Source organism: Lolium perenne, chromosome 4 (genome assembly GCF_019359855.2).
Source record: "Lolium perenne isolate Kyuss_39 chromosome 4, Kyuss_2.0, whole genome shotgun sequence".
NCBI lineage: Eukaryota > Viridiplantae > Streptophyta > Magnoliopsida > Poales > Poaceae > Lolium > Lolium perenne.
In genome coordinates this window covers 36,506,469-36,578,557 of record NC_067247.2, presented here as the reverse complement: position 1 = coordinate 36,578,557, position 72,089 = coordinate 36,506,469, and the positions used below count along the sequence as shown (strand labels likewise).

General features: G+C 42.0%; 3 protein-coding genes and 1 non-coding gene across 5 annotated transcripts; 3 read left to right on the top strand and 1 right to left on the bottom strand.

Moving 5' to 3' along the window:
• The first annotated feature begins 13,731 nt into the window (after nucleotides 1-13,731).
• LOC127292171 (large ribosomal subunit protein bL17c) lies at nucleotides 13,732-16,542 on the top strand. Of its 2 annotated transcripts, XM_051321526.2 has the most exons (3): nucleotides 13,732-14,089; nucleotides 15,502-15,911; nucleotides 16,329-16,542. In XM_051321526.2, the coding sequence occupies exons 1-2, from the start codon at nucleotides 13,822-13,824 to the stop codon at nucleotides 15,909-15,911; spliced, it is 678 nt and encodes a 225-aa protein (XP_051177486.1). In that variant the 5' UTR covers nucleotides 13,732-13,821; the 3' UTR covers nucleotides 16,329-16,542. The 2 variants fall into 2 exon arrangements, with proteins under 2 accessions (XP_051177486.1, XP_051177488.1); XM_051321528.2 differs by lacking the exon at nucleotides 16,329-16,542 and having other exon boundaries at nucleotides 15,502-15,915.
• Nucleotides 16,543-16,799: 257 nt separating this feature from the next.
• Nucleotides 16,800-16,883, top strand: TRNAL-CAA (transfer RNA leucine (anticodon CAA)). The gene has a single exon. It is a non-coding gene; the product is annotated as a tRNA-Leu (tRNA).
• A 5,835-nt stretch (nucleotides 16,884-22,718) lies between these two features.
• Nucleotides 22,719-27,006, top strand: LOC127292170 (KH domain-containing protein SPIN1). Its single transcript, XM_051321525.2, has 7 exons — nucleotides 22,719-23,047; nucleotides 23,201-23,289; nucleotides 24,542-24,693; nucleotides 25,026-25,142; nucleotides 25,240-25,356; nucleotides 25,846-25,989; nucleotides 26,391-27,006. The coding sequence occupies exons 1-7, from the start codon at nucleotides 22,965-22,967 to the stop codon at nucleotides 26,553-26,555; spliced, it is 867 nt and encodes a 288-aa protein (XP_051177485.1). The 5' UTR covers nucleotides 22,719-22,964; the 3' UTR covers nucleotides 26,556-27,006.
• A 2,509-nt stretch (nucleotides 27,007-29,515) lies between these two features.
• LOC127292169 (uncharacterized) lies at nucleotides 29,516-30,957 on the bottom strand. The gene has a single exon (XM_051321524.2). The coding sequence runs from the start codon at nucleotides 30,844-30,846 to the stop codon at nucleotides 29,773-29,775; it is 1,074 nt and encodes a 357-aa protein (XP_051177484.1). The 5' UTR covers nucleotides 30,847-30,957; the 3' UTR covers nucleotides 29,516-29,772.
• Between the last annotated feature and the right edge of the window lie 41,132 nt (nucleotides 30,958-72,089).

The window sequence follows — 72,089 nt, the reverse complement described above, 5'->3', positions numbered from 1 at the left end:
TGCTAAGCGAATTAAATTGAATGATAATTCTACTTATATGTGGCACTGTCGTCTTGGTCATATTGGAGTGAAACGCATGAAGAAACTCCATACTGATGGATTACTTGAATCACTTGACTTTGAGTCACTTGATAGATGCGAAGCATGTCTAATGGGAAAAATGACAAAGACTCCATTTTCTGGTATGATGGAGCGAGCTGCGACTTATTGGAAATCATACATACCGATGTGTGTGGACCAATGAGCGTAGCATCGCGCGGTGGTTATCGTTATGTTCTAACCTTCACAGATGATCTGAGTAGATATGGGTATATCTATTTCATGAAACATAAATCCGAAACTTTTGAGAAGTTTAAGGAATTCCAAAGTGAAGTAGAAAATCAACGTAACAAGAAGATCAAATTTCTACGATCTGATCGTGGAGGTGAATATTTGAGTTATGAGTTTGGCATGCATTTAAAGAAATGCGGAATACTTTCACAATTGACACCGCCGGGAACACCTCAACGAAACGGTGTGTCCGAACATCGTAATCGAACTCTCTTAGATATGGTTCGTTCTATGATGTCTCTTACTGATTTGCCATTATCATTTTGGAGTTATGCATTAGAGACAGCCGCATTCACTTTAAATAGAGCACCATCAAAATCCGTAGAAACGACACCGTATGAATTATGGTTTAATAAGAAACCTAAGCTGTCGTTCCTGAAAGTTTGGGGTTGCGAAGCCTATGTAAAGAAGTTACAACCGGACAAGCTAGAACCCAAAGCGGAGAAATGCGTCTTCATAGGATACCCTAAGGAAACTATAGGGTATACTTTCTATCACAAATCCGAAGGCAAAATCTTTGTTGCTAAGAACGGAACCTTTCTTGAGAAAGAATTTCTCGCTAAAGAAGTGACTGGAAGAAAAGTAGAACTCGATGAGATTGATGAATCTATACTCGTTGATCAGAGTAGCGCAATACCGGAAGTTGTACCAGTACCGCCTACACCGGCAACAGAGGAAGCTAATGATAATGATCATGAAACTTTGAACGAGGAAACTACTGAACCTCGCAGATCGACAAGGGAACGTACCACTCCTGATTGGTATGATCCTTGTCTAAATGTCATGATTGTGGATAACAATGATGAGGACCCTACGACGTATGAAGAAGCGATGATGAGCCCAGATTCCAACAAATGGCAAGAAGCCATGAAATCCGAAATGGGATCCATGTATGATAACAAAGTATGGACTTTGGTAGACTAAACAGATAGCCGAAAGGCTGTCGAGAATAAATGGATCTTCAAGAGAAAAACAGATGCAGATGGTAATATTACTGTCTATAAAGCTCGACTTGTCGCAAAGGGTTTCCGACAAATTCAAGGAGTTGACTACGATGAGACTTTCTCACCTGTAGCGAAGCTAAAATCTGTGAGGATTTTGTTAGCAATAGCTGCATTTTTCGATTATGAGATTTGGCAGATGGATGTCAAAACGGCGTTCCTTAATGGAGACATTGAGGAAGAGTTGTATATGGTACAACCCAAAGGTTTTGTCGATCCTAAAAATGCTGACAAAGTATGCAAACTTCAGCGTTCAATCTATGGACTGAAGCAAGCATCAAGAAGTTGGAACCGACGCTTTGATAAGGTGATCAAAGACTTCGGGTTTATACAGTGTCATGGAGAGGCCTGTATTTACAAGAAAGTGAGTGGGAGCTCTCTAGCATTCCTGATATTATATGTAGATGACATATTATTGATCGGGAATGATATAGAACTATTAAGCAGTGTTAAAGGTTATTTGAATAATAGTTTTTCAATGAAAGACCTTGGTGAAGCATCGTATATATTAGGCATCAAGATTTATAGAGATAGATCAAGACGCCTAATAGGGCTATCACAGAGTACATATCTGGACAAGATTCTAAAGAAGTTTAGAATGGACGAAAGTAAGAAAGGGTTCTTACCTTGGTTCCGAGGCAAGGTCTTGGGTTAGACTGACGGACCGGCTACGGCAGAAGAAAGAGAACGGATGAGTAAAATCCCCTATGCCTCGGCGATGGGATCTATCATGTATGCCATGCTATGTACTAGACCGGATATAGCACATGCTGTTAGTTTGACTAGCAGATATCAAAGCGATCCAGGAATGGAACACTGGACAGCGGTCAAGAATATCCTGAAGTACTTGAAAAGAACTAATGATATGTTTCTTTGTTATGGAGGTGAGCAAGAGCTCGTTGTAAGTGGTTACACCGATGCAAGTTGGAACACTGATCCTGATGACTCTAAGTCACAATGCGGGTTCGTGTTTTTATTGAATGGTGCTGCGATGGTGGCAAGCTCGAAGCGGTGCACGGTGGCGAAGTCTTCAACGGAATCGAGTACATAGCGGCTTCAGAGGCTTCATCGAAGCGGTATGGATGAAGAGGTTCATTGTAGAGCTCGGTGTGGTTCCTAGTGCATTGGACCCATTAATCATTTACTGTGATAACATGGGTGCCATCGCCAATGCACAAGAGCCAAGGTCACACAAGAGGCTGAAGCATATCAAGCTGCGTTACCACTCGATTCGCGAGTACATCGAAGATGGAGAAGTAAAGATTTGCAAAGTACACACTAATCTGAATGTAGCAGATCCGTTGACTAAAGCTCTCCCTAGGGCAAAGCATGACCAACACCAGAATGCCATGGGTGTTAGGTATATTACAATGTAATCTAGATTATTGACTCTAGTGCAAGTGGGAGACTGAAGGAGATATGCCCTAGAGGCAATAATAAAGTGGTTATTATTTATATCTTTATGTTTATGATAAATGTTTATATATCATGCTATAATTGTATTAACAGAAACATTAGTACATGTGTGATATGTAGACAACAAGAAGTCCCTAGTATGCCTCTTAAACTAGCTTGTTGATTAATGGATGATTAGTTTCATAATCATGAACATTGGATGTTATTAATAACAAGGTTATGTCATTGTATGAATGATGTAATGGACACACCCAATTAAGCGTAGCATAAGATCTCGTCATTAAGTTATTTGCTATAAGCTTTCGATACATAGTTACCTAGTCCTTATGACCATGAGATCATGTAAATCACTTATACAGGAAAGGTACTTTGATTACACCAAACACCACTGCGTAAATGGGTGGCTATAAAGGTGGGATTAAGTATCCGGAAAGTATGAGTTGAGGCATATGGATCAACAGTGGGATTTGGCCATCCCGATGACGGATAGATATACTCTGGGCCCTCTCGGTGGAATGTCGTCTAATGTCTTGCAAGCATATGAATGAGTTCATAAGAGACCACATACCACGGTACGAGTAAAGAGTACTTGTCAGGAGACGAGGTTGAACAAGGTATAGAGTGATACCGAAGATCAAACCTCGGACAAGTAAAATATCGCGTGACAAAGGGAATTGGTATTGTATGTGAATGGTTCATTCGATCACTAAAGTCATCGTTGAATATGTGGGAGCCATTATGGATCTCCAGATCCCGCTATTGGTTATTGGTCGGAGTGAGTACTCAACCATGTCCGCATAGTTCACGAACCGTAGGGTGACACACTTAAAGTTGGATGTTGAAATGGTAGTACTTGAATATGGAATGGAGTTCGAATATTTGTTCGGAGTCCGGATGAGATCCCGGACATCACGAGGAGTTAGGAATGGTCCGAAGAATAAGATTCATATATAGGATGTCATTTTATGTGAATTAAAATGTCGCGGAAGGTTCTATGGAAGGTTCTAGAAGGTTCTAGAAAAGTCCGGAAGAAACCACCAAGGAAGGTGGAGTCCACATGGGACTCCACCTCCATGGCCGGCCAACCCTAGTGGGGGAGGAGTCCCAAGTGGACTCCCCTTAGGGGCCGGCCACCCCCATATGGGAGGTGGAACTCCCACCTCTAGTGGGAGTCCTAGCTTGGCTAGGTTTCCCCTCCATATGGAAGGTTTTTGGTTCGGGTCTTATTCGAAGACTTGGATACCAACACTTGGGGTTCCACCTATATAATGAGGGGCATAGGGGAGGGGGCCAGCCACACCAAAGCCACAAGTTGGCCGCACCCCCTTGAGGCCGGCCACCCCCTCCCAAACCCTAGCCGCCCCCCTCTCCTCCATATCTCCCGCGTAGCTTTAGCGAAGCTCCGCCGGAGTTCTCCACCGCCACCGACACCAAGCCCTCGTCTTTGTCGGATTCAAGAGGAGCTACTACTTCCGCTGCCCGCTGGAACGGGAGGTGGACGTCGTCTTCATCAACAACCGAACGTGTGACCGAGTACGGAGGTGCTGCCCGTTCGTGGCGCCGGAACCGATCGTGATCAAGATCTTCTACGCGCTTTTGCAAGCGGCAAGTGAACGTCTACCGCAGCAACAAGAGCCTCCTCTTGTAGGCTTTGGAATCTCTTCAAGGGTGAGACTCGATACCCCCTCGTTGCTACCGTCTTCTAGATTGCATCTTGGCTTGGATTGCGTGTTCGCGGTAGGAAATTTTTTGTTTTCTATGCAACCTTATCCTACACATGGGTGTACCATCGACAGTGTCTAGATCCGGCAAGCCCGGGTGGCCCACAGATGGTGATGAGGCATGTGGCCCATCGGGCGGCCTAGTTGTTGTTGATCCTGAAGGATGAAGTCCAGCCCAGGAGAAGGGAGCCGGATCCGACCGACCTTAGGAGGAACCCGGATCCATGAAGGCCCATTAAGGAACCCGGATCCGGTACGACGTATAGAGGGAGGCGGATCCTTGACGTGCACGGCAAGACATTGTACCGTAGTTAGGCAAACCTGTGTCCGGCTAGGACTCTCCATGTAAACCCTAGATCCGTGCGCCTTTATAAGCCGGATCCCGGGAGCCCTAGAGGCACAACCACAACTCATTGTAACATCGCGAAAGCGCCCAGATAATTCCAGACAAGCAGCAGTAGGCCCTGTCATCGTGCAGGTGTTCCGAAGCTGGGTAAATCGCGTACCACCGTCCCGTGTGCACTCCGCCCTATGGACCCTACTTCTTCTCCCCATCGTGAGGATCCCTCCTCCGAGGTACCTTCGATTAAGCAACGACACACATTACAAAGAGCAATGTAGTGACGTTGCTCCTCTTCCTTTTGCCGCTAATGCTCTCTTTTAGTGTGTCTTTTGCACGCATGATTGGTGATCCTTTGCCAATCATCCACTCGCCGCCGCCGCCCCGCGGGTATGTTTACCTGCTTCCAATCATCTACTCCGCGCCACCACCCAGTTGGTCTTTCGAGGAGGCGAGAGACGGCATGATGGAGGAACCAAGGTTGGATCCTACCGGACCGAACCCCTAACATAACTACCCCGCTCCGCCACCACAAACTCTGTAACACCCCAGATTTCTAGACTATCTGGAGTGCTACTACACCAATCTAGTTACACTCGTTTTGATGAAAAACTCTAACTTTCGGCAACATCTTATTTGTTTATAGAGATAAACATGAAAACGGTAACACAAGATAGTATAAAACTAGTATCAGCAACTTAAAGTAACATTCATTCAAAATATATAGTGCATAACGACTCCACGAGAATTTGGGACTAGAGCGGCCAAAGGCTCACATACGTGATCATATAAAAGGACGAGGCTTGCCTGTGCCGCGTCCGTGCGCCGATCTGTGCGACCCGGCCGTACATTGCGCATCGAACGGTGATCGCCTCGAGCGCCCTTCGCTTGGCGTTTTTCCTGTCAAAGAAAAGAATGACAAATACGGCAATACGAATTCAGTCAAAACTCAGCCGCCGGCGTAGGGCGTAGGGCGGAGCTAGAGCCTAGAGGGTGGAGTGGATAGCGAAGGGAGTCGCCGGCGTGTCCTCCGGCCTTGTCCTCCACCGTATGCCGTTCCTCAAGTCGCTGGCATGCATGTCCTCCGATTAGGCCATGACCCTTTCTCCCTCACCGACGCGCAGACGGGAGGGCCAACGACAACAACAGGCGATAGACTGAGGGTGGAGTGGATAGCGAAGGGAGTCTGGCTTCACTTCGATGAGTAGCTAGTAGTAAAAAATTCTAGCATGTTGCATACAAGCGTGATCTATATATGATTGTGGATTAGTCTGTGCTTCCGCCTTGTTGAGCCGTGGAAACCAAACAGGAGAGCTTCTCCACCATCAGAGCGCAGAAGAAGGCTAGCCCGGCGAGACTTGGCACAGCCAGCGACGGCGGCAGCGTTGGCCCTACTGTCCGAGAGATCAAAACTTGGGATGAAGAGGGGGTTCGTCGGAGAAAGCGGTGCTATAGGAGTGCCGGCGGAGGTCCGCGGCCGGACGTACTCGGCGTCTGCGCGCCGGGAGGAGATTTTCTCCCTTTATGTTTGAACGACGTGCGTGTATTACAGGATGGATGAGTACTATGATTGGTATTTCGATTATTTTTTGGAGAGAAAAAAGGAAAACGAGACGGTCTTGAGGCAGCAGCCGTTCGATACCTAAGGTACGGTCGGGTCGCACAGATCGGCGCACAGAAGCGGCGCAGGCAAGCCTCGTCCATATAAAAGACTCCAAAACTATTGCTAAGAGCCTAAGATAATCCAAGTTTTATTTAGTATGGATATCTAATATATGTAGTGCAGATGTGTGCATCGTGTTTGTCGCTAATCCCTCCCATGCAAGCCGTTATGAGAAGCACCTGAAAACCAAATAAAACAACAAAGAAAAAGCAAGAGTGAGTAAAATATACTCAGCAAGTACAATTTAGAGCGTCAAGAATCAGTAAACATCCAGTAATGACACACACACTCTTGGACCGAAATAATGAGAATTTGTAGTTCTTTATAATCACCGCATCTAACTCTCTCTAGCGAGCGTCCCGGATTATCCACATGATGCTTTAAACCACCGACAATATCGGATTGAACACATGTGGCGTCCTCACCGTCCTAGCTCAAGCCCACCGGATTATTCACACAGTGCCTTAAACCACCGTCAATACCGGATTGGACATGTGTGACGTCCTCACCGCCCTGGCTTTCAGAATTAAATATAGCAGTTCAATCTTGTATATCGATAGAATCACATAGTCAAGCACAATAACGCCAGATCAGAGAAGTTAACAAATCCGAAAATATCAAATAACATCCAAAGCACACACAGAGACAACCAAATAAAACAAGGGTTCTGTGATGTACTTGCCTTAGAATTTATGTTCAACCGAAGAACCACCTCTGGTACCCGGATCTCCAAAACCTGTGGGTTAAAATCAGTTTTAGGAACTGTTCTAAAAGGATTGGCCTAATCTACTGCTAGTACATCCAAACCCGTCCTGGATCTTGCAGAAAACATAATCTAGATTTAATTAACCCATTTGTGCTAATTATCAGCAGCTCGTTCTGCGATTGATCAGATAATTTCTTAGTGTCCAACAACTAGCAAAACAGCTTTTCCTGCAGTACGTGTAAGGATTCCCTCCATTAAATATGCAATCGTTGTTACAGCAAAACAAGTACTACTCTACTACGTGCTGGCCAAACAATCTGATTCACATACTCGTGCTAGTGCTAGTATTGACTACTGATTGGAAGGATGGGTCGCATACAACTAACTTCTAATCCGGTGTGACTAATTGCAAGACTGATAATAGGCGACTGAACTGGAGCGGACCAGACTGCAAATCGAACCAGTAAGTACACGAATTGCTGCCAGCGGGAGGATCTACTTACCAGGCAGAAAAGCAGCGACGGACGAGGCTGAACGGATGCACGCGATGGCTACCAGGATGCCCACACAACAGCCGCAACCGGCGGCGGACTACGGCTGTCCCCTAGCCGACTGTGGCGGCGGCGTCTGGCTATTGGGGAGAGTTTTTTCTTTAGGTTGAAGGACAGGGCCAAGTCCATCGGTATCTACTAGGAAACATACCCATGCGTTGCAACGGGACGGAAAAATCACAAAGATAGTTACCTCATTTTGACATAAATTTGAGTGCTATAATAAAACTATATAAATACATGTAAAAAGAAGAATGGGCAGTTTTGAAATAAGTGGTACCGTCACGCGCTATCTTCTTCATCATCTTTCAAACCTAAAGCACGAGGAGTAATTCCTTCAAAAACTTGCTATGATGCATTGAAGTTTTCGGGTCAATTGTAATAATACCTGGATAAGAAATATCATGCCACAAAGGACTTCAGATCAATTGTAATAGTAAGTAGATTTGGAATGAGCCTTCAAAACCATGAAAATCCAAAAAGAAGTCAAGTTAAAAAATTCCGTCTCTACAGACAGTCTTATAACTTCATCTTTACAATATATATGGTTCACCTAGAAACGAGCCAAGTTCTAATATCTGTTTTCGTAGTCTAAATTGCACATAGATAAATCACACCAAAGAACAAGCCAATCTCCCATCATTATGATGATTTCACGGACAAAGGGTCACCAATGAGAATCTGACAAGGATATTATTTATGCACATTTGTCATATGGATATAGGCAATTAATCACCCCATGTCTAGTTAGCTATTGACAGAAGCTACATATTTAAATGTGTAGTGCTCTGAATATTATGTTTCAACCGTAGCTAACTTGACATAGCTATTTTTAGATGATAGAAGTTGGCAAATTGCAGCCTGGACAGAACCAATCGACCAATCTGCCTATAAAATAAACATAGCAACCCAATCAGTCTTATTCTAGCACCATCATGACCAAATTACTCGTTGCTGCATCCCAGTCGGCTATATTCAAGATCGCTCTCTGCCATTTACTCATGCGCTTTGTGATTCGTCTTTCTGCCCTGTGCTGCCTTTCGTTGAGGTTGTGTGCGTGCAGCTTGTTCGTTTCAGAAGGCGAAGATCATCTTCAAGAACATCTCTATGCTCTTGGCCAGCAGCAACATGGGCACCGCACCGACAGGCTGATGTCCCTGTTGGCGCTGGGAAGCAACGCGAGCTCCTCGTACGCAATTCCGCCAGGTCCATGAACACGGTCGGCCCCAGTTGAAGTCGGTGCCGTTGACCAGCACACGCACTCAGCTGGTGAACCTAAGGGCGGGGCACCAGAACGTGTGCGCGCCGCGGGTTGAAAGGTCAGGTTGCATGCATCTCAGTTAATCCAGCGCCTAGTAGTCGTACTCTCGTCGTCTATCTTCTCCACTGCCGCATGGATCGTTGCCGCGCCGTGAACCAGCTTGCCGATCACCTTGCCCGGTATGGCCATGAATATGATATTCCCAAAGTATCTCCCTCCGGAGCGCCGGCTGCACCCGCTACGACCAGTCCGTGGCGCAGTACAGTTTGATGGGCTGTTTTGGGGCCAGGCTGCGGTCGAGGGACACGCACTGCACGCGTGCGCCGCCAGGATGCGATCAGAAGCAATAAGATCCGTCACGTCCGATGAGGTCGTGCGGATCGGGACGGAAGAATAACCACCGCTGGCCGGGGAGATCGGGGAACAACCTTCTCCGTGCGCTCATGCTGACTCCATCGTGTATTTGAGTAGGACATGAGGGCTGCCGTGACGTACAAATTTGGTCGAGATTCCGGAGTGCAAAAGATTTTGGCGAATCCCCTTCCAATCCCGGCGAAATCATATCAGTTGCCTGCACCAGGGACGAGCAACGGCGAACAGCGGCTGCAGGCTATGGAGTTGCACGATTAGGAGCTTGTCCACCTAACATGGCTGTAGGGCGCCTAGCTGCTCCAACGTATTCGATACCGGCGACAAGCTCTGAGAACCATGGCTGTGCGGGCGGGTTGCGGACGGGCGCTTTTGCAAGGGACTCGAGGGTTTTTATATCGGCAAGGCCTTCTATCAGGTGTGGGCCTTCCGTTTTCCGGATGACACACGTCCATGATCAGTTTCCGGACAATACACGATTCGAGAAAGCATGATTTAGGAATAGCGACGGACGAAACAAAGGACCAAGCCACGAACATGACGGACGAAACCACGGAAACGCTTCTCCCTTTATTATTAGGTATAGATTTATATTTTCTCATGTTTATCTTTTCAGCCCAGTACAGAGTCCGAGCTTATATTCTTTAGATTTCGAAATTATCCAATGGTCCATATTTGACGAATCCCCAAATATTCATTTAAACTTTGTTTAGCAGAAATTTATACTCATTTCCGATGAACTTGCCGACGACGACATCAACCCTCATCTTGGATTTTCCATACCGTTTATGTTTCAAAAATTCAGATTTTTGGTCAACTATAAGGACATATGTCAAATTTACTTTTAGCAATTCCAGGGTATTACAAACTCCTTCTGGCCCACTATCGACTATCCACTGTCCGGTGCCTGCACCGATGGAGGAGGAGAAGGGAGGCGCTATGGCGGTGCCAAGGCCGGTTCCTTCCGGGCCAAACCCCATACATCATGGCATTCCAGCCCCAGGGCCGCTTCCCCACCACCACCATCGGGGTCATCCCCCACCACCAACTCCTTCGCAGGCCTAATGGTTACTTACGCGGCAAGACATGCACCCATTTAAATTTAGTCACCAGAAGAAGGTAGCGGATGATGAAAGGACAATTAACTAGATTGTACTATGTAACATGGTGCTATGTGTGATCACTGTATTGGGCTCCATTTTCGCTATGATTGGTTAATAAAGTGAAAACATGGAATTTTTCGTTATATTCATCATCTGAGAATACACAACGTTTTCGGTATGAAAAACTGCAAATGGCCCAGGAGATGTATGAAAATTTACTCTAAATTAGTTGTCACGGGTTAATAAAGGTAGACACATTTAGTCAAAAAAGACTAATTCTGCGAAAACATTCTTTGATGGAGTGAGTTTTTTTAGGGATTGATGGAGGGAGTAATATAATGTGTTATCATTGGGTATGTCATTGTAATTTGCTCTGGGCCGATTGTCAAAGATTAGGCCCATCACTTCCGGCCTAACAGAGCGAAACCCAATCGGGAGCAGAATCCAAACGTTATCCGCTTCAAAGCCGAGCGGCATCGCCTCGAACCTACCACACTCCTCCGCTCGCTCGCAAGCTCCCTCTCCTTCCCACCATGGAGGCCTTCGCTTCCGCCTCGACCTGGCGCATGGACTCCCTCTCCTTCCCACCCTAAGAAATGCAAAATAAAATATGTAAACGTAATGGAGAAGGTGACTCCTACCAACTCACTCAAATTCTGGAAAATGAAATGGGAGAATATTGCCAGGGTGCTCTCGGTTCGCTTCTTACGGGCTTCTTCCGGAATTAGGGTGAATCCATAATGGAATTCAGAGCTAAATTAGCGGGAAACAAATTCGAATAACATATTCATTAATAAAACTTGGTTCGGTGAGGCATGCCTCCTCTTAAGAAAAAACTATTTTACACGGTGTTGACATTCACATGAGTGCTAGAATTAGCAGGGTTAACAACAAACGTGCGGATGGACATCATGCTCGGGGTGCAGTAAGACATTTCTTGGTGGGAGGAGACGAGTGAAAATCACGTGACTTGACACCTATTGTTGCTCTCAGGCAAATCGTTTGTCCTATAATGGCATCACCTTTTTTCCTCCATGTTCATGTGCGCACCACTTCTCCTTTCATTCAGAGCTCGAGTCGACATGCACTCACTACCACACCGTTACCATCATCATATCCTGTGTTGTTGGATATATGTTTGTAAATTTGGTTGTGCTAGACCATTGTGTCTCTGGTTTATCGTTAAGTCTTGTAATAGGTAGTTTCGGTGTTTAGACTTCTATTGGTCTACTTAACTGCCTTTTGTTTTCCTAATTGTTTTCCCTTTTTTCTGCTTGCATGGGCGCTTTCTTTATTGAAATTGAGGAGGAGCTTGTTTCTTAAAAAAATACTATGGAAAAGATATGATGGACACGTGCAATGGCTTACAGGAATTTGTTAAAATTGTACGTGTTATGTGTGTGTTTGTTGGAACTTAGCAAGAATTGTATTTGTCAAATTTGTTCATTAAAAAAGATCAAGCATGCACATACTGGATAAAAACTTGTCCATATGGAATTATGTATTAATTTTTTTTATTGTTTTGTATCTTTGTTGGTTTTTTTTGTAACTTGTCCGGAGAAATATGTGCACATCATAATTGATGTTTTAAAAAGAAACTTCTACATACTTCAAAAAAAAAAGAAACTTCTACAAATCAAACAATCTTCATAGAAAATCGTAGTTAGTAGAATCATCTATATCTCTACAAAAGTCCCCTAAACCAAAGAGACACGCATGTACAATTATGTGTTAACCTAGATAGCACGTCTTTCAATCAGATTAAATTACATGATTGTGTGTGTCAACACATGTAAAATGCACTAGTAGGCAATGATGCAATTGTTCAAACTTGTGGTGGAAAAAAGGATTATCATATTGCAAAGTCACAATAGCGTGGGAGAGTATCCTATGTATTATGTTTCTCCGAACCGACGTACAGAGGTAAAATTATAAGAATGTTAGGTGATGTTTAAGATATTAGAAACAAAAGCTCAACGAAAGTGTAACACTGCGCAGCTAGGCTGAGCTGATAGCTAGAAGGATACTACTTGCCCACTAGTAAGTCGGCAACCCTCGGCAAAATAAATACAAGTTTCTTTTTAAGCGAGGATAACACATCCATTACATCGCATTAACTGTTCATATTGATAGCTGCCTGTTTATCTAACAAGATAACCATCTCGTTAATTAATTATTAATTAGTCACCAAATAATCTCTAACGAGGCCCCCTATATATTTGCCCCGGCTACGCTGCAAAGAGGCACACAACACAACAAAATCAGCTTGCAAGCATAAGAATATAGCCATGGCCGCAACGCACATTAGAAAGAGCAATGTGGTGGCGTTGCTCCTCTTTCTTTCGCCGCTAATGCTCTCTTTTACTGTGTCTTTTGCACGCATGATTGGTGATCCATTGCCAATCATCCACTCGCCGCCGCCGCACCGCGGGTATGTCCACCCGCTTCCAATCATCTACTCCGCGCCACCACCCAGTTGGTCTTTCGAGGAGGCGAGAGAAGGTGTGATGGAGGACCCGAGGCCGGTTCCTACCGGACCGAACCCCGAACATAACTACCCCGCTCCGCCACCACAAACTCCTTCTGACCCACTATCGACCATCCACTCTCCGGTGCCTGCACCGATGGAGGAGGAGAAGGGAGGCGCTATGGCGGTGCCAAGGCCGGTTCCTTCCGGGCCAAACCCCATACATCATGGCATTCCAGCCCCAGCCCCGCTTCCAGGTCACCACCATCGGCGTCATCCCCCACCACCAACTCCTTCGCAGGCCTAATGGTTACTTGCGCGGTGAGACATGCACCCATTTAAATTTAGTCACCAGAATAAGGTAGCGGAGCATGAACTGATAATTGAGCAGGTTGTACTATGTAACATGGTGTTATGTATGATCATTGTATTGTGGCTCCATTTTCTCTATGACTGGATAATAAAGTGATAACATGGAATTTTTCGTTATATTCATCATCCGAGAATACACAACGTTTCGTTTTCGATATGAAAAACTGCAAATGGTCCAGGAGTCAGGAGATGTATGAAAATGTACTCTAAATTAGTTGTCGCGGGTTGATAAAGTTAGACACGTTTTATCAAGTCTGCGAAAACTTTTTTCGGATGGAGGGATTTTTTTATGGATTGATGGAGGGAGTAATAGAATGTGTTCTCATTGGGTATGTCATTGTAATTTGCTATGGACCGATTGTCAAAGATTAGGCCCATCACTTCTAGCCTAAACACAGCTAAACCCAATCTTGAGCAGAATCCAAACGTTATCCGCTTCAAAACCGAGCGGCGTCGCCACCGTCTCCCTCCGAACCTACCACACTCCTCCGCTCGCTCGCAAGCTCCCTCTCCTTCCCACCATGGAGGCCTTCGCTTCCGCCTCGACCTGGCGCATGGACTCCCTCCGGACCGCGCTCCCCTCGCTCCGCCCCTCCCCGTCGGCGGCTCTCGGCGGCGCTCCCCGTCCGCGCAAGCAGGCGGCCGGCCGGGTCGGCGCCTCCGCCTCCCCGTTCCTCCGGAGCTCCTTCGTCTCCACGTCAACATCCGCTTCTTCATGCGCATCTCCCGCCCCGGTCTCCGCCGCGGTCTCGGCGTCGCTCGCCTTCTCGTACACCTCCTCTTTCTCCGGTGAGGTATCTTTCCTCTTTGCAATGTATGTGTCACCAATGCTAGGCTAGCGACCAATCCAGCAAAACAAATTCAGCCTTAGAAAATGCACTGCGTATATACATTCTCCGTGGCCACCTGGGACTCCATAAATCCTTTTGTGTCAATTATTTTGCTAAATACTGGCTTTACAAGTGGTTTCATTGTTCAAGCATGCTCAGCTCATTGAATCCTCGGCAATGTACTAAACAATTGATAATATCTCAGATGTGTTTAGGAGAATTTATGTATTACTGATTTAATTACTCGTGCCATGTAAGTGGTTTCATAAGTTGGCCTTTTATCAATAGAGGTCACAAACCGATCGGATCGAGAATAGGTCATATATTTTGAAAAAATACTAGCCAATTTTGTTCACGCTAAAGCAAAACATTTATCCAGATTTATTTTTTAGAGAGTTGACACTGTCATGTTATTCCTTGTGATAAAGAGGTTGACAATGTACAACACAACCGATAATATCTCAGATTTATTTTTTAAAGAATTTATTCTATTATTACCGATTTAATTACTGTCGCATGTATGTAGTTGAGCATATTTTGGCTGTTTACCAATAGGAGGTCAACAAACCCATCAGATTGAGAATCAGTCACATACATCTGCACCAATTCACGCTAAAGCAAAACATTTCGTCATAGATTTTCCTTTGTCATTTTCTCGTTCTGTTTAATCTGATGATGATAATGCTTGACATCCCTGTGGTGGTTCAAATTATGATCATTTTATTCCTCGTGATAATGAAGAGTAATGAATGTGAACTGCTGTAGCAGTGTAGCTGCATCTGAGAACCGTTTGTCCTTTTCACATGGACTTGTTAAATAGGAAGGGCAAAAGAGCTATGATTGGTGAAAAAAGTATAGCTAACTTGTCAGCCCATGCATAATTCGTTTATCCTGCCGAATAAGCGAAGAACTATTATCATGAAGAACAAAAAAAATTATTAACTTATGCGTGCTCACAAATTTGTTTTCCTTGGTATATAGTGATTGACCTCACCGTAAAAATCTCAAACAATGCAAGAATGTCCTGGAGACATTGAAGAACTCAGTTGTTACATCTTATTTCTCTTATTCCTGTTGGATGGTTGCTGTTGCTAGTTAGTTGTAGTAGTTTGTTTGGCATCTTGCTTTGGAGAGTTTATCTCTGTAAGATGATGTAAAGGTTGATGTTCCCTGGATACTGTCCCTAACAGACACCAGTGTCTTATGTGAAATTGGGGGCCTGTGTGGCCCCTTTAATGCTTATAAAAAGTCAGACCAGCCTAAAGTTTTTTGGCCCAGCCACATTAAAGATATAAAGTTAGAATGGATTTTTATGAGATTCTTACGATTTTCGCAATGAATTTACTCATTTACTTCCTCAAAATATTGCAGTGGAGTCAGGCTTTGAGCACCGACTGTTTGGAATTGATGTCCGTGGAAGGATACTGGCAATGAGACACGGGAAACGCATTCCTAGACTTGGCAGACCTGCAGATCAGCGGAAGGCACTTCTGCGTGGGCTGACCACACAGCTGCTGAAGCACGGGAGGATAAAGACTACCAAGCCAAGGGCAAAGGCGATGAGGAAGTGGGTTGATAAGATGATCACGATGGCGAAGGATGGATCTCTGCACAAGAGGAGACAGGCCTTGGGATATATTTATGAGAAGAATATAGTCCACGCACTGTTTGCCGAGGTTCCAGACAGGTATGGGGAAAGAAATGGGGGCTACACGAGGATCATCCCGACATTTCCGAGGCGGGGAGACAATGCACCTATGGCTTACATCGAGCTTGTCTAGGTGATGTGAATTCCTTTTATAATATCTGTCTCCGGGCTAAAGCAGCAACATGTACTGATTTTTTTGTTCTAAATGGTAGTGCCTTTTGCAATATCTGTACTTACACTATTGGCATTGGTGTACAAATTAATTTTTTTTATTAAGCTCAAAATGTGAGAGCATCATCAATATATATTACTCTGTTCGATAATCTAAGACGTTTTGGCAAACTAAAATAGTTTGCCAAAACGTCTTACATTATGAAGCGGAGGGAATAATTAATAGATGATAAAAGAACATGCATGCCAAGGTATTTGTAAAATTACAATCACTGAGCGTCTAAGCGTACAAGTAACGAGTCTGCTAAATGCCTGTTTGTTATAGCTTTCAGTTTGCTAATGACGAATTTCGTTCTAATGTATGTCTTTTTACGTGCAGAGGATCCTTGTATGTGATCGACATGTCGGATCCAGTCGATCCATTTGGTGCTGCTCAGGCCGGGTGTTCTGCAAATTGCCTATCTGTTTTCTAAATGTTATTTTTGTAAAACAAAGTGTAGATCATGTGTGGAATTTTGAGCTCGTCACAACATCAGGGTGCTATACTATTAATCAGGAAAGTGTTCCCGGTAACACAATCCGGTTTGTTTCAAGTTTCAAGCTCTTCATTTGGGAAGTGTGCTCCCTGACTGTCCAATGTTTCTGCAAGCGTTCCTGTACTAATGTTGTTATGTGCACGCAAGTACAGTACTACATAGCTTCCAGCTGTACATGTTTTAGGAATGTCCTGAACAAAATCGATTGCGTGATGTTGCTGACGAAATTTGCCTCTCGAACTATTGTTCACCAGGTCGATGGTAGCAGCTTGGTTCTACTATTAATAAGATGTTGCCAAACCGTAGTCATCAAAGTCAGGATGGCCGAGTGGTCTAAGGCGCCAGACTCAAGTTCTGGTCCTCTTACGAGGGCGTGGGTTCAAACCCCACTTCTGACAAATCTTTTTCTCTTTTTTTGTCGCAATGGTTTTACTGAATTTTACAGTCAACTTGTGATCCTCTTCTCCTAGCAACAACTTGGGATGCTCTGCGTTGCCCATGCGTAACGGCCCGGCACATGAGTCAGACGACGTACTGGGGTAGATATGTGTTTGTCATGTCGTTCTTGGAGCATCATAATTCAGGGAGATGCATCACACACACTCGAGAAGAGGCAGCAATTACGCTGTCTGACCTAGTGAGTCAGCTGCAGGCGCGGTAGGTGGTGGAACGCACGCATGCTGCGCCGCACGTGTGCTTGCTCGTATGATCGTGTCAAAGTATCCCGTGCAGATCATCATGCGGCGAAACCCTTGCACTGGTTCTGCATGTCTATAAACACACATTTACAGTATATAAACACTTAAGTTTTTCCAATTCTAACTCAGAATCTTCTAGGAGACATAACCAAATTAGCCTATCAATAGAAAGGACAAATAAACGCTACTATTTATTGCTGAATTTATGTTTGGATACATATCTACGAGTATCGGAACTCTGGATCTTGAAATTGTGCATGCTTCTAGAACATCACCCTTGTTATTATCTTTTTTAATTATTTTTCATGGATTTTTCAGTACAATATGGTTTTATGTGGATAATTTCGTGTGTATTATAGTATCTTATATGCGTGTATTTTTCTTTGATTCTCTCCATGATAAAATATGGATAAGGTGATTTTTAAATAACTACCCGTCCGCCCTACATTGCCCGGTGATTTAGAGGATTTTCCGCCGTTAGAGCATCTCTAGGAGAGCCAGTAAAAATGCAAACCGAAAAACTCGATGTGGAGTTCACATAAGTGTAAAAAAAACTCGATGACATGGCCGCCACACACCCAACGCGCACCCGAAATCAACACTGGAAACGAGACTCCACTCCACATTGTGAGGAATTATGATGGTGGTAAGGGTGTGGTCATCTCACTATTTATTCCACAACCTCGTCAAGAGAACACAATGGAGTGATTAAGACAAATACACTCACCTAGTTTGTGAGAAAAACTATGATGAAAATCTTACAAAGGGTGGTAGGTTGAAGGACAAACGTGACGTAGTAGAAAGCGTGCAAAACCCCCAACGACAACGTGAAGAACTAGTAGCTAAACAAGGATTGTCAATGTTTGCACCACACAACAAAACAAAATAAAGGTGCTTGCGGCAAAAGAAAAAAAAAACGCAGCTCGAGCACCTTCACCGTTGAGAAGTTGAAACTACCCGCAAACCAGCCTCCACCATCAATCACAAATACTACCTACAAACTTAAAGCAAATTTTCTGAACATAGGTACTCCTGAACCCGACTAAACTTAATTCGGGACTAAGTTACATATATAGTTACTATATAGTTACCTGACCACTAAGTTACAAAAATTTCAGGAGGAGAAGTTTCCTTTAAACTGTTTATTGGAATTTGTGATTTTTTAACTAAGCTACATACTTTGGAATTTGAGTATGAAAATAGGCACACATATACATATGTGTGTCCTCTACGATTTTCGAGTGCTAGAAATACGATTTTCGGGGCCGGCAAGTTATAGGGTTCATGAGTACATATGTTTCACCACGTATTTTCGCCTAAAAACTACCTAAAGAAGGTTGTGAATGGAGTTCTTTGACCAAAAAAAAATAAATGAAACCGTGTCTAGGAAGAACTAGACACTTTTTGATATAGTAGAAGCGGGACTTGGCGTGACAATTCCGAAATTCGTCCCTGACAGGAATCGAACTCCGGTCGTTAGGGTGCGCCACTGCTACCCCAACCACTGGGCTAAGCCCACGTCGTCGAGTTCTTTGACAACACCTCAAACAAAAAGCAAATATCATCCATTCACATGGGTGGTGTCATCGCCGATACTGACCTGTCGGGACAAGGCTCTTTGTTTGTCTAACGAACCTTTGTCTATTTTTCATTCTTGTGTAGCTTGAGTATATTGGTACATAACCTACCGATTTCTTGAACTCGTAGAAAATCGTATTTCTACGTCCTGATTTTTTTTTGAAAAGGTTTAAGCATATACTAGCTACCTCAGTTCCTATTTACTCGACGCGATCGGAACTGCATTTCTCAAGGACGGGGGAGTAGGCATAAATTTGAAACTTACTCATGTAAAGTTTTATAGAAATTTCTTGTGGTTTTCTAACCCGTACATAGGTCGCTAACGATCGCATTCTTGTACAGAAATTGTCTGAGTCCACTGCATCCGTACTACAGGTATATGAACACGGCCTGCCGGGGTCTGCCCCCACGAGGAGCAGCACGTAGTGGTGCGGCGCGTTGCGAACGCCGCGCCTGCCTGCGCTAACGTGCGCTGCCTCCCGATGGCAATTACATCTCCAACCACGCAAGGATCCTATGCTTCGCAATGCGGACCAAATCTCTGTTTATACAGCAAATACTAGATACTCTGATCCTACATGATGATGCGAGCCACATCTGCGTGTTTTAAGTTGGATCCAAGGCTGGCTAAAAGAAGAAGGATATTGATGAAAAAAAGCGTGGTTCACCTTTTAAGCAGCAGACTAAGATCGACATCAAAAATCCGATTTAAGCAGTCAACTCGTATACCTTCCACAATAAAGTTTTTTAGCGGTGTATCCTAAATAAATACGTTGTTGATGTGGCATGTCAGTCATAGAAGAGAGAGGGTTTGTCGTATCTTAGCTAGTGCGATATGGAGTAGAAAAAAAATGACTAGACCAATCACACGCATACACGAGCCTAAAGTAATCGAATGCAACTACTACCTCTATACGTGTTTAATCGACGCGGAACTGAGCTACTGTCTATGCAATTTCGCGTCAATTTATTCAGACCGGAGGGAGTAAAAGACAATGCATTGGGTAAATTTGTCTTGTATAAAAACAAAACATGCTAAGAAACTTTCCATTATAAAGGCTTAACGAATTATGATACCCGCTGCAGTAAACTGAGCTCGCTTAATCAATGATAAATTGCAATTAGAAATGAGCTAAAATCATTAGATTCTGTTTCTTGGCTTTATTTTAGAGAACTGTTTCCGGGGTTTGTTTGTTTAGCTTGGCTCCACCGGTGATGCACGAGGCTGGAGGGAGCATGTGGAGACTGGCGAGCGTGGAAGCAAGGACCGAAAAGGGCCAACAGAAAAGTTGATGGAGGATCACTGCATCCTGCCTGCCTACCTGGTTTCTTCAGGTATACAATGGACGGCAAATTACCTCGATCGGCAACTTTTACCGACTTACCAGACACACTCCATGTTCACCTGTTTGCCAAATGTAGAACAACGCAAAGAAGTGAGAGAAAGAGAGCTGATAACCAGATCACAGCACAGCTCACAGCATCAGAGCATCTCATGGAAAAGGTAGCTTATCACAGTAGTTCATTGTTTTTCAGATTGCTAGAGTATTTTTCTCTAGCTAGTGTGGTCCACGGTTGATTTATGTACTCCTATTTTTTGTCTGTGGGAAATAAGGTATTAATAGTTATGTCCTTCAGCAACGGCGGTTTGGTTCATTCATCGGTGGATAGTGAAAACTCAGAGGCAAATTAGTTAGTAGGTACACATGATTCAGCTGCCCTGAATGTACATGCCAGAAATTAATATGATCTTTTGGAGAGATAATTAGTATTGATTTAATGGTTGGTGCGTGTACTTTTTCATGAACCAACTTTTGCTAGCAATGTTCTGTAAGAAAAATGTTGGTGCCCGCGAACGGAATGATATTTTCCACTTCATGCCAGTAGTACAACTTATTTTCATAGGTTTGTTCTAAATTCTTATGATACCAAGAAGTAGCGAAAATACAACACGACATTCTTTTATCTAAGTACTACGAAAAATATTTTTTTCGACATGACATGTATAAACCTCTTTTTATTAATGGGGATAACATCTGCCTTTGCATTGCGATGCAAACAATCATATACTCTATAAAACATCTCTTTTTTCCTTAATCGATAGTGACGACCTATGGCTTGACCGTCCAGATGATCCTAGCCAAGGTTGAACCGTTGAAGGCGACTTTTTGTCTAATTCTAGCATTGTTCCCCAATTTAATTATCTTCTTTTTTCCTGTGGGTCGGCGAGGCGCCATTTATCACCGTCCATCCTTAGATGCGACCAGTATCCGTCGCACGATGCCCCGCCCAATAGTAATACAATTATGGTTCTAAGACGCCATTCTCGATGCTAGTGATAAGGCCGAACTTCTCTTGTGCACTGACAGCGACAACCATGTTTTCTGCTCACTAGCTACCGACACATCTCGTATGGGAAACAAACAACGGCACACCGCAATATACCCATGGAGCAGCTACGTGGGCCTCTGCTACACGCTTGGTTAGGCCCTAAAACAGTGGTTAGAAAGTGTTCATGTCTTGCTTAGACAAATAGCTGGCTATTTATGTCTGTAGACTGGTATTATTATTCATACTACAGTAGTACATGTTTTTAATTGTATATTTATATTTTGGATACGGTCTTGGTCGCTAGGGGTCCATGCCACTAAATGCTTGACAGCCAAATTTGGAGCATGATCAAGAGGCTCCCCTGTGTACTGGTTGGAGAGATTAATTAGGTAGAAAATGGAGAAAAGGCTGGAATTGGAATTGACTCCAGAGACAAAATAGACAGTTTGGTAAGAGTGGGCAGGGAGATTTTGGATTGCCCAAAATTGCCAGGTGTATCACACTTACGATGTGGCCAACTAATTTGTGCCTCATGCTAATTAATTTTCCACAATTTCTCATTTTCTAGCACATATAAAAGTAGGGCTTTTAGCTGTTGATAACAATAGGCCATGGAATTTTCTAACATTGCACCTAAAAAAGTGCACTAGAAGAAAATGAAATGGAAATGTTCGTGTGTGCATTTTATGAAGGGTTTCGGAGTTTCAGTCCATTTTCATATTTACATGCGGCAACATGAGTGTTTTGTATCATCCATACGTGCACAAATTTGTATTTATAAGGAAAATAGCTACACATTTTACAATGTTGAAGTAGAAATATAAACACCCTCAGAGTTCAAAAAAATTGATGAATGATAATATGAATTTTATAAACATCTTGTTCTAACTATTTAAATAGATAATTTTATTTCGAAAAAGTATATATCATGATCAATCAATTTGGGCTGGCTTGATCCACAAAAGAAAACCAACGCAACTACAAATGAATGGTGATCCACTCGCACAGAAAGACATCACTTTCTCCTCATGAAAAAATGTATATACTACATTGACTAATTCTCATGTACTTGTACGCCGCGTATACTGAATAACGACATATATCGGTGTGTCACTCTCCTGCACAAACTCCTCTCCTGCGCAAACTCCAAGATTGTATGCATCGAAATAAAAATCCTCGAATATGATAATTAAAAAGATGCCAACAATAGTATGTGCAAAATCTTTTACTTTCAAACCACAAAACTACGGGCTTTATCTCATTACATATCCATGTTACATGTTTAACATAGATTAGGATCAAACAAGGAAAACAAAATTCAATGGTAATTCAATATTTTGCATCTTCGGTATTACTCCACTGTTGTGCGGAGAACATAATACGATACACGTGACGATGGCTACACCGCGCAAACCTCTCGCCGAAAATACGATTCGCACCCGAACCACAAAAATCCGAGATGTTATAATGCATCGTTCAGACACAGACATGATGTGACTCATATAAAATAGAAAAAAAATCACGAAAAAAATCAAAAACACATCTCTCTCATATTTTTTCCTTTTATTATTGTCAGAAATTATGGCCTTTGATAAAGCCTTTCCAAGGGGGGCTGCCGTGCTGGCGTGTTGCAACCTAGCAAAGGCCAACTCTAGAGAGAGAAAAGGGTTCCAGAGCGGCAGCCGCTCCCCCTTTCTCTCTCTCCCCCTACGCTGGCTGCTGCCGCTGCAGGCTGCACCCTAAAGCAGCAGCCCTTTCCACCTCTCCTCTTCCTGCCACCCCCACACCGCCTCCTCGCCGCAGCCTCGGTTGCGGCGCTCTGTCTGTCTCCTTCTTTCTCCCTCTCCCCGGCGAGAGGAGAGAGCCGCCGCCATGTCCGGGCTGTACAGCCAGCAGGGGTTCTCCCCTGCGAGGAACCTATCCCCTCAGATTAGAAGCAACCCGGATGTCGACAGGTAGAACCATGGCGGCGCATGGATTTTTTTTGCAGTTTCTTTGGTCGTTTCATGGCCGATTTATAGTCCCAAGATTGATTCTTTTTCATGTCCGGTTTGCTTGATGAACGATGGTGATGATGTGATTCTTGTGCAATTAATGGTTTTGTGCAGTCAGTATCTGGCCGAGCTGCTCGCCGAGCACCAGAAGCTGGGGCCTTTCACGCAGGTTCTGCCCATCTGCAGCAAGCTGTTAAGCCAAGGTGAGATCTTCTGATCTCCCCCTTGTTGTTTTCTTTTGCAGGATGATGTGATTTTCTTGTGGGTATGGGGGGGAAGTACATGGCTGCAGTGCTTGCATAGTGCTCGCCTTGGATGGCATTGACTGTAGCTGCCTGGTTGTATGATCTATGGTTCATATATGATACTCCGTTTTAGATTTGTATTGCGATGTTTTCGTTCATCGGTGAGATTAGATGGTTCCGGTTATACACGATAATGTTGTCACTTGGTGGCCTTGATGGCCGAACCGGATGTAACAATCTATGTTTGCGGTGTTGTATGGTGGATCAATCCACTTAACTGACATATTGGGGTTGGATTGATGTTCCATATTTATCTGGTGTCTTAGCAAATCATCTCATCATTCTCTTGGTGAGAACCATATGTCTGCTTTAGACTTTTGTTCTTAGCTGCTATATGTAAAAGCAGTGATAAAGCTCGTCGATTGTATATACACTGGACAGTGGTGAATGCAATCTATGGACATCGTGAGATTTTCGTCCAAGTCACTGTCAAACAAATCAATGGCTTCACCAACAAAGAGGGTGTTGAGATATCGTGCAGTCTTGCTCATGTCCAATCCTCATTTTAATTATATAAACAGTTTTTGATCTACTTATGCACTCCTTTTGCAGACTGAATTATTATAGGAATACTTCGCTTGATACTACACAGGCTCTTATAGGAAATGCTTAGACCATTTGATTCTGTTTTTTGCGTCCAGTACACACGCTTAGACGATGATTTATAAGGTATTCTTTGTCTCACATATTAGCCTGAGGGATTTACTATCTTCAGCGAGATCATCAAGTATTATTTTATAAAATAGTGGTGTTAGATAAAAATTCGTATGGGTTGCATCACACTACATATTGATCACACTAATGTCTTTTGGTTAGACCAGCCTATAGAAAAACTACACGCTAACCATCTCCATGTTCTAGTTATATTGGATAAGCATATCTGAAAAATGTTTGATGATCTTCAAAGGATCGAAGAACGTAATGGTTTGTGTTATGGACCAACTGCAAATGATCATACAACCTATGTTGGATCTGCTTCCAATGTGCATATGCTGTTTGATATCTGCCTTTGGCCAGTCAGCATTTTTGCGGTGCATGATTGTCTGTCTTGATTGTATAAAACAACCTAATAGTGATTAAATTCTTATTATAATCAACAACTTATTCTTTTCTTTGACCTAGATTCTCACTTGGCTTTCATTCTACGCAGAAATTATGCGGGTATCAAACTCTGCCCACAACCCTGGATTTAGTGATTTTGACAGACATCGATTCAGAAGCCCTAGTCCAATGTCTTCACCAAATCCAAGATCCAATCTCTCTGGCAACGGATTCAGTCCCTGGAATGGACTACACCAAGAGGTACACATCTGGCATGTATTTATTCATTTAGTAAGAAACAAGATATGCTTGCAATCCAGTAGATCATTCTTTTGCACTTTCATGCTCCACAGAGAACATGCTTTCGCTTTGAGAGTTTTAGTTGTTATTATCTTTACAATGGACCTTGTAGATACATAAGTTAAAATGAACTTTTGGATGTGCAATATGATACTATGATATGTAACTGTGACTTTATGAGCTTCTTTGGTGAGAAATATTGTCTCATATTTATGTTGCATATGCTTCGAAATGTTTCATTTCGTGAAACAATACTGAACCATTTGTGCCTGTCATTTTGAATTATTCAACAGAGATTAGGTTTTCCTCAAGGAAACAGTATGGATTGGCAAGGAGCGCCACCAAGCCCTAGCTCTCATGCTGTTAAGAAGATTCTACGCTTGGAGGTCCCAGTTGATTCTTATCCGAGTGTATGCTGCCTCTAACTTGTGCAGTTTTAAGTTTACACATGATAAGGCTTTATCCATCTCAATCTCTTTACTGACATAGTTTTCACTTCTACCACAGTTCAATTTTGTGGGCCGCATTCTAGGACCTAGAGGTAATTCTCTAAAACGGGTTGAAGCATCTACTGGTTGTCGTGTTTTCATCAGAGGAAAGGGTTCCATCAAAGATCCAGGGAAGGTAACAAAAGTTTTGCTATGTTTGATCTGCCCCTTTTTAAATTACTAGTGCTTCTTCAGTTATGCAGTCATTGTTATGTTGCTTTAACATTTTACATTTCCTTGGAAGTCTGCAAATTACGTTGCGTAGTAAGTTAAGAAAGTGTACTGGAATTGCCTTCCAGTGCTCGGGATCTCAGGGCCTGTTCATGACCTTAATATTGGCTTATGTGTTTTAACTTTCTCCTTAAACTCCCACCCTTTTTTAATCCATAATGTGGTAATTCCAAGCTAAAGTTCTTCTACATGATAACTATGGTTTTATGACAGTGCGCAATATATTTCTATTATGTCCTGTTTAGTCAACTTTCCTTTCGTCCCGCATAAATCTGTTTCCTGTTAGGCTTTCTTTACCTGAAGTTTTCATTGCTTGGTCTGATCTTGTGTTTGTCTTATGTTGATAAGAAGTAAGACCTTAAGTTTTACATATTTTCTTCTATATTTCTTATAGGAGGACAAACTACGAGGAAAACCGGGCTATGAGCATCTCAGTGAACAACTACATATCTTGATAGAGGCTGAGTTTCCAGCTAGTATTATTGATGCCAGACTGAGACATGCACAGGAAATCATAGAGGAATTGCTAAAACCAGTGGTAAGTGATTAACATGCACCCCATTAATCTTTCAATGCACGGATTTGCTTGCTGGAGAAAGTCAACTAGCCATGTTATGGTTTAATATGATTGAACTGTTTTTTTTTAAAGGAATAATCAATAATGCTTAAATCATGTGGAAAAATATTACCTCCAGCTTTGCTTAGTCCTAACCGCCTAGCAGATCTCTTTTCTTGAATTTGGATTACCATTACTGATCTCTCAATTGATTCCCTATATTTTTTGTGCGAGTCCGTTTTTATTTCTCGTGTTTTATCTGGAACATGTGTACAATTGCACATCTATACCATGGCTTATTGCTTCTCGAGGAGTACTTTTTTCATTTCTAAATAAACCCCAGATATGCATCACTTACAAAGCCATGTTCATTTCTGCTGCAGGACGAGACACAGGATTTCTACAAGAGGCAACAGCTCAGGGAGCTGGCGATGCTTAACTCAACCCTGCGTGAGGACAGCCCTCATCCAGGAAGCGTATCCCCTCATCCAGGAAGCATATCCCCATTCAGTAACGGTGGTATGAAACGTGCGAAAACAGGCCAGTAGGGAACCAACTCCCCCAACCGTTACTGGTATTGTCCAGGTGCCTTATGCCCCTATGGGACGCCATGTCTTGGGGACATTTGCCGCGGGTGCACGTGAAGGAAGCGACACCTGCGTTCGCTAGCTGAGTCTGGTTTGAGTCGTGGTTTCTCCTACTGACTAAGGGAAACCGCTGGGACATTGGCAGTAGTCCTGGGTCCTTGGGTTGATCCAGCTTTGGTTGATGTAAGGTCGTCTAGAACATTCGCTTTATTTGTTAATTGACTGTTAACCTAGTATGTGGTGCTATGGTAGGTGGATCTCCATGACAGACTAGAGAGGCCCGAGTATGTGAGCTTTCCTGTTTTCCTTTCACCCCTTCTAGGTGTTTGATTTTCCCTGTATATTATTATATCCCTTCTACATTATGGAGTCGCGGATAATAATCCAATAAAAAGAGGTATAAGGATCGTCAGCTTGTGCCTCATGGTGATTGGTTCAGTCGTGCCAAATTGACAGTGTAGCAATCCAGTTCTGAATGCCATCAGTGTTCGTTGTGACTTGGGTCCAGGCATGATCGTCTCCGCCTGGCATCATAGGTGGGATGCTTCTGGATGCCTGCGTGTGTGTGTAGGAGTGATACTGTGATAGTGACGATGAGAATTCCGTGAGACGTTTGCCACGGGAATGCTGTATTGAGCTTTTAGAAGATACTCGAAAATGAGGATTGGAGAAAAATCGGCTCAAAAATTCTCAAACATTTGTCAAGTTACTCGAAGGGTACAAGGATCATCAACTTGTGTCTTATAATGTTTGGTTTAGCCACAGAAATTTGATTTGACAGTGTAGCAATCTAGCTCTGAAAGCCATCATTGTTAATGGACCGTGGTAGGTTATGTTCATGGTAATTTTGGCTCCAAGCATGTGTCTCTGCTTGGCATCAGAGTTGGGATATGCTGCTGGACTGTGTGTGGGAATGACAGCAAGAAACAAAAACTGTATTGAGCTGCGAGCTATACCTTGAACATACTCGTCCAAATCGAGAATCGGTGAAACTTCAGCTTAGACATTGTCAAGCTACTACCAGTTCTAGGGAAGACCATGACCTGTCGCGTTCAAGCAAATAGTTGACTGGAATGGTTGTATCCAGAACTTATGTTGTTATCAGCTAACCTCTCTGAGCAAGTTGGTGCACACTGGGAATCCTCTGCCCCTGGTCACCATCTTCTCAAGAACACATAACCAAATGGTAAATTATTTACAAAAATGCATTCCTTGTTTCCAGTGAATGGTCTGGATGCGGTATTACAGTATTTTAAGCTGTGTCTACAGGTTCCTATGCTGTCCTAACTAAACAAGTACAGTGCTAATATTAAACTTCCAGGTGATAAAAACAGTGTAGTCACTCAGAATAGAATAACGAGCATAGTTAGCTAGTCGAAGTGGAAGACAAGCTGACAGCTACAATGACAAGCCTAGCTCTGAAGAATTGGCTCCATCGCTCCCTCTCTTGGCTGAATAAGAATACCAGTTCTTCAATTGCACTCACTTGATAAAGAGACTTCAGGATAAGTGGATAACACAAGAACTAGATGTAAAACTCTAGCACAAATCGACGGTGCAGAAAGTTTGGTAGCATAACTGTAGACATAAGTTTGTCAAAGACTGTTGCATAAAGATGCCAAACATTTCCTGTCAAAATGAGCATCATTCCAGATGCAGCAGTACAAAAGAAAATGCTGTGCAGTTGTTGATGTAGATAGACAGAAAACACCAGGACTTAAAATAAACGAAAACAAAATCAGATTGAAACTATAACATGCCGCCAACTTCAACAAAAAAGAACTAAATGAAATGCAACAACCACTATCATTACATCATATACTGTCACCAGGATTCACATTCCAAGTCTAACAAGTCATTTTATAAGAAAAATGATTATATCATGGTGATGTTAAAACTAGGAGATGACACCGACATATACCAACAACGGTTGTTCATATTCTAACAAGCTAATGAGAAACATAACCATGGCATGGTGATGTTAATACTAGGATATGACATTTGCATATAACAAGCCTTACAGAATACCAACTCAAAACAAATGTGAACCTTTGCAATGACACAATCTTTAACTATACTGATATAACTGGCAGAATCACTTCTGTTTTCCAGAAGAATTCATTCACAAAGACAATTTCAAATTCTGAAGTACAAAAGACTGCCATAGTTTACAACAATCCACAAAGACCATCTCAAATTCCGAATTAGAAATGACTGCCATAGTTTGGCACCATGTTTCATATTGATCCAAGATGACAGCTACATATCCTCATTAAAGAATTTTAATCTGGATAGACAGAAAACACATGAGCTTAATAATACAACCTCAGATTGAAACTGTAAGATGCTGCCAACTTCAGCTACAAATTTGGATGAAGCGACTACTACTATCATAACATCGTACTGTCACCCAAGATTCATATACTACCAAGTCATTTAATAATAAATAAAATCATTCATGGTGATGTTAATACTAGGAGAAGACATTGACATACTAACAAAGGTTGTTTATATTCTAACAAGTCATTCAATAAGAAATATAAATCACGTCTTGGCGATGCGAATATTTGACATTGACATCTAACAAAGCTTACTAAGGTATAGCTGAAAATAACTGTGAATCTTGGCAAGGAGCCAAGGACACATAGGACAAAATCTGTCTGTTCGATATAATTGGCAGAAGCACATTTGTTCTGCAGATGAATTCACAAGAGACAATCTCAGATTCTAAATTACAAATGACTTTCCAACCATGTTTCGTGTTGATACAAGATGATAGCAACATATATATCTGATAGAAGATTTTTATTCTGGATATAGCAGATCAGATTCATTAAACATCTGACTATACCAACATTCTAGAAATGACTTTCCAAGCATGTTTCGTGTTGATATACAAGAAGATGATAGCAACATATATATATCTGATAAAAGAATTTTATTCAGGAATGTAGCAGATCAGTTTGATTACACATCTGACTATATCAAATCATACTACAGGGGTGGTATATACATTAAATCACGGGCAATCATATGACAAGCAGTCACAAGTTTTCACATCAAGAAGCTTTTAACACGGACCGACAGAAATTACAGGGCACGACGGAGTTCTAACGATGCTAGGGAGAACAGAAGAGGAAAGCTCTAACGATAGTAGTAATTACGGATAATGGGACCTTCAGGTCCCGCCAACTTCCTCAACGCAGACGGAGGATGCGTGGAGGGCGCCAACGCGGGTGCCGCAGCCCGACCGCTTCTTGCGCTTCCCAGTGATGATGGCCCAAATTGGCTTGGCAGAGGTGCCGTCGGCCCCCTCTTTCGCCTCGCCTTCGCAGGCGCCAGCCTCGACCTTCACCTCTGTGGTAGTGCAGGTCGTCACGGCCTCCACCTTTACATCGCCTGCACCTTCCTCCTTGACCTCCGTTGCGGCAGAGGTACCTGATTTCTCCTTGACGACCTCCTCCCCTGCATTGCACCAGTTCCAGTCCTTCTCCTTAAACTCTGGAGGACGGGCAAACTTCATCCTCAGCTTGAGCGGGAGGGCGAAGGGCAAATTAGCTGGTAGAGGAGGCCGCGGCGGCGAGCTGGCCGGCTTGGCAGGCTCTGGTGGAGGCGGCGCTGAGATGGCCGGCTTGGCAGGCTCTGTCGTAAGCGGCGCCGGCGGCGAGATGGCCGGCTCTGGCGCAAGCGGCGGCGGCGGCGGCGAGATGGCCGGTTTGGCATGCTTAAGCTGGGGCGGGCGGGATGCGGCGGCAAGGAAATCGGCGGGCATGCCGTTGTGGTGGACGCGTATTTTGGTGACGCGGTTCCTGGCGGCGTCGGCGCGGATGCGGATCTTGGCGGCGTCGTATGCGGCGGCGGCCTCCTCGGCGGTGTCGAAGGTGCCGAGCCAGAGGCGGCGGCCCTGGTAGGGGTCGCGGATCTCGGCGGCGAACTTGCCCCAGCGGCGCTGGCGCACGCCGCAGTACCTGACCTTGGGCCTGGCCCAGGAGGAGGGGGAAGAGGACGAGGACGAGGAGTCCCTCTTCCCCGTGGTGGCCTCCATCACGCGGCGCTTCTTCCTCCGCGGCCCCGGCCCCCTCTCCCCCTCGCCCCGCCCAGGCGGCGGCCGCGGCGGCGCCTCGTCCTCGCTGGAGGAGGAGTCGGTGGCGTCGTCGTCGTGCACGAGGATCCGCACCACGCGTCCCCTCGGCGCCCACCCCGCGCCCGCGCCGGGGGCGGCCATCTTCTCGAGGCTAGGGTTCGGACCCATGCCTTCAAGCCCTCTCAATCCATCCTCGCGCGCGATCGGGGTCAGCCTCGGCGCTCCGCCATGCGAGCGCGCGCGGGGAGCTAGCTAGGGTTAGGGTTTCGTCGGTCGGCGGTGGTGCGGGTTGCGGGTTGTGGGGCTGCGGTGGAAGCGGGAAAGACGTGTGGGGAATCAATCCGTGGAGGAGACGACCTAAAAGGACGGGTCGGTTCAGGGGCAGTTTCGGGATTTCGGGCCAAGAAATATCGGATGGCATCTGCGAGGGGCGTGGACGGATATTCTCGGGAACATGGGAGTCGGTTTGTAAATGGGCGGATCAACTTGTGAACGAAGAAACGTTCGTTGGTTCAAATTTTATCTTCCTGTTGCTTCACGCACGCCAGGTAGGTGGCGTGGTTGCATGATTGATTGACAAGCCACCAGTTGGCCACGTTGCCTGAGCTAATGCTATACGGTCCAGGATTTGGAGGAGTGATCGATACGAATTATATATGCAGATCTAAAGATAGGATTGGTTGTACGTGTTGTTTTAAAACAATTGTCAAGATCTCCTCTTCTTCTTTTTTTGTTTATTATTACTACTCCTATTGAGATGAGATTCGAAATTGGGAGCATGGTAGGTGCATCTTTTGTTACTCCCTCTGCTTTATCTAGATAAGGATGTACCTGGATGCGTTTGTTCACTAGGTATATTCGTATCTACACAAAGTGGATTCAATTAATTTGAATTAATTTGGATCAAAGGGAGTATTGATGATGGTGTCATTTTTTTATATTGATATCTATTATTACTATGCACACATAATAAAAGCCATCAACGGGTGGAGTAGAAACATAGATGCCATCTGATGGAGAGAGTATCAGCGTATCACATGTTAGATCTACAAATTGAATCTGAGGAACTTAGCGAGTTAGAGCATGCAATGATAAATAAAGAGATTTTATGTCTCATGATTTCCACCTGCCCTTATGAAAGAACACATATTTGAGCGGGGGGTAACATATGCGCTATGAGTTATGTTTAACAAATGCAGAATACAACTAGCATTTAATTTGTCTAGCCCAAAACATATATTAACTAGTGTTCACATATGAACAAACAACTTATACTAATCAAGACAAACAACTATATGATAGCAAGACATATAACTTCAATCGTGAACGCTATCACAAAGTAAAGTGCATAAATAAAGAGTTTGGATATAGGAACAACCGAGGGAACACAGAGACAACAATGTATCCCCAAGTTCACTTTCAAAAGGAAACTAGTCTCTCTTTGAGTGGTGTTCGTCCTCACCCTCTTATGTACTTTGCCACTCATGTTATAGGGGTGGTAGAAGGTAACAAGGTCAACACCCTTTGCAATGGCGGTATCGTTGCCTAATCGACAATACCCCGGAGGAGGGATCCTACGAAGGGGGGAAGAAGTGGGGGGCATAGGGCGGAGAGCCATTGGGACGGTCGTACGTGGTTTACCCAGCTTCGGAACACGCTGCTCAGAGGCAGTGCTGCTTTTCTTGAATTATCTGGACGCTTTCGCGTTGTTACAATGAGTTGTGCCTCTAAGGCTTCCGGGATCCGGCTTATAAAGGTGCCAGGATCTAGGGTTGAAAGGATCGTCTGACACCTAGAGGGGGGGTGAATAGGTGTTATCTCAAATTTTAATTCCTTTTCAATTTACGCTTGACATAAAGGTAAATTATCTAGATATGCAACTACGTAAGTTTACCTAAATGATAAGATACAGGCAACAATACACAATACAAGATATAAGTAGTAAAGTGCGGTAAGAGGATAAAGGTAACCAAGGTGGAGCACGTAGAGACACGAGGGTATGATTCCCGTAGTTCATTCCTTGTAAAAAAATTTATCACTTACCTAGCTACTCGAGGACGAGCAGGAGTTAAGCTTTGGGATGCTTGATACCTCAAACGTATCTATAATTTTTTATGATCCATGCTTGTTTTACACCAATTCATATATGTTTTGCTTACACTTCGTTGCACTTTTACATGATTTCCGGCACTAACCTATTAACAAGATACCACAGTGCCAGTTCCCTGTTTTCTGTTGTTTTTGTATTTCAGAAAAGTTGTATAGGAAATATTCTCGGAATTAGACCAAACAAAAGCCGAAATCAATATTTTACCGAAACGAAGACGAAGTCCAGAGGGGGTCGAATAGGCACCACAGGGCGGCCAAACCACCCCTAGGCGCGGCCTGGACCTGGCTCGCGCCTAGGGTAGGTCTAGGCCCACCAGGTGCCCCACCGACCTAAATCCTCCGCCTATTTACACATCTTCTCGGAAAAATCCTGGATACCCGAACCTCCATCCACGAAAAGTTCCGTCGTGGCCGCCACCGTAGAACCCATCTCGGGGGGTTCTGAAGCTCTTCCCGACACCCTGCCGGAGGGGGAAATCTTCGCCGGATGCATATACATCGCCATGCCTGCCTCCGAAGTGATGCGTGAGTAGTTCATTTCTAGACTATGTGTCCATAGCAGTAGCTAGATGGTTGTCTTCTCCACTTTGTGCTTCATGTATCGATCTTGTCAGCTGCCCTACATGATCAAGATCATCTTTATGTAATCCTATATGTTTGGTTTGCTGCGATCCGATGAATATTGTATACTATGTTGAGATTGATTATATATTAATGTCATATGTTATTTGTGATCTTGCATGCTCTCCGTTGCTAGTAGAAACTCTGGCCAAGTGGACACTTGTGACTCCAAAAGGAGGTGTTTATGCTCGATAGTAGGTCCATGCCTCTAGTTTTCTAGGAGAGTGAAGTTCAACTTCTAAGATTGTAGACGTGATGTTGCTACTAGGGAGAAAATGAAAATGTTATATCCGAGGGTAATTCTATTGTTTACTTTACACATATTGCTTAATGCGATAGTCTGTTGCTTGCAACTTAATACTGAAAGGGGTGCGGACACTAACCTGAAGGTGGATTATTAGTCATAGACGTAGTTGGATTACGATCTGTGTATTATGTTGTAATGCCCATATCAAATATCATAGTAATCATCTTGTCATGTATTGGTCGATATTCTATCAATTGCACAGCTGTAATTTGTTCACCCAACATGCTATTTCTTTATGGAGAGACACCTCTAGTGAACTGTGGACCCCGGTCATGTTTCCTTTACTGATAAATTCAACTGCAATTCTGTTCTGTTTACTTTCTACAAACATCTCTTTCCACTCGATACGTCTAATCCTTTGTGTTCAGCAAACCGGTGAGATTGATAACCTCACTGTAAGTTGGGGCAAAGTACTTCGATTGTGTTGTGTGTAGGTTCCACGTTGTTGCTGACACCAGTAGTGCGCTCTGCCATTAGTCAGGTAGCAACACCTTCAGAAGTCACGTCTTTCTCCTACTGGTCGATTAAAACATGGTTTCTTACTGAGGGAAAACTTGCTACGATGCTCATCATACCTTCCTCGTGGGGCTCCCCAACGGTGTGAAGTCGGCATTACGATAAGCACCATCAAGCTCTTTTTCTGGCACCGTTGCCGGGGAGAAAGAGGATTTCTGCAAGGGGAGTCTCTCATCTCAATCTTTTTTACTTTGTTATAGTTTGCTTAGTTTACTTTATTTTGTCTTGTCTGCTTTTTTATATCAAAAACACAAAAAAAATAGTTTACTTTTATAGTTGTCTTTATATCAAAAACACAAAAAAATAGTTTCTATTATAGCTATTATTTCTGTTGCTTAGTTTTAATTTTTCTAAAATGTCTATTCCTGTTACTATGTCATCTGAGGAAATTCTTTTCACTTTCAAGAAAGAGAGTGAGGAGAGTTTCAAGGAAGCTTGGTCTAGAATTAATAGTTCTTGTATTAAAACTGAACCGAGATTGACTTTAGGCTTGCTTCTTAGTAGCTTTTATTTTGGTCTTATTCTGCGTTATAGATAAGCTTTGGACACAGTAGCTGGAGGAGATTTCCTTCTTTGTGATGGAGATCAAGATTTTAATGCCATAAAAAAGTTGATTGCAACATATAGCTCACCTAGTAATTTGGATTCATCCCTTGTGAGCATTTTTGCTAGATTAAACACTCTTGAGACAAGTACAACTAGATTGAACGAATGTTATAGTATGCTTCGGGAGAAATATGATCAAGTTCCAATAAATTTTGAACCCACAAATTGGCTCCCATCAGTGAAAGTTGATATAGGTGGTGAAATTTTTGATGCTCGTTGCGACATTATGTCTGAATTTTGCATTATGCCTAGAGATATTTATGAGTCTTTAAATCTTTGGGGACTTTCTGAGGGAGGAGAAGAAATATATCTTACCAATAATGTTGTTATATTACCCATTGAAATTGTTGAAAGAGTGCATACGAAAAACTTATGGAGGATGGTATTCACTGATTATCTTGTCATTGAATGTGTAGGAAAAGTACAAATCATGATTGGGCAATCACTGCTAAAACTCGTGGTAGCAAGGATTGATATTGGGGAAGGTATCATGATCTTCACCACCTCACCAGGTGGTTCTCATTGTTTCCCTATGAAAAATCATAAAAATAGGATAGGTATGCGCAAGGCTCCCGCCATTTATGTTGATGCTTTTTCACTTGATAATACTTGATGCTCGTATTTTTACTGCGCCTAGCTGAGAGGCATTAAAGAAAAAAGCGTTTATGGGAGACAACCCATGTTTTATTTACAGCAATTTTTCTTTTTGTTGAGTCTTGGAAGTTATTGCTCCTGTAATGACATTTCCTTATCATTTTTATTTCATTTTTGTGCCATGAATAGCCTCTAATAGGAAGAAAGTAAGATTTGGGGAAGTTGTTATCATCAAAACAGATTCTGTGTTGTTACCATAAAAAATCGTAAAAATAGCCAGAGCGGAATTTTGAGCTGTCATTTTTATGCATATGCCCCAGTTTATTATCTAACTTTTGTTAGTTGACCACTTTCAAGATAAGCAACAGAGGATTTTCAAAAAATCGATCTTTACCCGCTGTTCTGTTTTGATATATTTCTGCACTATCTGCATTTGCCTCTTAAATCTCTTTCTTTTTTAGTTCTTTTGATTAAAGAGCTTTTTGAAAGGTTACTACAGTAGCTTATGTTTTAATAGATGTTTGATATATGTTAGTACTGAACCCAAGTGGATTTGTTTATTTTGATTGTACTAATGTTGTTAATGAAGAATTGTGTGAAGTTTTGTATGAAGGAAGTTTTCAAGTGTAGGGAAAGAAGAATGAAGTGATGAGATGAAGGATGGACAAAATCTCAAGTTTGGGGATGCCCCTGCACCCCAAGACATATTCAAGAGGTACAAGCGTCAAATCTTGGGGATGCCCCCGCCCAAGGCATCCCCTCTTCATCAACAAAACAACAGGTCATCTCTCTATGCGCTATAGTTTTATTACTTCATAAGATATGTTTTATTCTTGGAGCGTCTTTATTTTTGTTTTTTTAGTTTACTTTTGTTTGTTGTAGCATATGTTGGATCCCGACACATTTGTTTTGGAGAAAGACCCGCTCCTTTTTAATTGCATAGAACGCTCTAGTTTTCGTTGTTATTATTTTGCGAGTGTTCTAGTTTGCTAGTACTGCATTTAGCTCTTGTTCTTTCACTTGAATTTTGTTCAGAGCTCGTTAGTATTATTTATTTATGTATGATTTGCTCTCTGGTGCATATTGTATTTTCATCTCTGAGAGCTATTTCAAATAAGTTGGTTGGTGTTGGATACGCGTAAAATATTTCATGGCTATAGTGATGCAAAAGGAAGCTTTTCTAGACTGTGGAATAGACTTTGGTATGTCATGTTGGATGTTATTCTTGTCATATGCTTAGTATTTATTGTTGTAGAATGACTTGTCTCAAATGGCTGAGAGTGCATAATGTGTCATTGAAATAATCATGTGTTGTTTCTATCAAAAAAACATAATATTGTGGTATTCTCCTTTGATATTTTATTGGGTTGACTTGGCGCATGCTTACACCATGTTATGACTATAACCAGTCAACTAAAGCCTCTATGATCATTTAGTTTTTGCCTTGTAATATCACTTTATGCTTTGATTAATAATGTTTTGCCGCTATGCATGATTATGTCCATTATCGCTCTCTTAGTTGGTTGCTCACAGTCTTTTGCTAGCATTCGCTTGTGCTGAGTATGAACTCTACTCATGCATCCAACTACCATGACACAAAGTTTAGCAATTGTGTCCACCATATCTACCTAGTAGCATTATTGCTATTCCAAGTAATTCATCATGTTTTTATTTATCTTCCAAATTAATTTTTGGCATGAAAAAATTAGTCAGTAAAGCTCTCACGAATTTGATGGCACATTTACTTTCTTGTACTTAATAAATTTGATCATTGTGCCTATCTTATGTTTATATATTTACAATTGCGAGTTGGGAGTTAGTAGAACCATGCTTTCATGGGGATCACTTTCAACATTGCACTTATATTCAGTTGATGCCATGTTCTTTTGTCTATGGATGCCTAGCGGTGCAAAATAAAATGGAAACTTGCAAGTCCATGGAGTTTGTATATGAGTTAGAGAAACTCCTGGGCCGCTAATCTAAGCCATGCATCATTCATGATGGAAATTTACGGCTAAGCCATAGTGAGCATTCTATGAAGCATTTGCAATAAAAAGCTATACCCATAGTAAACAAAAAATTGTTGAGATGCTCATTGTTTGTTTGTCTTGTCATTTTGGTATGGGATTGCTCCACAAGAGTACCTCCATATCATCGGGCAAGAGGTACCCCGTTGGAGGTTCTCAATGATATATGTATACTTACAATGACAAGAACTTATTAGGGACCTAAGTTGAGTAGCATGAGGTTTAGTTACTCGCATTCAAGGGGCATGAGATTTTCTACTTGTGATTTGCAAGCATATAGCTCATTTTTGACTCACATTAACTTAACCATTCAAGATGCTTATGATAGGGGCAATCAGATCTCGAAGCTAATAAGTATCATACTTTTTGGAAGGTTTATAAAACTTGTTTATCTTGCTTACTCTGCAAAGAGTCTCTCTTTTACTATTATATTGAGTCTTCATCTTCTACTTTACGCACTGATTAAGAGGGTATAGTTGTCATTCTTACTGCAATGTGCATAGTTCCAAAATTATTATTAATTGATTCATGATTTTGCTATTGCTTGCTCTCAAACTACCTGTATCTAGTCACCCTCTGTTTGAAGCTGTCCTAGCTAGCATTTATGTTTTGCTATTCCATAAAGGACACGATGAGTACCACTTTGTTATGTTTACTTTCAATGCACTATTATTCATGATCCTTTGTTTGAGTTACTCTTCATGTTATAACATAGTTGTTAAGTTCTATTGAATTATATCTATCATGCCTATGTTAGAGTACTTAGATCCAAGCTCATAATGCTTTACATGCTTGATCAAGATTGTGTTGGCTTCATATGTCACCTCAAAAATTATTTTGTTATCACTTACCTAGCTACTCGAGGACGAGCAGGAGTTAAGCTTGGGGATGCTTGATACGTCTCAAACGTATCTATAATTTTCGATGATACATGCTTGTTTTACACCAATTCATATATGTTTTGCTTACACTTCGTTGCACTTTTACATGATTTCCGGCACTAACCTATTAACAAGATGCCACAATGTTAGTTCCCTATTTTCTGTTGTTTTTGTATTTCAGAAAAGATGTACAGGAAATATTCTCGGAATTGGACGAAACAAAAGCCAAAGTCAACATTTTACCGAAACAAAGACGAAGCCCAGAGGGGGGTCGAAGAGGCGCCACAGGGCGGCCAAACCACCCCTAGGCGCGGCCTGCGCCTCGGGTAGGTCTGGGCCCACCAGGAGCCCCACCGACCTAAATCCTCTGCCTATTTACACATCTTCTCGGGAAAACCATAGATACCCGAGCCTCCATCCACGAAAAGTTCCATCGCGGCCGCCATCGCAGAACCCATCTCGGGGGATTCTGAAGCTCTTCCCGGCACCCTACCGGAGGGGGAAATCATCGCCGGAGGCATCTACATCGCCATGCCCGCCTCCGAAGTGATGCGTGAGTAGTTCATCCCTAGACTATGGGTCCATAGCAGTAGCTAGATGGTTGTCTTCTCCACTTTGTGCTTCATGTATCGATCTTGTGAGCTGCCCTACATGATCAAGATCATCTTTATGTAATCCTATATGTTTGGTTTGCTGCGATCCAATGAATATTATATACTATGTTGAGATTGATTATATATTCATGTCATATGTTATTTGTGATCTTGCATGCTCTCCGTTGCTAGTAGAAACTCTGGCCAAGTGGATACTTGTGACTCCAAGAGGGGGTATTTATGCTCGATAGTAGGTTCATGCCTCTAGTTTTCTGGGAGAGTGACGTTTAACTTCTAAGATTGTAGATGTGTTATTTCTACTAGGGAGAAAACAATGATGTTTTATCCGAGGTAACTCTATTATTTACTTTACACACATTGCTTAATGCGATAGTCCGTTGCTTGCAACTTAATACTGAAAGGGGTGCGGATGCTAATCTTAAGGTGAATTATTAGTCATAGATGCAGTTGGATTACGGTCTATGTATTATGTTGTAATGCCCATATCAAATCTCATAGTAATCATCTTGTCATGTATTGGTCGATATTCTATCAATTGCCCAGCTGTAATTTGTTCACCCAACATGCTATTTCTTTATGGAGAGACACCTCTAGTGAACTGTGGACCCCGGTCATGTTTCCTTTACTGATAAATTCAACTGCAATCTTGTTATGTTTACTTTCTGCAAACATCTCTTTTCACTCGATACGAGCAAACCGGTGAGATTGACAACCTCACTGTCAGTTGGGGCGAAGTACTTTGGTTGTGTTGTGTGTAGGTTCCACGTTGTTGATGACGCCGGTAGTGCGCCCTGCCACTAGTCAGCTAGCAAGACCTTCAGAAGTCACGCCTTTCTCCTACTAGTATATTAAACCTTGGTTTTCTAGTGAGGGAAAACTTGTTACTGTGCTTATCATACCTTCCTCTCGGGGTTCCCCAACTGTGTGAAGTCGGCGTTACGATAAGCACCATCAAGGGTTGACTCCATTGGGGAAGAAGGGGCTTTTATACTCCTGATGGAAATCCTGCTGTTGGAGCCTCATGGCCGGTAGTACCGGCCATGGGCCGGTACTACTGGCCCCTGGTCGACGTGGTAGAGCGCGGGGGAGAGCTGCCACGGGAGGGGATGGGGAGCGATACCCCCGACCATGCCTGGGCGGTACCATCGGTCGTGCCCAGGGCGGTACCACATGCCGTGGGAATATGGTTATTCAGAGCTTGTCTCCCCAGCGGGTAGTATGGGCGGTCCCCGGGGCGGAACCACCGGCCTTACCCGGCGGTGGTACCGGCCCCTCACAGGCGGTACCACCGGCCTCCTGGCGGCCAGATCCTTTTCCTTCTTACTTTTTCTTCTTCCTTTCTATTTTTTCCTTTTCCTTTTTCAAACTTGATGCAAACATAAATCCCAGTTGTATAATCCTTGGATAAATAGTATGAATATCCGCATAATACTCTCAAGGCATGAATCATCCATAGAGAGAAATAGCAAGACACAAATGAAGCTCTTCAATCTTTTGGCAATAATGCTTCAATTATTATCATTGATAAAATCATACAATTCTTATACAAATAATTAGTTAAACACAACCGTTTTCATCAACACCAAAACCACTTAAGAAGATATGTTCTTGCAATCTCCTTCTTTTTTGTTCTTGATGACAACATAATGATTTGCATAAGAATTGAATTTAAGCACTTTCTATAAAAAGTAGACAAGGTCCCCCTAGACATGTGCATCCATTCAAAATTGCATTTGAACAAAGAGCACATCATCTAGGATCAATACTCTCTAATATTTAATAGACTTACCAACAAGTGCAAGATGAAAAGAGTAACAATCATATTCACATCTTGCACTAAGTAGAGACATAGCATATATTAGAGACAAGTGTTGAGCTTAGAGATCATACCACAAGTAGTCCACTTAGTCTTTACCATATATAGATATAGATAGTATATGTCTCACACATAGATAGATAGCATATGTCTCACACACATAGATAAGATCCATAAAACATAATGAGATAGTTCACAACACCTAATAGCCATAAGTCACAAGCATAAAGAGTCAAAGAAAAGAAAACACAAGCTTGTGACTTCCCATGCAAATCCCGTAAGCAACCCAATTGAATTATGCTCCCCCTTTGACATCAAGACGCCAAAAAGGTTGAAGGGTGATGCTAGAGTCCCGTGAGTCTCAAAGGAAGTCATCAACATCATCGTGAGAAGTGTCGGCACTGTAAGAGGGTTTGGCGTCACCATCAGACCACTGACTGTGAGAAGAAATCCACTAGAGCTTAGGAATGATATTCTCTTCAGACCCAAGAGGAGACACTTCCAACTCTAGCTTCCTCATGATGTTCTTCTGGCATTGTCAAGCTTTATTCTTAGCCACATAGGCGTCATACATGCGCTCATGAATATCCAGTTGAAGATAGAAGGTCTTCTTCACCTTGATCTTGAGCTTCTTGTACCAGGGTGGCTCGAGCATAGGGTCATATATGGAGTTGGGACATGGCCCAAGTCCCATATGAATAGGAAATCCATTGATATGTGTAGCGGAAGGACCTGCAGAAGTTGTTTTAGGCGTTGCTGGAGCTGTGGCTAGGGCAGGAGTTGTTGTGGCTGGAGCGACTCATCCTGTAAGCCCATGATCCTTGATAAGGAGTGATGACGCGTAAAGCACACGCCCGTTGGGAACCCCAAGAGGAAGGTGTGATGCGTGCATCGGCAAGTTTTCCCTCAGTAAGAAACCAAGGTTATCGAACCAGTAGGAGTCAAGGAGCACGTGAAGGTTGTTGCTGACGGAGTGTAGTGCGGTGCAACACCAGGGATTCCGGCGTCAACGTGGAACCTGCACAACACAATCCAAATACTTTGCCCCAACTTAACAGTGAGGTGTCAATCTCACCGGCTTGCTGTAACAAAGGATTAGATGTATAGTGTGGAAAATGATGTTTGCGAAGAACAGTAAAGAACAAGTATTGCAGTAGATTGTATTCGATGTAAAAGAATGGACCGGGGTCCACAGTTTACTAGTGGTGTCTCTCCAATAAGAAATAGCATGTTGGGTGAACAAATTACAGTTGGGCAATTGACAAATAAAGAGGGCATAACAATGTACATACATATCATGATGAGTAGTGTGAAATTCAATTGGGCATTACGACAAAGTACATAGACCGCTATCCAGCATGCATCTATGCCTAAAAAGTCCACCTTCAGGTTAGCATCCGCACCCCTTCCAGTATTAAGTTGCAAACAACAGACAATTGCATTAAGTATGGTGCGTAATGTAATCAACACAAATATCCTTAGACAAAGCATTGATGTTTCATCCCTAGTGGCAACAGCACATCCACAACCTTAGAACTTTCTGTCACTGTCCCAAATTAAATGGAGGCATGAACCCACTATCGAGCATAAATACTCCCTCTTGGAGTTACAAGTATCAACTTGGCCAGAGCATCTACTAGCAGCGGAGAGCATGCAAGATCATAAACAACACATATATGATAGATTGATAATCAACATAACATAGTATTCCATATTCATCGGATCCCAACAAACACAACATGTAGTATTACAAATAGATGATCTTGATCATGTTAGGCAGCTCACAAGATCTAACATGATAGCACAATGAGGAGAAGACAACCATCTAGCTACTGCTATGGACCCATAGTCCAGGGGTGAACTACTCACACATCACTCCGGAGGCGATCATGGTGATGAAGAGTCCTCCGGGAGATGGTTCCCCTCTCCGGCAGGGTGCCGGAGGCGATCTCCTGAATCGCCCGAGATGGGATTGGCGGCGGCGGTGTCTCTGGAAGGTTTTCCGTATCGTGGCTCTCGGTACTGGGGTTTCCTCGACGAAGACTTTAAGTAGGCGGAAGGGTAGGTTTAGAGGCGTCACGAGGGGCCCACACAACAGGGCGGCGCGGGCCCCTCCTTGGTCGCGCCGCCTTAGTGTGGCGCCACCTCGTGGCCCCACTTCGTATCTCCTTCGGTCTTATGGAAGCTTCGTGGAAAAATAAGACCCTGGGCGTTGATTTCGTCCAATTCCAAGAATATTTCCTTTGTAGGATTTCAGAAACCAAAAACAGCAGAAAACAGCAACTGGCTCTTCGGCATCTTGTCAATAGGTTAGTGCCGGAAAATGCATAAATATGACATAAAGTGTGTATAAAACATGTGAGTATCATCACAAAAGTAGCATGGAACATAAGAAATTGTAGATATGTTTGAGACGTATCAAGCATCCCCAAGCTTAGTTCCTACTCGCCCTCGAGTAGGTAAACGATAACAAAGATAATTTCTGAAGTGACATGCTATCATTATCTTGATCAATACTATTGTAAAGCACATGAGATGAATGCAGCGATTCGAAGCAATGGTAAAGATAATGAGTAAACAACTGAACCATATAGCAAAGACTTTTCATGAATAGTACTTTCAAGACAAGCATCAATAAGACTTGCATTGGAGTTAACTCATAAAGCAATAGATTCATAGTAGAAAGCTTTGAAGCAACACAAAGGAAGATATAAGTTTCAGCGGTTGCTTTCAACTTCAACATGTATATCTCATGGATAATTGTCAACACAAAGTAATATGATGAATGCAAATAAGCAAATATGTAAGAATCAATGCACAGTTGACACAAGTGTTTGCTTCTAAGATGGAAGGAAGTAGGTAAACTGACTCAATATAAAAGTAAAAGAATGGCCCTTCGCAGAGGGAAGCAGGGATAAAATCATGTGCTAGAGCTTTTCAAGTTTTGAAATCATATAGAGAGCATAAAAGTAAAGTTTTGAGAGGTGTTTGGTGTTGTCAACGAATGGTAGTGGGCACTCTAACCCCCTTGCCAGACAGACTTTCAAAGAGCGGCTCCCATGAAATTTTTATTTTTGGGTGACACTCCTTCCAACCTTTGCTTTCACAAGCCATGGCTAACCGAATCCTCGGGTGCCTTCCAACAATCACATACCATGAAGGAGTGTCTATTTATTTTAGTTTTATTTAGAGATGACACTCCTCCCCACCTCTGCTTTCTCAAGCCATGGCTAACCGAATCCTCGGGTGCCTTCCAACATTTCACATACCATGGAGGAGTGTCTATTTGCAAAATTATAAAGGTTAATTAATTGGGGCTGGGAACCCCATTGCCAGCTCTTTTTGCAAAATTATTGGATAAGCGGATGAAGCCACTAGTCCATTGGTGAAAGTTGCCCAACAAGATTGAAAGATAAAACACCACATACTTCCTCATGAGCTATAAAACATTGACACAAATAAGAGGTAATAACTTTTGAATTGTTTAAAGGTAGCACACTGATGACCCACAAGTATAGGGGGTGTATCGTAGTATCTTCGATAACTAAGAATGTCGATCCCAACGAGGAGCAGAAGGTGTTGACAAGCAGTTTCGATGAATGATTCACTGTAAATGCTCACAGACAAGTATTCAGGGGGTTTTGTTGTAACAGATGAACAAAGTACGAGTAAGTAAAGTGCGAGAGTAACAATTGCAGCGAGTGGCCCAATCCTTTTTAGCACAAAGGACAAGCCGGTTTGTTTACTTATAATGACCAAACGTTCTCGAGGATATACGGGATTTTAGTCTAGTGCTTTCGCTACATACAGCTAATTAATCTTCATTGTTTTGATAAGTGTTGTGTGGGTGAACCTGTGCTAATGTACCGCCCTTCCTAGGACTAATACATACTTGTGATTATACCCCTTGCAAGCATCCGCAACTACAAGAAAGTAATTAAGATAAATCTAACAACAGCCTTAAACTCTGAGATCTTGCTATCCCTCCTGCATCGATATACCAACGGGGGCTTAGGTTTCTGTCACTCCGGCAACCCCGCAATTGGCAAACGAGTACAAGATGCATTCCCCTAGGCCCGTAAAGGTGAAGTGTCGTGTAGTCGACGTTCACACGACACCACTAGAAGAATAACACCACAACTTAAATATCATAACATTGAATATTACTCAACCATACTTCACTACTAACATTTAGACTTCACCCATGTCCTCAAGAACTAAACGAACTACTCACGAGACATCATATGGAACATGATCAGAGGTGGTATGATGATGAATAACAATCTGAACATAAACCTTGGTTCAACGGTTTCACTCAATAGCATCAATAACAAGTAGAAATCAACACCGGGAGAGTTTCCCCTATCAAACAATCAAGATCAAACCCCAAATTGCTACGGCGGTGACGATGTCCAGCGGTGGAGACGGCGGTGATGATGGTGGAGATGATGATGATGGTGATGGAGATGATGTCCAGCTCGATGACGGTGGCGATGGCGTCGATTTCCCCCTCCCGGAGGGAATTTCCCCGGCGGATCTCAGCCCGCCGGAGAGCTCTTTTCTCTCTGGTGTTCTCCGCCCCGCAGAGGCGGCTGTAACTCTTCGCGAGGTACCCTCTGGAGCTTAGGTCTTCGGGACGAAGGTTTCCCGAAGAAAAGGAGGCGAGAGGGGCTGTGGGCCCCCCTCCTCACTGGGCGGCGCGGCCAGGCCTTGCGCCGCGCCAGCCTATGGGGTGGGCCCACCTCAGGCCCCCTCGGCTCCCCCTTCTGGTTACCTTCGTCATCTGGAAAAATAGGATTTTTGGTATAATTTCCATCAACTGTTGATCTTCCGAAATATTGCATTCTGATACGTCTCTGACGTATCGATAATTTCTTATGTTCCATGCCACATTATTGATGATTTCTACATGTTATATGCACATTTTATGTCATATTTATGCGTTTTCTGGAACTAACCTATTAACAAGATGCCGAAGTGCCGATTCTTTGTTTCTGCTGTTTTTGGTTTCAGAAATCCTAGTAAAGAAATATTCTCGGAATTGGACGAAATCAACGCCCAAGTTCCTATTTTGCCCGGAAGCATCCAGAACACACGAGAACCGCCAGAGAGGGGGCACAGGGCCACCAAACCCTAGGCCGGCGCGGCCAAGGGGGGCCCGCGCCACCCTATAGTGTCGGCGCCCCTTCGACCTTCGGACGCCGCCTCTTCGCCTATATAAAGCCCCTGGACCTAAAACCTCGAGACGGAAAAGCCACGGTACGAGAAACCTTCCAGAGCCGCCGCCATCGCGAAGCCAAGATCTGGGGGACAGGAGTCTCTGTTCCGGCACGCCGCCGGGACGGGGAAGTGCCCCCGGAAGGCTCCTCCATCGACACCACCGCCATCTCCATCAACGCTGCTGTCTCCCATGAGGAGGGAGTAGTTCTCCATCGAGGCTCGGGGCTGCACCGGTAGCTATGTGGTTAATCTCTCTCCTATGTACTTCAATACAATGATCTCATGAGCTGCCTTACATGATTGAGATTCATATGAGTTTTGTATCACGATTCATCTATGTGCTACTCTAGTGATGTTATTAAAGTAGTTTATTCCTCCTCCATGATGTAATGTTGGCAGTGTGTGCATCATGAAGTACTTGGTTTATGCTATGATTGTGATCTCTTGTAGATTATGAAGTTAACTATTACTATGATGGTATTGATGTGATTTATTCCTCCTTTCATAGTGTGAAGGTTACGGTGTGCATGCTATGTTAGTACTTGGTTTAGTCGTGTTGATCTTTCATGCACTCTAAGGTTATTTAAATATGAACATTGAATTGTGGAGCTTGTTAACTCCGGCATTGAGGGTTCGTGTAATCCTACGCAATGGTGTTCATCATCCAACAAGAGTGTAGAGTATGCATTTATCTATTCTGTTATGTGATCAAAGTTGAGAGTGTCCACTAGTGAAAGTATGATCCCTAGGCCTTGTTCCTAAATACTGCTATCGCTGCTTGTTTACTGTTTTACTGCGTTACTACTGCTACGTTACTACTGCTTGTTTACTGTCCTGGGCAAAGCACTTTTCTGGTGCCGTTGCTACTACTTATTTATACCACCTGTATTTCACTATCTCTTCGCCGAACTAGTGCACCTATTAGGTGTGTTGGGGACACAAGAGACTTCTTGCTTTGTGGTTGCAGGGTTGCATGAGAGGGATATCTTTGACCTCTTCCTCCCTGAGTTCGATAAACCTTGGGTGATCCACTTAAGGGAAAACTTGCTGCTGTTCTACAAACCTCTGCTCTTGGAGGCCCAACACTGTCTACAGGAAAAGGAGGGGGCGTAGACATCACATTCTGACGGTGCTTTTTCCAGCAGAATCCTGGCTCCGGTGCTCGATCCTCCAATAATCATGAATCATGCAAAATAGATGAAATAACATAAGTATTATGTCCAAATATGAAATATATCAATGAATAACAGCAAATTATGATATAAAATAGTGATGCAAATTGGACGTATCAACTCCCCCCAAGCTTAGACTTCGCTTGTCCCCAAGCGAAACTGAACTCGGTAAACAGGACCACATGTTTATGGAGTGAAGAGTCGATAAATAAAATACGGACAAGAAGCATCATATTCATTCACACAAGACATTCTAGTAAACAACTCCTTCATATAATTCAACTTGAAACAAGTATAAGGTAATCACAAATAAAAGGTGCATAAGAAATCATAGTTGGTGATGGCAAACTTCGTTCTTGGTCAGAGAACAATTAACAATTATACTTATCTTATTGAGCAGCGCTCTCATGTTAAAGTTTATATGGCACAACTTGCATACTCAATCATAATAGTCTCCTCATGATCATTGATAACTTGCAAAGCTATATTCATTCAGATAAAACTTGTACTGAACAAGGAAGAATAAAAGACATGATGAAGCAAATCACAATATAATGGTTTGATCACAACTACTCAAATGCTTGCTTGAGATGGAGGGAAATAGGTTTACTGACTCAACATAAAGTAAAAGACAGGCCCTTCACAGAGGGAAGCAGGGATTAAATCATGTGCTAGAGCTTTTTCAATTTTGAAATCATATAAAGAGGATAAAAGTAATATTTTGAGAGGTGTTTGTTGTTGTCAACGACTGGTAGCGGGTACTCTAACCCCCTTGCCAGACAACCTTCAAAGAGCGGCTCCCATTTTATTTTTATTTTGTGTGGCACTCCTTCCAACCTTTCTTTCATAAACCATGGCTAACCGAATCCTCGGGTGCCTGCCAACAATCTCATACCATGAAGGAGTGCCTTTTTATTTTAGTTTTATTATGATGACACTCCCCCCAACCTTTGCTAACACAAGCCATGGCTAACCGAATCCTTCGGGTGCCGTCCATCAATCACATACCATGGAGGAGTGTCTATTTAGTTTAATTAATTCGGGACTGGGAATCCCATTGCCAGCTCTTTTTGCAAAATTATTGGATAAGCGGATGAAGCCACTAGTCCATTGGTGAAAGTTGCCCAACAAGATTCAAAGATAAAACACCACATACTTCCTCATGAGCTATAAAACATTGACACAAATAAGAGATAGTAAATTTTGAATTATTTAAAGGTAGCACACGAAGTATTTACTTGGAATGACAGGAAATACCATGTAGTAGGTAGATATGGTGGACACAAATGACATAGGTTTGGGTTAAGGTTTGGATGCACGAGAAGTATTCCCTCTCAGTACAGGTCTTTGGCTAGCAAGGTTAATTAGCAAGCATAAGAGTTGAAGGAAACAAACAAATATACATGTGATAGAAACAATCATGCATCTTCCTTGCAAGCACAAACAATTTTAACTTCAGAATAATAAGCTATGAGCTAACAAGAAAGAAAGACAATGAAACAACTACATGTATTCCTCTTTTCTACTTAAGCCTCAAAGTGTTGTTGCTATTGACCAATGCTAAGTTTGCCAAAACCAAATAGATTTATTCAATGCTCCCAAAGTGATACCAATACTAAAATCAAGATCAATCATATAATAGAGATTGCAAACTAAAATAAGATGTGCAATATGTAAATGATAAGACTTCTCATTAATATTCCATAACGATAACTCACGCCAAGGGATACATAGACAACCAACTAAAGGAGAGATACTTCCATATTGCAACCCATCTTATATGATAACTTCCCTACTCATGATATGACACTACTTGATAGTAAAAAGTAAAAGATAGTGATGATGTGATACCGCGGCACTCCCCCAAGCTTGGAACAAACCAAGGGGATGCCAATACCGATGATGAATTACTCCTTCGGCGATGGTGGTGATGAATTCCCGTCATCAGACTTCCAAGGAAGAGGCTCTCCATCAACAAACGACATCTTGGTCTCGGGAATCCTGAAACTAGCAGCATGGCTTATGTGTTTAAACCTGATTTCATACTCACAGTTCTGATTCTGAACGTCATAGAGTTGAGCTTGGAGTTTGTTGGTGGTGTCGTGAAGTGAGAGGATGTCGCCCCATAGCTTTGCAGTTTCCTTCTCGTGCTCAGCAATGAGTTCAGACACAATCTTGTGGAAGATATCCACCTCACGCTCGGCCATCTTCTTGTATTTGAAGACCTCTTGTTCTAGCTTCTCCATCCTGTCTTCCAAGCTTCCTTCTCCTTTAGGACCCTGAACATCCTTGATCTGCAGTTCTCCCTCGACGAGCATCAACTCCTTGGGGTGCATCCTCAGCTCCTCCATGTACAAGTTGTCAACATCCTTGCAGGAGCTGTCCTTCGGAGTTTCCGACGAAGACATGATGGCTCTAGATCTGAAGCAAATCCTGGCAGAAACAGCTCGAAACAAAACACGTCGAGAAAACGATATACGGACCTCCAGGGGTCCGGGGGATTATATAGCAAAAAATTTCACGACAAAAGGAAAGTACCAGGTCGAACCAGAGTCGGAAAGAGGCGACGAGGCGGCCAGCTCATAGGGCAGCGCGGCCTGGCTGGGGCCCGCGCCGGCCTATGGGGGCACGCCCTCGTGCGTCTCCTCCACTCCGTTTCGATCTCGTAATTTTTCATATTTTCCAAAACAGCAAAAATATTGTTCGGAAAGTAAATTGCGAACTTTTCATTACCAGTACTGTTACCTATTCAAAGTCAAGTTCTGGCGAACTGTCAATTTGTCCTTTGATGAAGGCCTCCGGTGTTTCCACTCGAATAATATCAACGTCTACATTATATGAATCACCTGAGATATAATGCTTGAGTCTTTGTCCATTCACCACTTGCGTGGCATTGCCTTGGAGAGAGCTAATTTTAATTGCTCCTGAACGATACACCTCCTCAACAACATATGGTCCTTCCCATTTCGAGAGTAATTTCCCTGCAAAGAATCTGAGACGAGACCGATACAATAGGACTTTATCCCCAATATTAAATTCTCTTTTGATAATCCTTCTATCATGCCATTTCTTAACTTTCTCTTTAAAGAGTTTAGAATTTTCATAAGCTTCACTTCTCCATTCATCTAGAGAACTCAATTGCAACAACCTCTTATTACCGGCAAGTTTAGGATCTTTATTTAATTCTCTAACTGCCCAATAAGCTTTGTGCTCTAGTTCTAAAGGTAAATGACAAGCTTTTCCATAAACCATTTTATAAGGTGACATTCCCATGGGGTTTTTATAAGCAGTTCTATAGGCCCATAGTGCATCCTTCAATTTACTAGCCCAATTCTTTCTAGTTTTATTAACAGTCTTTTGCAAGATAGATTTAATTTCTCTATTTGATAGTTCTACTTGCCCACTAGTTTGAGGATGATAAGCGGAAGCAATTCTATGATTAATACCATATTTAGCAAGAGTTTTTCTAAAACCACCATGAATAAAATGAGAACCTCCATCAGTCATAATATATCTAGGAACTCCAAATCTAGGAAAAATAATATCTAAAAGCATTCTTAAAGAGGTCTCACCATCAGCACTTTTTGTAGGTATGGCTTCCACCCATTTAGTAACGTAATCAACAGCAACAAGTATATGAGTGTTACCTTCTGAAGAGGGAAAAGGTCCCATGAAGTCAAATCCCCAACAATCGAACGGTTCAATAACAAGAGTATAATTCATAGGCATTTCGTTGCGTCTGGAGATATTACCAACCCTTTGACATTCATCACAAGATAAGATAAACTTTCTTGCATCTTTGAAGAGAGTCGGCCAATAAAAACCTGATTGTAGAACCTTTTGCGCGGTTCTTTCTCCGGCGTGATGTCCTCCATAAGCACTACCATGACATTTACTCAATATCTCTTGTTGTTCATATTCGGGAACACATCTTCGCAGAATACCATCCACTCCTTCTTTATATAAGTGTGGGTCATCCCAGAAATAATGCCTCAAGTCATAAAAGAATTTCCTCCTTTGCTGAGCTGAAAAGGTTGGAGGCAAATACTTGGAAACAATAAAGTTAGCATAATCAGCATACCAAGGACTGTCTCGTGAGCTCACCTTTATTACAGCCAATTGTTCATTTGGAAAACTATCATTAACAGGAACAGGATCATAAGCAATATTTTCCAATCTGGACAAATTATCAGCAACAGGGTTATCAGCACCTTTCCTATCTACAATATGTAAATCAAATTCTTGCAACAGAAGTACCCATCTAATAAGCCTTGGCTTAGCATCTTTCTTTTGCATAAGGTATCTGATTGCAGCATGATCAGTATGTATAGTAACTTTTGAATCAACAATATAAGATCTAAACTTATCACAAGCAAAGACTACAGCTAACAATTCTTTTTCAGTAGTAGCATAATTTCTTTGAGCAGCATCAAGAGTTTTACTAGCATAATGAATAACATTCAATTTCTTGTTTACTCACTGTCCAAGAACAGTGCCTACAGCAAAATCACTAGCATCACACATAATTTCAAATGGTAAGTTCCAATCAGGAGGTTCAACTATAGGAGCAGTTGTTAAGGCCTTCTTTAGAGTTTCAAAAGCTTCCTTACAATCATCATCAAAAACAAAAGGTACATCTTTTTGAAGAAGATTAGTAAGAGGCTTTGAAATCTTGGAGAAGTCTTTAATAAACCTCCTATAAAACCCAGCATGACCAAGAACACTACGAATACCTTTAACATCCCTAGGATAGGGCATCTTCTCAATTGCTTCAACTTTAGCTCTATCAACTTCAATACCTCTCTCGGAAATTTTATGTCCCAATACAATTTCTTCATTAACCATAAAGTGGCATTTCTCCCAATTAAGAACAAGGTTAGTTTCTTCACATCTCTACAAAACTTTATCAAGGTTCCACAAGCAATTATCAAAAGAATTCCCATAGACAGAAAAATCTTCCATGAATACCTCTACAATACTCTCGCAAAAGCCCTGAAAAATAGCAGACATGCATCTTTGAAAAGTAGCTGGAGCATTACATAAACCAAAAGGCATACGTCTATAAGCATAAGTTCCATAGGGACAAGTGAAAGTGGTTTTCTCTTGATCCTTAGTTTTAACAGCAATTTGTGAAAACCCAGAATAACCATCAAGAAAGCAAAAATGAGTATTTTTAGATAACCTTTCTAACATTTGATCAATAAAAGGCAAAGGGTAATGATCTTTTTTAGTAACTTTATTAACTTTTCGATAATCAATGCACATTCTATACCCTACAACTACTCTTTGAGGTATGAGCTCATCATTATCATTAGGCACAACAGTCATTCCTCCTTTCTTAGGAACACAATGCACAGGACTAACCCATCTACTATCAGCAATAGGATATATAATACCAGCTTCAAAGAGTCTTAATACCTCATTTCTTACCACATCCTTCATCTTAGGAATTAGACGACGCTGAGGTTCAACAACAGGCTTCGCATCATCTTCCATATTAATGGCGTGTTGGCAAATAGAGGGAGAAATCCCCTTCAAGTCATCAAGAGTGTAGCCAATAGCACCTCGGTGTTTCTTCAATATTTCCAATAGCCTTTCTTCTTCAAACTCTGAAAGCTTAGAACTAATAATAACAGGATATATTTTCTTATCATCAATATGAGCATATTTAAGATTATCAGGCAATGGTTTTAAATCAAAGACAGGATCTTCCTTTGGTGGCGGTGTTGTACCCAGATCTTCCACCGGTAAATCATGCTTAAGAATAGGTTGACGAAGAAAAATTTCATCAAGCTCATCTCTTTCTTTCCTAAAAACTTCACTCTCGCTATTCTCCAAATGTTGCTGCAAAGGATTATTAGGAACAAGAACAATAGATGCACACTGTTCCATTTTAAAATCATCATTAGGCGGGTCAATTTTATAAGGAGTTTTGGCAAATTTAGAGAAGTTAAACTCATAAGATTCACCAGCAAATTTAGTCAAAAATTTCTCTTTCTTGCAATCTATAATAGCTCCACAAGTATTTAGAAAAGGTCTACCAAAAATGATAGGACAATATTCACTAGCAGCAGAACCAAGTACCAAAAAGTCAGCAGGATATTTAATCTTACCACATAGAACTTCCACATCTCGAACAATACCAATTGGAGAGATAGTTTCTCTATTAGCCAGCTGAATAACCACATCAATATCTTCAAGTTCACAAGAACCAATTTGGTGCATAATCTCCGTGTAAAGCTCATAAGGAATAGCACTAATACTTGCACCAATATCACATAAACCAAAATAACAATGATCACCAATTCTAACAGATAGCATAGGAACACTAGCTTGTTTGGGTTTATTAGGATGTGAAACAATATTGGAAGCATCTTCACAGAAAATAATATGACCGTCCTCCACATTTTCAGTCACAAGATCTTTAACAATTGCAACAGCAGGTTCAACTTTTATTTGTTCTTCAGGTTCTATAGGTTTCTTTTCACTTTTATGAACCGCACTATTTATAACAGAGTACTCCTTCATTTTAGCAGGGAAATGAGTTTTTTCAATATAAGCTTCAGGAATAACATGATCAACAGTTTCAACTACAACGCATTTATTAATAGATGAATCAATTTTATCTTTATATGGTTCATGATACTTATCAAAATTCTTCTTAGGCAATTCATAATGAGAGGCAAAAGCTTTATAAAGATTTGCAGCAACTTGAGAATCAAGACCATAAGTAGCACTCATATTATGAAATTTATCAGTATCCATAAAAGCTTCAATGCATTTATAATCATAATTTATACCTGATTCTCTATCTTTGTCGTTCTCCCATCCTTCGGTATTTTCCTGGATCCGATTAAGAAGGTCCCTTTTAAACTCTTCTTTGTTGCGCGTAAATGATCCAGAACAAGAAGTATCCAGCAAGGTCTTGTCTTGAAAAGAAAGTCTTGCATAGAAATTATCAATAATAACATTACCAGGAAGCTCATGAATGGGGCATTTGAGCATTAAAGACTTCAATCTCCCCCATGCTTGGGCAATACTCTCTCCATCATGAGGCCAAAAATTATATATGCGGTTCCGATCCTTGTGAATTTCACTTGGAGGATAGAACTTAGAATAAAACCGGGGCACAATATCATTCCATTCAAGAGAATCCCCATTATCCAGTAATTTATACCAATGCGCCGCTTTACCAGACAACGATATAAAGAATAGTTTCTTCCTCACTTCATCCATAGAAATACCTGCACACTTGAATAAACCGCATAATTCATGCAAGAACAGTAAATGATCTCCAGGGTGGACAGTTCCATCCCCTGTATAACGGTTACCCACTACGCGTTCAATAATTTTCATAGGTATTTTGTATGGTATCTCTTCCTTACCTGGCGCCTCATCCACTACCTTTGCAGCAGTAGCAGATTTTCCAAATAAACATTCAAAAGGAGATCTCTCCATAATGAATTATGGCAGCAGGTAGAAATAAAATCAGCACAAACAGTAGAAGTTTCCCTTACCAATTCCACTTACCAATAGCGCTTCACTCCCCGGCAACGGCGCCAGAAAATAGTCTTGATGACCCACAAGTATAGGGGGTGTATCGTAGTATCTTCGATAAGTAAGAATGTCGATCCCAACGAGGAGCAGAAGGTGTTGACAAGCAGTTTCGATGAAGGATTCACTGTAAATGCTCACAGACAAGTATTCAGGGGGTTTTGTTGTAACAGATGAACAAAGTACGAGTAAGTAAAGTGCGAGAGTAACAATTGCAGCGAGTGGCCCAATACTTTTTAGCACAAAGGACAAGCCGGTTTGTTTACTTATAATGACCAAACGTTCTCGAGGACACACGGGATTTTAGTCTAGTGCTTTCGCTACATACAGCTAATTAATGTTCATTGTTTTGATAAGTGTTGTGTGGGTGAACCTGTGCTAATGTACCGCCCTTCCTAGGACTAATACATACTTGTGATTATACCCCTTGCAAGCATCCGCAACTACAAGAAAGTAATTAAGATAAATCTAACCACAGCCTTAAACTCTGAGATCCTGCTATCCCTCCTGCATCGATATACCAACGGGGGCTTAGGTTTCTGTCACTCCGGCAACCCCGCAATTGGCAAACGAGTACAAGATGCATTCCCCTAGGCCCATAAAGGTGAAGTGTCGTGTAGTCGACGTTCACACGACACCACTAGAAGAATAACACCACAACTTAAATATCATAACATTGAATATTACTCAACCATACTTCACTACTAACATTTAGACTTCACCCATGTCCTCAAGAACTAAACGAACTACTCACGAGACATCATATGGAACATGATCAGAGGTGGTATGATGATGAATAACAATCTGAACATAAACCTTGGTTCAACGGTTTCACTCAATAGCATCAATAACAAGTAGAAATCAACACCGGGAGAGTTTCCCCTATCAAACAATCAAGATCAAACCCCAAATTGCTACGGCGGTGACGATGTCCAGCGGTGGAGACGGCGGTGATGATGGTGGAGATGATGATGATGATGGTGATGGAGATGATGTCCAGCTCGATGACGGTGGCGATGGCGTCGATTTCCCCCTCCCGGAGGGAATTTCCCCGGCGGATCTCAGCCCGCCGGAGAGCTCTTTTCTCTCTGGTGTTCTCCGCCCCGCAGAGGCGGCTGTAACTCTTCGCGAGGTACCCTCTGGAGCTTAGGTCTTCGGGACAAAGGATTTTGCGAAGAAAAGGAGGCGAGAGGGGCTATGGGCCCCCTCCTCACTGGGCGGCGCGGCCAGGCCTTGGGCCGCGCCAGCCTATGGGGTGGGCCCACCTCAGGCCCCCTCGGCTCCCCCTTCTGGCTACCTTCGTCATCTGAAAAATAGGATTTTTGGTATAATTTCCATCAACTGCTGATCTTCCGAAATATTGCATTCTGACGGTGCTTTTTCCAGCAGAATCCTGGCTCCGGTGCTCGATCCTCCAATAATCATGAATCATGCAAAATAGATGAAATAACATAAGTATTATGTCCAAATATGAAATATATCAATGAATAACAGCAAATTATGATATAAAATAGTGATGCAAATTGGACGTATCACACACGAAGTATTTACTTGGAATGGCAGAAAATACCATGTAGTAGGTAGGTATGGTGGACACAAATGGCATAGTTTTTGGCTCAAGGATTTGGATGCACGAGAAGTATTCCCTCTCAATACAAGGCTTAGGCTAGCAAGGTTGTTTGAAGCAAACACAAGTATGAACCGGTACAGCAAAACTTACATAAGAACATATTGCAAGCATTATAAGACTCTACACTGTCTTCCTTGTTGTTCATACCCTCACCAAAAAATATCTAGACTTTAGAGAGACCAATCATGCAAACCAAATGTCAACAAGCTCTACAGTATTTCTTCATTAATAGGTGCAAAGTACATGATGCAAGAGCTTAAACATGATCTATTTGAGCACAACAATTTCCAAGTATCAAATTATTCAAGACATTATACCAATTACCACATGTAGCATTTTCTGTTTCCAACCATATAACAATTAACGAAGCAGTTTCAACCTTCGCCATGAACATTAAGAATAAAGCTAAGAACATATGTGTTCTTATGCAACAGCGGAGCGTGTCTCTCTCCCAAACAATGAATGCTAGGATCCAATTTTATTCAAACAAAACAAAAACAAGAACATAAAGACGCTCCAAGTAAAGCACATAAGATGTGACGGAATAAAAATATAGTTTCACTAGAGGTGACCTGATAAGTTGTCGATGAAGAAGGGGATGTCTTGGGCATCCCCAAGCTTAGATGCTTGAGTCTTATTGAAATATGCAGGGATGAACCACGGGGGCATCCCCAAGCTTAGAGTTTTCACTCTCCTTGATCATATTGTATCATCATCCTCTCTTGATCCTTGAAAACTTCCTCCACACCAAACTCAAAACAAACTCATTAGAGGGTTAGTGCATAATCAAAAATTCACATATTCAGAGGTGACATAATCATTCTTAACACTTCTGGACATTGCACAAAGCTACTGAAAGTTAATGGAATAAAGAAATCCATCAAACATAGCAAAATAGGCAATGCGAAATAAAAGACAGAATCTGTCAAAACAGAACAGTCCGTAAAGACGAATTTTTCTGGGGCACTTAACTTGCTCATATGAAAATGCTCAAATTGAATGAAAGTTGCGTACATATCTGAGGATCACACACGTAAATTGGAAGATTTTTCTGAGTTACCTACAGAGAATACTACTCAAATTCGTGACAGCAAGAAATCTATTTCTGCGCAGTAATCCAAATCTAGTATCATCTTTACTATCAAAGACTTTACTTGGCACAACAATGCAATAAAATAAAGATAAGGAGAGGTTGCTACAGTAGTAACAACTTCCAAGACTCAAATATAAAACAAAAGTGCAGAAGTAAAATAATGGGTTGTCTCCCATAAGCGCTTTTCTTTAACGCCTTTCAGCTAGGCGCAGGAAGTGTGAATCAAGTATTATCAAGAGATGAAGCATCAACATCATTACCAGGGGCGTTGGGAGTTTCCTCAACAATGCATTGTATCTGGTCTATGTAAGTAACTCCTCTTTGTATGCTTTTAGGCTTACTATTCTCATCAAACAAATTTTCAGGAACAAGCCAAACATAGTTATTTTCTAGAGCTTCATGCATTCCTAGGAGCTTACTAGGTGATACGCGTACAGCACGCGACCGTTGGGAACCCCAAGAGGAAGGTGTGATGCGTACAGCGGCAAGTTTTCCCTCAGTAAGAAACCAAGGTTTATCGAACCAGTAGGAGTCGAGAAGCACGTTGAAGGTTGATGGCGGCGAGATGTAGTGCGGCGCAACACCAGGGATTCCGGCGCCAACGTGGAACCTGCACAACACAACCAAAGTACTTTGTCCCAACGTAACAGTGAGGTTGTCAATCTCACCGGCTTGCTGTAACAAAGGATTAGATGTATAGTGTGGATGATGATTGTTTGCAGAAAACAGTAGAACAAGTATTGCAGTAGATTGTATTCGATTAAAAGAATGGACCGGGGTCCACAGTTCACTAGAGGCGTCTCTCCGATAAGAATAAGCATGTTGGGTGAACAAATTACAGTTGGGCAATTGACAAATAAAGAGGGCATGACCATGCACATACATGATATGATGAGTATTGTGAGATTTAATTGGGCATTACGACAAAGTACATAGACCGCTATCCAGCATGCATCTATGCCTAAAAATTCCACCTTCAGGTTATCATCCGAACCCCTTCCAGTATTAAGTTGAAAACAACAGACAATTGCATTAAGTATGGTGCGTAATGTAATCAACAACTACATCCTTGCACCTAGCATCGATGTTTTATCCCTAGTGGCAACAACACATCCACAACCTTAGAACTTTCTGTCACTGTCCCAGATTTAATGGAGGCATGAACCCACTATCGAGCATAAATACTCCCTCTTGGAGTTACTAGCAAAAACTTGGCCAGAGCCTCTACTAATAACGGAGAGCATGCAAGATCATAAACAACACATAGGTAATAGATTGATAATCAACATAGCATAGTATTCTCTATCCATTGGATCCCAACAAACACAACATATAGCATTACAGATAGATGATCTTGATCATGTTAGGCAGCTCACAAGACCCGACAATGAAGCACAATTAGGAGAAGACGACCATCTAGCTACTGCTATGGACCCATAGTCCAGGGGTGAACTACTCACTCATCACTCCGGAGGCGACCATGGCGGTGAAGAGTCCTCCGGGAGATGATTCCCCTCTCCGGCAGGGTGCCGGAGGCGATCTCCTAAATCCCCCGAGATGGGATTGGCGGCGGCGGCGTCTCTGGAAGGTTTTCCGTATCGTGGCTCTCGGTACTGGGGGTTTTGCGACGAAGACCTTAAGTAGGCGGAAGGGCGGAGTCGGAGGCGTCACGGGGGCCCCACACTCTAGGGCCGCGCCGCCCTAGTGTGGCGGCGCCCCGTGGCCCCACTTCGTCTCTCCCTCGGACTTCTGGAAGCTTCGTGGCAAAATAGGCCCCTGGGCGTTGATTTCGTCCAATTCCGAGAATATTTCCTTACTAGGATTTCTGAAACCAAAAACAGCAGAAAAACAAAGAATCGGCTCTTCGGCATCTCGTTAATAGGTTAGTGCCGGAAAATGCATAAATATGACATAAAGTATGCATAAAACATGTAGATATCATCAATAATGTGGCATGGAACATAAGAAATTATCGATATGTCGGAGACGTATCAGCATCCCCAAGCTTAGTTCCTGCTCGTCCCGAGTAGGTAAACGATAACAAAGATAATTTCTGGAGTGACATGCCATCATAATCTTGATCATACTATTGTAAGCACATGTAATGAATGCAGCGATCAAAACAATGGTAAATGACATGAGTAAACAAATGAATCATAAAGCAAAGACTTTTCATTAATAGTACTTTCAAGACAAGCATCAATAAGTCTTGCATAAGAGTTAATTCATAAAGCAATAATTCAAAGTAAAAGTATTGAAGCAACACAAAGGAAGATTAAGTTTCAGCGGTTGCTTTCAACTTATAACATGTATATCTCATGGATATTGTCAATATAAAGTAATATAACAAGTGCAATATGCAAGTATGTAGGAATCAATGCACAGTTCACACAAGTGTTTGCTTCTTGAGATGGAGAGAGATAGGTGAACTGACTCAACATAAAAGTAAAAGAAGGGCCCCTCGTAGAGGGAAGCATTGATTGCTATATTTGTGCTAGAGCTTTGGTTTTGAAAACAAGAAACAATTTTGTCAACGGTAGTAATAAAGCATATGCATCATGTAAATTATATCCTACAAGTTGCAAGCCTCATGCATAGTATACTAATAGTGCCCGCACCTTGTCCTAATTAGCTCGGATTACCTGGATTATCACTGCAATACATATGTTTTAACCAAGTGTCACAAAGGGGTACCTCTATGTCGCCTGTACAAAGGTCTAAGGAGAAAGCTCGCATTGGATTTCTCGCTTTTGATTATTCTCAACTTAGACATCCATACCGGGACAACATAGACAACAGATAATGGACTCCTCTTTTATGCATAAGCATTCAACAACAATTAATTTTCTCATATGAGATTGAGGATATTTGTCCAAAACTGAAACTTCCACCATGGATCATGGCTTTAGTTAGCGGCCCAATGTTCTTCTCTAACAGTATGCATGCTCAAACCATTCAACTCATGGTAAATCTACCTTACTTCAGACAAGACGGACATGCATAGCAACTCACATGATATTCAACAAAGAGTAGTTGATGGCGTCCCCAGGAACATGGTTATCGCACAACAAGCAACTTATAAGAAATAAAATGCATAAGTACATATTCAATACCACAATATTTTTTAGGCTATTTGTCCCATGAGCTATATATTGCAAAGGTAGAGGGTAGAAATTTTAAAGGTAGCACTCAAGCAATTTACTTTGGAATGGCGGAGAAATACCATGTAGTAGGTAGGTATGGTGGACACAAATGGCATAGTGGTTGGCTCAAGGATTTTGGATGCATGAGAAGTATTCTCTCTCGATACAAGGTTTAGGCTAGCAAGGTTATTTGAAACAAACACAAGTATGAAGCGGTGCAGCAAAACTCACATAAAAGACATATTGTAAACATTATAAGACTCTACACCGTCTTCCTTGTTGTTCAAACTCTTACTAGAAATTATCTAGACCTTAGAGAGACCAATTATGCAAACCAAATTTTAGCAAGCTCTATGTATTTCTTCATTAATAGGTGCAAAGTATATGATGCAAGAGCTTAAACATGAGCACAAAAATTGCCAAGTATCACATTATCCAAGACATTTTACCAATTACTACATGTAGCATTTCCCGTTTCCAACCATATACCAGTTTAACGAAGAAGATTCAACCTTCGCCATGAATATTATGAGTAAAGCCTAAGGACATATTCGTCCATATGCAACAATGGAGCGTTTCTCTCTCCCACACAATGAAGGCTAGGATCCATTTTATTCAAACAAAACAAAAACAAAAACAAACCGACGCTCCAAGCAAAGTACATAAGATGTGATGGAATAAAAATATAGTTTCACTAGAGGAACCTGATAATGTTGTCGATGAAGAAGGGGATGCCTTGGGCATCCCCAAGCTTAGACGCTTGAGTCTACTTGATATATGCAGGGGTGAACCACCGGGGCATCCCCAAGCTTAGAGCTTTCACTCTCCTTGATCATATTGTATCATCCTCCTCTCTTGATCCTTGAAAACTTCCTCCACACCAAACTCAAAACAACTCATTAGAGGGTTAGTGCACAATTAAAATTCACATGTTCAGAGGTGACATAATCATTCTTAACACTTCTGGACATTGCACAAAGCTAATGAAAGTTAATGGAATCGAAAAATCTATCAAGCATAGCAAAACAGGCAATGCGAAATAAAAGGCAGAATCTGTCAAAACAGAACAGTTCGTAAAGACGAATTTCTAAGAGGCACCAGACTTGCTCAAATGAAAATGCTCAAATTTAATGGAAGTTGCGTACATATCTCAGGATCACTCACGTAAATTGGTATAATTTTCTGAGTTACCTACATAGAATTAGGCCCAGATTCGTGACAGCAAATAAATCTGTTTCTGCGCAGTAATCCAAATCTAGTATGAACCTTACTATCAACGACTTTACTTGGCACAACAATGCACAAAACTAAGATAAGGAGAGGTTGTTACAGTAGTAACAACTTCCAAGACTCAAATATAAAATAAAAGTACAGAAGTAAAATCATGGGTTGTCTCCCATAAGCGCTTTTCTTTAACGCCTTTCAGCTAGGCGCAGAAAGTGTATATCAAGTATTATCAAGAGACGAAGCATCGACATCATAATTTGTTCTAATGATAGAATCAAAAGGTAACTTCATTCTCTTTCTAGGGAAGTGTTCCATACCTTTCTTGAGAGGAAATTGATATTTAATATTACCTTCCTTCATATCAATGATAGCACCAACAGTTCGAAGAAAAGGTCTTCCCAATATAATAGGACAAGATGCATTGCATTCAATTTCCAAGACAACAAAATCAACGGGGACAAGGTTATTGTTAACAGTAATGCGAACATTATCAACTCTCCCCAAAGGTTTCTTTGTAGAATTATCAGCAAGATTAACATCCAAATAACAATTTTTCAATGGTGGCAAGTCAAGCATATTATAGATTTTCTTAGACATAACAGAAATACTTGCACCAAGATCACATAAAGCATTACAATCAAAATCATTGACCTTCATCTTAATGATGGGCTCCCAACCATCCTCTAGCTTCCTAGGAATAGAAGCTTCGCGTTCTAGTTTCTCTTCTCTAGCTTTTATGAGAGCATTTGTAATATGTTTTGTAAAGGCCAAACTTATAGCAAGTTTTTGTAAGAACTTTATAACTTCAGAGATGTGGCAATCATCAAAATCCAAACCTTTATAGTCTAAAGCAATGGGATCATTATCCCCAATGTTGGAAAAAATTTCAGCAGTTTTATCACAGGCAGTTTCAGCAGTTTTAGCAGTTTCAGGCAGTTTTTCGCTCTTTGCATTAGAAGTGGAAACATTGCCAATACCAATTATTTTACCATTAATAGTAGGAGGTGCAGCAACATGTGGAGCATTAGCATTACTAGTGGTGGTAATAGTCCAAACTTTAGCTATATTATCTTCTTTTTCATTTTCTTCTTTTTCCCACCTAGCACGCAATTCGGCCATCAATTTTATATTCTCATTAATTCTAACTTGGATGGCATTTTCTGTAGTAACAATTTTATTATTATGATTTTCATTAGGCATAACTTTCGATTTCAAAAGATCAACATCAGCAGCAAGACTATCGACTTTAGAAGCAAGTATATCAATTTTCCCAAGCTTTTCTTCAACAGATTTGTTAAAAGCAGTTTGTGTACTAATAAATTCTTTAAGCATGGCTTCAAGTCCAGGGGGTGTGTTTCTAGTATTGTTGTAAGAATTCCCATAAGAATTACCATAGCCATTGCCATTATTATAAGGATATGGCCTATAGTTGTTACTAGAATTGTTCCGGTAAGCATTGTTGTTGAAATTATTATTTTTAATGAAGTTTACATCAACATGTTCTTCTTGAGCAACCAATGAAGCTAACGGAACATTATTTGTATCAACATTAGTCCTACCATTCACAACCATAGACATAATAGCATCAATCTTATCACTCAAGGAAGAGGTTTCTTTGACAGAATTTACCTTCTTACCTTCTGGAGCTCTTTCCGTGTGCCATTCAGATCGAGTAATTAATCATCATATTATCAAGAAGCTTTGTTGCGTCGCCTAGAGTGATGGACATAAAGGTACCTCCAGCAGCTGAATCCAATAGGTTACGCGAAGAAAAATTCAGTCCTGCATAAAAGGGTTTGGATGATCATCCAAGTAGTCAGTCCATGGGTTGGGCAATTTTTAACCAAAGATTTCATTCTTTCCCAAGCTTGTGCAACATGCTCATTATCCAATTGTTTAAAATTCATTATGCTACTTCTCAAAGATATAATTTTAGCAGGGGGATAATATCTACCAATAAAAGCATCCTTGCATTTAGTCCATGAATCAATACTATTCTTAGGCAGAGATAGCAGCCAATCATTAGCTCTTCCTCTTAATGAGAAAGGGAACAATTTTAATTTTATAATGTCACCATCTACATCCTTATACTTTTGCATTTCACATAATTCAACAAAATTATTAAGATGGGCAGCAGCATCATCAGAACTAACACCAGAAAATTGCTCTCTCATAACAAGATTTAGTAAAGCAGGTTTAATTTCAAAGAATTCTGCTGTAGTAGCAGGTGGAGCAATAGGTGTGCATAAGAAATCATTATTATTTGTGGTTGTGAAGTCACACAACTTAGTATTTTCAGGAGTACCCATTTTAGCAACAATAAATAAAGCAAACTAGATAAAGTAAATGCAAGTAACTAATTTTTTTGTGTTTTTAATATGGAGAATGCAAACAAGACAGTAAATAAAGTAAAGCTAGCAACTAATTTTTTTGTGTTTTGATTTAGTGCAGCAAACAAAGTAGTAAATAAAAGTAAAGCAAGACAAAAACAAAGTAAAGAGATTGGAGGTGGAGACGCCCCTTGCAGCGTGTCTTGATCTCCCCTGCAACGGCGCCAGAAAACAGTCTTGATACGCGTACAGCACGCGACCGTTGGGAACCCCAAGAGGAAGGTGTGATGCGTACAGCGGCAAGTTTTCCCTCAGTAAGAAACCAAGGTTTATCGAACCAGTAGGAGCCAAGAAGCACGTTGAAGGTTGATGGCGGCGAGATGTAGTGCGGCGCAACACCAGGGATTCCGGCGCCAACGTGGAACCTGCACAACACAACCAAAGTACTTTGTCCCAACGTAACAGTGAGGTTGTCAATCTCACCGGCTTGCTGTAACAAAGGATTAGATGTATAGTGTGGATGATGATTGTTTGCAGAAAACAGTAGAACAAGTATTGCAGTAGATTGTATTCGATTAAAAGAATGGACCGGGGTCCACAGTTCACTAGAGGCGTCTCTCCGATAAGAATAAGCATGTTGGGTGAACAAATTACAGTTGGGCAATTGACAAATAAAGAGGGCATGACCATGCACATACATGATATGATGAGTATTGTGAGATTTAATTGGGCATTACGACAAAGTACATAGACCGCTATCCAGCATGCATCTGTGCCTAAAAATTCCACCTTCAGGTTATCATCCGAACCCCTTCCAGTATTAAGTTGAAAACAACAGACAATTGCATTAAGTATGGTGCGTAATGTAATCAACAACTACATCCTTGCACCTAGCATTGATGTTTTATCCCTAGTGGCAACAACACATCCACAACCTTAGAACTTTCTGTCACTGTCCCAGATTTAATGGAGGCATGAACCCACTATCGAGCATAAATACTCCCTCTTGGAGTTACTAGCAAAAACTTGGCCAGAGCCTCTACTAATAACGGAGAGCATGCAAGATCATAAACAACACATAGGTAATAGATTGATAATCAACATAGCATAGTATTCTCTATCCATCGGATCCCAACAAACACAACATATAGCATTACAGATAGATGATCTTGATCATGTTAGGCAGCTCACAAGACCCGACAATGAAGCACAATTAGGAGAAGACGACCATCTAGCTACTGCTATGGACCCATAGTCCAGGGGTGAACTACTCACTCATCACTCCGGAGGCGACCATGGCGGTGAAGAGTCCTCCGGGAGATGATTCCCCTCTCCGGCAGGGTGCCGGAGGCGATCTCCTGAATCCCCCGAGATGGGATTGGCGGCGGCGGCGTCTCTGGAAGGTTTTCCGTATCGTGGCTCTCGGTACTGGGGGTTTTGCGACGAAGACCTTAAGTAGGCGGAAGGGCGGAGTCGGAGGCGTCACGGGGGCCCCACACGCTAGGGCCACGCGGGCCCCCCTGGGCCGCGCCGCCCTAGTGTGGCGGCGCCCCGTGGCCCCACTTCGTCTCTCCCTCGGACTTCTGGAAGCTTCGTGGCAAAATAGGCCCCTGGGCGTTGATTTCGTCCAATTCCGAGAATATTTCCTTACTAGGATTTCTGAAACCAAAAACAGCAGAAAACAGCAACTGGCTCTTCGGCATCTCGTTAATAGGTTAGTGCCGGAAAATGCATAAATATGACATAAAGTATGCATAAAACATGTAGATATCATCAATAATGTGGCATGGAACATAAGAAATTATCGATACGTCGGAGACGTATCACTAGGTATCGGTACTTTAATCTCCCCACCATCATTAACATTATTAGTGTACCTTATTCTATCCATGTCCATCTTTTCAAGTGTTCTTTTAAAATCAGTGAACAAACCAAGCCTCTTATGCTTAATAAAAACTTTTCTAGCTTCTTTATCTACATCTTCAAATTCTCTAAGAAGGACTTTTAAAACAAAATCTCTCTTTTCTCCCATCTCCATATCAGAAAGTGTAAGAAACATATGTTGCATTATGGGATTGAGATTAAATAATCTAGTTTCCAACATGTGTACTAAACAAGCAGAAGCACTTTCATAAGTAGGAGCAACTTTTAATAATGGTATATCTTCAAAATCTTCATCCATACTAACATGGGTGAAAAATTCTTCTATATTATCTCTTCCAATGATAGACCCTTGTCCTACCGGTATTTTTTTCAAAGTGAACTTAGGAGGCAACATGATGAAATAAACAAAAGGTAAATAAAGTAAATGCAAGTAACTAATTTTTTTTGTGTTTTTAATATGGAGAACGCAAACAAGATAGTAAATAAAGTAAAGCAAGTAACTAATTTTTTTGTATTTTGATATAAGAAAGCAAACAAAGCAGTAAATAAAATAAAGCAAGACAAAAACAAAGAAAAGAGATTGGAAGTGGAGACTCCCCTTGCAGCGTGTCTTGATCTCCCCGGCAACGGCGCCAGAAAACTGTCTTGATGACACGTAAAGCACACGCCGTTGGGAACCCCAAGAGGAAGGTGTGATGCGTGCAACGACAAGTTTTCCCTCAGTAAGAAACCAAGGTTATCGAACCAGTAGGAGTCAAGGAGCACGCGAAGGTTGTTGGTGACGGAGTGTAGTGCGGCGCAACACCAGGGATTCCAGCGCCAACGTGGAACCTGCACAACACAATCCAAATACTTTGCCCCAACTTAACAGTGAGGTTGTCAATCTCACCGGCTTGCTGTAACAAAGGATTAGATGTATAGTGTGGAAAATGATGTTTGCGAAGAACAGTGAAGAACAAGTATTGCAGTAGATTGTATTCGATGTAAAAGAATGGACCGGGGTCCACAGTTCACTAGTGGTGTCTATCCAATAAGAAATAGCATGTTGGGTGAACAAATTACAGTTGGGCAATTGACAAATAAAGAGGGCATAACAATGCACATACATATCATGATGAGTAGTGTGAAATTCAATTGGGCATTACGACAAAGTACATAGACCGCTATCCAGCATGCATCTATGCCTAAAAAGTCCACCTTCAGGTTAGCATCCGCACCCCTTCCAGTATTAAGTTACAAACAACAGACAATTGCATTAAGTATGGTGCGTAATGTAATCAACACAAATATCCTTAGACAAAGCATTGATGTTTTATCCCTAGTGGCAACAGCACATCCACAACCTTAGAACTTTCTGTCACTGTCCCAAATTAAATGGAGGCATGAACCCACTATCGAGCATAAATACTCCCTTTTGGAGTTACAAGTATCAACTTGGCCAGAGCCTCTACTAGCAACGGAGAGCATGCAAGATCATAAACAACACATATATGATAGATGATAATCAACATAACATAGTATTCCATATTCATCGGATCCCAATAAACACAACATGTAGTATTACAAATAGATGATCTTGATCATGTTAGGCAGCTCACAAGATCTAACATGATAGCACAATGAGGAGAAGACAACCATCTAGCTACTGCTATGGACCCATAGTCCAGGGGTGAACTACTCACACATCACTCCGGAGGCGATCATGGTGATGAAGAGTCCTCCGGGAGATGATTCCCCTCTCCGGCAGGGTGCCGGAGGCGATCTCCTGAATCCCCCGAGATGGGATTGGCGGCGGCGGCGTCTCTGGAAGGTTTTCCGTATCGTGGCTCTCGGTACTGGGGTTTCCTCGACGAAGGCTTTAAGTAGGCGGAAGGGTAGGTTTAGAGGCGTCACGAGGGGCCCACACAACAGGGCGGCGTGGGCCCCTCCTTGGCCGCGCCGCCTTAGTGTGGCGCCACCTCGTGGCCCCACTTCGTATCTCCTTCGGTCTTCTGAAAGCTTCGTGGAATAATAAGACCCTGGGCGTTGATTTTGTCCAATTCCGAGAATATTTCCTTTGTAGGATTTCTGAAACAAAAAACAGCAGAAAACAGCAACTGGCTCTTCGGCATCTTGTCAATAGGTTTGTGCCGGAAAATGCATAAATATGACATAAAGTGTGTATAAAACATGTGAGTATCATCATAAAAGTAGCATGGAACATAAGAAATTATAGATACGTTTGAGACGTATCAAGGAGCTTCTTCCTAGGATGCTTGGTAAGGGGTGTAGTAGCTTGAAGACACACACCATTAAAATTCTGACGCCACGTCTCACAAATGAGCTTCATGATATAGGGAGCAAACGAATTAGGTGACCACTTCTCCAGCATACGCAGATAAATATGGTTCCACAAGCAATCCATCACATCGATCTTCACACCTTTTCCCCTCCGGAGGTGTCTGAAGCAATAAGTCAATGACAAAGGAGTGAATCTCATCAAGGTTACCTACTTTGATGACAACGGTCTCACGGTAGATGCGAAGCATGATATCATAGACTGCTGAAGACCGAAAGTGAACCCAAGCTTGCATTTACCACGCATATAGAGAGGCTCTAGTACGTTCTTGGATCTTGCATTATTTCCATCATGGAACCTCCAGCAGCTAGGTTCATCCTCACAGTTGTCCGGAATGGTATAACCCATAATGCATCCGAATGCACTCCAAGTGGTAGTGAGTACCATGATGACCCACAAGTATAGGGGGTGTATCGTAGTATCTTCGATAAGTAAGAATGTCGATCCCAACGAGGAGCAGAAGGTGTTGACAAGCAGTTTCGATGAAGGATTCACTGTAAATGCTCACAGACAAGTATTCAGGGGGTTTTGATGTAACAGATGAATAAAGTACGAGTAAGTAAAGTGCGAGAGTAACAATTGCAGCGAGTGGCCCAATCCTTTTTAGCACAAAGGACAAGCCGGTTTGTTTACTTATAATGACCAAACGTTCTCGAGGACACACGGGATTTTAGTCTAGTGCTTTCGCTACATACGGCTAATTAATCTTCATTGTTTTGATAAGTGTTGTGTGGGTGAACCTATGCTAATGTACCGCCCTTCCTAGGACTAATACATACTTGTGATTATACCCCTTGCAAGCATCCGCAACTACAAGAAAGTAATTAAGAATAAATCTAACCACAACCTTAAACTCTGAGATCCTGCTATCCCTCCTGCATCGATATACCAACGGGGGTTTAGGTTTCTGTCACTCCGGAAACCCCGCAATCGGTAAACGAGTACAAGATGCATTCCCCTAGGCCCATAAAGGTGAAGTGTCATGTAGTCGACGTTCACATGACACCACTAGAAGAATAACACCACAACTTAAATATCATAACATTGAATATTACTCAACCATAATTCACTACTAACATTTAGACTTCACCCATGTCCTCAAGAACTAAACGAACTACTCACGAGACATCATATGGAACATGATCAGAGGTGATATGATGATGAATAACAATCTGAACATAAACCTTGGTTCAATGGTTTCACTCAATAGCATCAATAACAAGTAGAAATCAATACCGGGAGAGTTTTCCCTATCAAACAATCAAGATCAAACCCAAATTGCTACGGCGGTGACGATGTCCAGCGGTGGAGACGGCGGTAATGATGGTGGAGATGATGATGATGGTGATGGAGATGATGTCCAGCTCGATGACGGTGACGATGGCGTCGATTTCCCCCTCCCGGAGGGAATTTCCCCGGCGGATCTCAGCCCGCCGGAGAGCTCTTTTCTCTCTGGTGTTCTCCGCCCCGCAGAGGCGGCTGTAACTCTTCGCGAGGTACCCTCTGTGGCTTAGGTCTTTGGGACGAAGGATTTCGTGAAGAAAAGGAGGCGAGAGGGGCTGTGGGCCCCCTCCTCACCAGGCGGCGCGGCCAGGCCATGGGCCGCGCCGGCCTATGGTCTGGGCCCACCTTGGGTCCCCTCGGCTCCCCCTTCTGGCTTCCATCGTCATCTGGAAAAATAGGATTTTTGGTATAATTTCCTTCCACAGTTGATCCTCCGAAATATTGCGTTCTGACGGTGCTTTTTCCAGCAGAATCCTGGCTCCGGTGCTTGATCCTCCAATAATGATGAAACATGCAAAATAGATGAAACAACATAAGTATTATGTCCAAATATGAAATATATCAATGAATAACAGCAAATTATGATACAAAATAGTGATGCAAATTGGACGTATCAACTCCCCCCAAGCTTAGACTTCGCTTGTCCCCAAGCGAAACTGAACTCAGTAAACTGGACCACATGTTTATGGAGTGAAGAGTCGATCAATAAAATACGGACAAGAAGCATCATATTCATTCACACAAGACATTCTAGTAAATAACTTCCTCATATGACTCAACTTGAAACAAGTATAAGGTAATCACAAATAAAGGTGCATAAGAAATCATAGTTGGTGATGGCAAACTTCGTTCTTGGTCAGAGAACAATTAACAGGTTATACTTATCTATCGAGCAATGCTCTCATGTTAAAGTTTATATTGCACAACTTGCATACTCAATCATAATAGTCTCCTCATGATCATTGATAACTTGCAAAGCTATATTCATTCAGATAAAACTTGTACTAAACAAGGAAGAATAAAAGCCATGATGAAGCAAATCACAATATAATGGTTTGATCACAACTACTCAAATGCTTGCTTGAGATGGAGGGAAATAGGTTTACTGACTCAACATAAAGTAAAAGACAGGCCCTTCGCAGAGGGAAGCAGGGATTAAATCATGTGCTAGAGCTTTTTCAGTTTTGAAATCATATAAAGAGAATAAAAGTAACATTTTGAGAGGTGTTTGTTGTTGTCAACGACTGGTAGCGGGTACTCTAACCCCCTTGCCAGACAAACCTTCAAAGAGCGGCTCCCATTTTATTTTTATTTTGTGTGGCACTCCTTCCAACCTTTCTTTCACAAACCATGGCTAACCGAATCCTTCGGGTGCCTGCCAACAATCTCATACCATGAAGGAGTGCCTTTTTTACTTTAGTTTTATTATGATGACACTCCCCCCAACCTTTGCTTACACAAGCCATGGCTAACCGAATCCTTCGGGTGCCGTCCATCAATCACATACCATGGAGGAGTGTCTATTTAGATTAATTAATTTGGGACTGGGAATCCCATTGCCAGCTCTTTTTGCAAAATTATTGGATAAGCGGATGAAGCCACTAGTCCATTGGTGAAAGTTACCCAAGAAGATTGAAAGATAAAACACCACATACTTCCTCATCAGCTATAAAACATTGACACAAATAAGAGATAGTAAATTTTGAATTGTTTAAAGGTAGCACACGAAGTATTTACTTGGAATGGCAGGAAATACCATGTAGTAGGTAGATATGGTGGACAAAAATGACATAGGTTTGGGTTAAGGTTTGGATGCACGAGAAGTATTCCCTCTCAGTACAGGTCTTTGGCTAGCAAGGTTAATTAGCAAGCATAAGAGTTGAAGGAAACAAACAAATATACATGTGATAGAAATAATCATGCATCTTCCTTATAAGCACAAACAGTTTTAACTTCAGAATAATAGGCTATGAGCTAACAAGAAAGAAAGACAATGAAACAACTACATGTATTTCTCTTTTCTGTTTAAACCTCAAAGTGTTGTTGCTATTGACCAATGCTAAGTTTGCCAAAACCAAATAGATTTATTCAATGCTCCCAAAGTGATACCAATACTAACAACAAGATAAATCATATAATAGAAATTGCAAACTAAAATAAGATGTGCAATATGTAAATGATAAGACTTCTCATTAATATTCCATAACGGTAACTCACACCAAGGGATACATAGACGACTAACTAAAGGAGAGATACTTCCAAACTGCAAACCATCTTATATGATAACTTCCCTACTCATGATATGACACTACTTGATAGTAAAAAGTAAAAGGTAGTGATGATGTGATACCGCGGCACTCCCCCAAGCTTGGAACAAACCAAGGGGATGCCAATACCGATGATGAATTACTCCTTTGGCGATGGTGGTGATGAATTCCCGTCATC

Bases quoted from the DNA above. Each gene is read 5' to 3' on its own strand.
- LOC127292171 (XM_051321526.2), top strand. From the start codon at position 13,822: ATGGAGGCCTTCGCTTCCGCCTCGACCTGGCGCATGGACTCCCTCCGG. The intron at 14,090-15,501 runs GTGAGGTATCTT...AAAATATTGCAG, and splicing joins GTACACCTCCTCTTTCTCCG to TGGAGTCAGGCTTTGAGCAC.
- LOC127292170 (XM_051321525.2), top strand. From the start codon at position 22,965: ATGTCCGGGCTGTACAGCCAGCAGGGGTTCTCCCCTGCGAGGAACCTA. The intron at 23,048-23,200 runs GTAGAACCATGG...GGTTTTGTGCAG, and splicing joins AGCAACCCGGATGTCGACAG to TCAGTATCTGGCCGAGCTGC. The intron at 23,290-24,541 runs GTGAGATCTTCT...CATTCTACGCAG, and splicing joins CAGCAAGCTGTTAAGCCAAG to AAATTATGCGGGTATCAAAC.
- LOC127292169 (XM_051321524.2), bottom strand. From the start codon at position 30,846: ATGGGTCCGAACCCTAGCCTCGAGAAGATGGCCGCCCCCGGCGCGGGC.